General features: G+C 39.8%; 4 protein-coding genes across 9 annotated transcripts; 2 read left to right on the top strand and 2 right to left on the bottom strand.

Annotated features, from left to right (window-relative positions):
* Positions 1–10,121: 10,121 nt before the first annotated feature.
* LOC128509698 (uncharacterized) lies at positions 10,122–12,403 on the top strand. The gene is made up of 3 exons (XM_053481529.1): positions 10,122–10,232; positions 11,914–12,057; positions 12,225–12,403. The coding sequence occupies exons 1-3, from the start codon at positions 10,125–10,127 to the stop codon at positions 12,372–12,374; spliced, it is 402 nt and encodes a 133-aa protein (XP_053337504.1). The 5' UTR covers positions 10,122–10,124; the 3' UTR covers positions 12,375–12,403.
* Positions 12,404–26,069: 13,666 nt separating this feature from the next.
* On the top strand, positions 26,070–30,559 carry rnf181 (ring finger protein 181). The gene is made up of 6 exons (XM_053480975.1): positions 26,070–26,146; positions 26,663–26,780; positions 27,501–27,634; positions 27,747–27,862; positions 28,451–28,525; positions 28,715–30,559. Exons 2-6 carry the CDS (start codon positions 26,695–26,697, stop codon positions 28,772–28,774), a joined length of 471 nt encoding a protein of 156 aa, XP_053336950.1. The 5' UTR covers positions 26,070–26,146; positions 26,663–26,694; the 3' UTR covers positions 28,775–30,559.
* tmem150aa (transmembrane protein 150Aa) lies at positions 30,483–37,869 on the bottom strand. 4 transcript variants are annotated; one of them, XM_053480972.1, is made up of 8 exons: positions 37,803–37,869; positions 36,675–36,932; positions 36,521–36,568; positions 36,348–36,434; positions 35,487–35,554; positions 34,955–35,082; positions 34,691–34,868; positions 30,483–33,646 (listed from the first exon to the last, which is right to left on the bottom strand). In XM_053480972.1, the coding sequence occupies exons 2-8, from the start codon at positions 36,737–36,739 to the stop codon at positions 33,384–33,386; spliced, it is 837 nt and encodes a 278-aa protein (XP_053336947.1). In that variant the 5' UTR covers positions 36,740–36,932; positions 37,803–37,869; the 3' UTR covers positions 30,483–33,383. The 4 variants fall into 4 exon arrangements, with proteins under 4 accessions (XP_053336947.1, XP_053336946.1, XP_053336948.1 ...); XM_053480971.1 differs by having other exon boundaries at positions 37,621–37,859; XM_053480973.1 differs by having other exon boundaries at positions 37,689–37,859.
* A 15,302-nt stretch (positions 37,870–53,171) lies between these two features.
* Positions 53,172–71,219, bottom strand: tango2 (transport and golgi organization 2 homolog (Drosophila)). Of its 3 annotated transcripts, XM_053481313.1 has the most exons (10): positions 71,139–71,205; positions 67,018–67,075; positions 66,789–66,881; positions 62,960–63,048; positions 59,972–60,091; positions 59,139–59,253; positions 56,326–56,393; positions 55,926–56,076; positions 53,918–54,022; positions 53,172–53,792 (listed from the first exon to the last, which is right to left on the bottom strand). In XM_053481313.1, the coding sequence occupies exons 3-10, from the start codon at positions 66,842–66,844 to the stop codon at positions 53,672–53,674; spliced, it is 825 nt and encodes a 274-aa protein (XP_053337288.1). In that variant the 5' UTR covers positions 66,845–66,881; positions 67,018–67,075; positions 71,139–71,205; the 3' UTR covers positions 53,172–53,671. The 3 variants fall into 3 exon arrangements, with proteins under 3 accessions (XP_053337288.1, XP_053337287.1, XP_053337289.1); XM_053481312.1 differs by lacking the exon at positions 67,018–67,075 and having other exon boundaries at positions 71,139–71,219; XM_053481314.1 differs by lacking the exon at positions 67,018–67,075 and having other exon boundaries at positions 55,926–56,073; positions 71,139–71,219.
* Between the last annotated feature and the right edge of the window lie 410 nt (positions 71,220–71,629).

Raw genomic sequence — 71,629 nt, 5'->3', positions numbered from 1 at the left:
CTTACCTGACATCCTCAGCTTCATGGCATGGCTCTATATCCGCCAACCAAAGTCTGAATTGGGTCCAGGACAGTAATTATGTATGGCATTTTACATGCCAAAGCTTTTATAGGAGGTGCAAAGTTCTCAAACAAGTAGGGGGTAACAGGAAAGCTCCACGTTGTGGTAAAATGGGGTCTTGAGCAGTAGAGGGTAAAGGGGCAGAGAATGGACTGGAAGCAGTTTTGGTGTTTGTTTTTAGAGGGGAGAACATGGATGAAGATCACCCCATGTGGACATGTTGAGGAAAACTGGGATTGGGGTCGTTGAGCTGGGACTTGGATTCTGGTAGTCACAATGATGTTGACCTCCACAAGGAAGTAGGCTGTGCAGGTTGCCATTTTGACCTCTATTGGGAGCTGGGCTGTGTGTGGGTCACCATGTTGACCTCTACCAGGAACTTGGTGGAGTGGCTGCATTGGCCTCTCGCCCAGACTGTAAGCAGCTGATACATGGGCAATACAAAAATACACAAACCATGCTTGGAGCTGTAGTCTAGTGCCACCCGGGTGTTTACCTGAGAATAGACAGTAAACAAGCTGATTGGACCTACCTTGTATCCAATGGCTGACATTTTCATGCATTGTTTCACCACTGATGTGAATGTGTGTCATGTTTGTGTTCAAAAGGAGGGAAAAGGCCAGCTGCAGCAGTGTCATGAGAATGTAGAGGAGGTTCAGGTCATCATTCAAGACAGCATGAACAAAATCCAAGAGCGTGAGTACAGTCTAGAGGAACTGGATGAGAGAGGAGAAGCGCTCCGTAAGGCGGTAACTATGACCTTTCTAAACGTTCATACCAAAACACTGTTTTGCTCTATAAGAAGGTATGATTTTGTGTGTTGAGTCAAATATTCTGTATATCTTGTCCATAGACCTTGCTGTTTCAAAAGACAACTAACAAATTAAAACAGAACATGGAAGATAAGGCCATGAACAAAATAAATATTGTGCGGTGTAAGAATCGGAAGGTGATCGCATTCATCGCTGCTCTGGTCATCACTGCTCTGGTCATCATCATCACCGTCATCATATTTAAATGGAGAAACAAAGAAAACAAGGACTCGAGATAAAAACCCAAAAAACCAGAGAAGATGCAGGAAAGTTGGGCTTAACAGCTATTTAAGCTACTCAGAAAAGTTTTTTCAGAAACGTTTGTTTAAATGTTTGTACAAGCACATTGGTACCAGTAAACACTTTCCACCACTTCAGCTATTATATCATTTGTAATGATACAGAGAGGTAAAAATGAATTGTCCACTATTGGTGTCCTGAGCATCTATAGTTTACCTCATCTACCTCACCTAAATCTATTTTTTATTAATATGTTAACACAGAATGTGGATAAATTGATTATATGTGCATCTATATAAAGAAAATAAAGTTTTTTTCTGTACATTGGTGAGAAATCATTCTTATAATGATGACTTTACGTGTCATACTTTGAAGGACCCAAAACCAGTCTCAGAAAATTCTGTCTGTCTGCATCCCACAAAATTGGCTGGATAGAATTAAATAAAACGTTTGGAGTACTTAGATGTCTGCCTGAAGTTTAACCTGCACCATAAGTGAAATCAAAATGTTGAGTAACATAATAACAGCACTTAAGTGGTATAAGTGAATTTTAACGTGAGGGTGATCAAATTTTTTTGTTTCTCATCTGTAAGGTACTCAAACTTACAAAATATTATTTTTTGCATTAGACAGAGAGTTGTGCCATACTGAAAGACAGACAGACAAGTACATGGGCTTCAACCTGAAATAATATCACTGATTACATTAAAGGTGATCATTTTTATGCTACTTACACTAATACTTACACTAATACTTACACTAATACTTACACTAATGCTTACACTAATACTTACACTGATACTAATAATAAAATAGAGGAATGGGGACCCCGTGTTCAAAGGTAACTAAAGTCTAAAGTATACAGTATATCTTGTAGTGCTAAATGATACATGTGGTTTCTTTCTGCGTCATTAGAAAATTTCAGTATGCACTGCCTACTTCTGCATTTGTAACATCCAGACACCTTACTGGCTGTTTTGACTCTAGGTTTTTTCCTCGTGTCATTTAAGGTATTTTTTCTTGGTTTATTTTTTATAGATCAACGTCTGGATTTCTTACTGTAAAAACATGATACATTGAATTTAGTCAAATTTATGTAAAATTCCTTTAAAAAAATATTACAAAACACCAAATAGAAGATTTAAACTTGTTTCTAGTCACATTGTCTTAAGATTGCAAGTAAAAACGTTTTGCTGTATCAGCAAATAACTTTACGTATTAAAAGAAATACAGTGATGGGACAGAATATCCCTGAGCCACCGGGCGTGGGTGGGTGACGTGGCATCCTTTCACCTAACTAAAAGAGACTGCCTGGCCAGGAGGGATGCAAAGGACAGTAATCGACATTTAGCTGGAGTTAGACGCATATAAGAGATGGTTAGGAATGAGAGGACTGGAGAGAGTCCAAATAACCACTGTAATTTACAATTACTGGAAAGTACAGAGACAAAGAGATTTTTTTTACAGAGCTTATCTCCATTTCCACTCAGGCTGGCCGATTAAGTTAGTTATAAAATGTGCCCAAAAGGCATGACATCGAATATTTGCTGCCCAGTAGAAAAACGAAAATTGGGTAGAGCCATGCCACCATCTTTGAAGTCGGGACTTGTTCAATCGAGGATGTTTACCTTTCCAAAGGTAAGATTATATAATTGAATCCAATGCACCAAAGTAAGATTTGAAAATAAATTCAGGTACGGACTGAAAAAGATATAAAAATTTAAGAAGTACACTCAATTTAATTACATTAATTTGGCCCCCTAGGGACATTTTGCAGCCCAATAAAATTTTCTTTAAAAAGATGTTTTTCTTGTAACTGTTATACCAAGATAGGTAAACTGATTTTTCACTATCTTGAAAGTAAGGTTGTGCACTTCTGTTGTAAGTGCTGCACAATTTAGTAGAACTCCTTCAGCCATCTTGGGGTAACCGTGGACAATCATTTGTCATTTTCCCCACACATCGCTAACCTTACTCGCTCTTGTCGATTTCTTCTTTACAATATCAGAAGAATTCGCCCATTTCTTTCTTCACAGGCTACTCAGGTGCTTGTTCAGTCCCTTGTTATTTCAAGACTGGACTACTGCAACTCACTCCTGGCAGGCCTGCCTCTGTCCACGATTCGTCCTCTGCAACTGATCCAAAATGCAGCAGCACGTCTCGTTTTTAACCTTCCCAAGTTCTCCCACACCACCCCACTCCTCCGCTCCCTGCACTAGTAAATTCACTAAGTAATGACAGCAAAGGTGGCATGGAGGAGATTGGATCTGGAAGTTGGAGGAGAATGATTTCAAAAACTCTGCAGGAAAGCCGTCAGAATCCAGGGACTTACCAGTTTGCAATGATGAGACAGTTGAAATTACTTCCTCTTGTGATATGGGCTCTTCCAAACTTGATCTGGAACCAGGGGACAGAATTGGGATATTTAGTTGGGTCAGGAAGTTCTCCAGTCCTCTGGGAAATCAGAGGTACATAATCAAAAGTAAAAATTTCTAAATGCATCACTTATATTCAGTAGAGATGGTACCACCCTACATTTGAATTTTTGTAATGTGTTGCTGTGCTCTAAATTTTTTTCCCAGATTTGTCACCATGAATGTAAAATTGCCTCCTACTCTTTAATCATTACTCCCAGTTACATTAACTTAAATTTAGTTTTCAATTCTACACGTTGTTTATGCAGATCAGGATTTTTAAATAGAGAATACTGTTAAACTATTTCTTTAATTTTGTTGGCCAATTTTTTCACTATTTATATGCCTTCCTTTTCATATTTGCAGTGTAATTTAACTATGCAGTTTTATAGGTCTTCTGGTCTTTTATAAATGCAATAAAAACATCATCTGCCAATAAAGATAAATTAAAGTGCCAATGGGTTTTTTTTTATTTGAAGGATATCAGGGAGGTTTATATAAATAACAACTGGAGCATGTTCCGATATCACTGTTTGCAGTTTGCAACGTTCTGATAAGCACAAGAGTGACCCATTGGGAGCAGCTGATTGTATATAAGGAAATAATCAATTCTAGAAAAAATACAGCATGATTATCATGTGAGAAAAAGTAATGTGATGTATCAAGTTATGAATCTAAACAGCAGTTAAAGTCTCCCCCTAGTATGAGAGAGTATGAGCCTCAGATCTAATAAAACAAAATAAAAAAAGTTCAAAGAAGGAGACATAATTACGAGCACTACATTAGCGCTGAATAATTTCCTTGAAACAATAATATAACGACCATGTATATCCGTAAAAAACATTATGGTGCTCAAAAGAGATGCTTGGGTTATTGAGAATTGAGACGCCCCTAGCTTTGGCCTGAAAGGTAGAGGGGTAGTGCTAAACCCTGGCCACCCTCCATAACTTCTCTATACTCGGCTCGCTGACTTTAAACAATCGGGAGTGTAATCTTCCACAATACAAATCTGCTGACCGCAATATTTCAGCTTCCCTCTCCACCATGCCTCCAGAATCATACATCTTTAATCTGGTACCGGTGTACACAGAGAATAACCAGCCGAGGTCTCTGTCCTGAAGCTGGTTTGGATGCAGGTATACGGTGGACTTTCCCAATCTCAGGTGAGGATGGAAGCGTTTCACTTTCAAACATCTCACACAAAAGTAAGCGAGGGTAAGCGTTGGTCATGGTTCTTCCTTACTTTGGCTTGAATTTCGTCTAATTTAGTTTTCAGTAAACTAAACAAAGATTTAAATTCAGCCACTTACACTTCACAGTGTTTGTCCAACAGCACAGAGATAACCTTAACGGTCGCAATGTCATTTTTTTTTTCTGGTTTTAACACTTCTAGTATAGATTGTAAGTAAAAAAGTAAATGATTGTTGGGTACTGTATAAAAATATAACACCCTAAATAGTAAATTTAACATCCAGGGTTTTTTAAAGAAGTAAAGAAATTAAGAATTGTCAAAGCATCTGTCTACCACATCTACTTCATGTGGCTGATAACCAGAAGTCTCCGTTTTTCAAACTTATTTTACAGATAAAAAATCTTAAAAGTATTCAGCCCCATTTACTCTGACACCCCTAATTAAAATTGTTTTGTGAAGTCCTCAAATGTTTGTTAGAGAACATTAGTAAACGAACAGCAATATGAAGAGCAAAGAACACACCAGACAGATCAGGAATAAAGTGGTAAGTTTTAAAGCTCTGCAGCAACATCTGATTGGAACATCCTTGGACCGACTGTGGGAAGGATCGACTCTGCCGGGTAAAAACCCCAATGTCCAATCAGGTCCGTCGCTTTATCGCCAAGACTCTTCTGGTTCTTTAGAGCTCTTTGAGCTTTGGTTCCTTCGCTGTTGCCCTTTTGCTGCCAGTCTTGCGCCTTCACGCTTACACGCTGCACCACCCAAACGATTGAGTCATCCGCTTTTTAACAACCTCACAGAGTGCTGTTTAATCCATCATCCAAAAATGGAGAGAGTCTGGCACAACTGCAAACCTAACAAGACATGGGCGTCCAGCTTAACTGACAGGCCAGGCAAGGAGAGCATTAATCAGAGAAGCAGTCAAAAGGCCCATGGTACCTCTAGAGGAGCTTCAGAGTTCAACAGCTAAGGTGGGAGAATCTGTGAATTTGACAACTATTAGTCATGCACACAACAAATCTGGGCCCGGTTTCTCGATAACACACACTATTCGCGAGCTAGGAAGACTCTTAAGATATATCTTATGTAAAGTGACAACTTTTCTAAGTGTATTTGTGGAACTGTGCCTTACGAATCTTCTTAAGTCGCTGCCTCTTACATCCGACGTTACGAGACGCTGTCTACAGTGAAGGTTCGATTTTTTACTCCTTTTAGATAAGATAAGATAAACCTTTATTAGTCCCACAAGTGGGAAGTTTGTTTTGCATGACAGAAAGACGCCACTTTCTATGCAAATTAAACCTGGCACTAAATTCTTTTAATAATGTTTATTTTGACATGGGTTAACTTATCAATAGCATGCCATAATAGACAAATTATAAGTGAAATCACCAAACTGTCGCTAATATTTTTAACCTGTAGTGACAGTGAAACAAACCGGGTATACAATCAGAGTTGATTGACAAACAGCTGACAACACTCTTCACCAGCTTCAGAAACAATGTGAAGTATGTCAGGGGTTGGGGTTGTATAGCACACTTATGGAATGAATACGATGAGATGACAGAGTGGAGGTTTAATACCCCTATCTCATCTACGTGGTTTCACGCAGTGGCCGTAAGTACGGTTCATCATGATTCAGCGCAAGTTTTGGTGCCACGGTTACGTTTCTATTTTACCATGCAAAAAATTAAACATGTTTTGCAGACCTTCACCTTGCAGATCTTCACGGAACGTCGGGCAGGCACTCGAGGCGGCTCACGATGTTCCGCTAACGTTCCACGAAGTCCTGCATGGTCGGCAAACTTCCGCAAGGACTGCCAAAAAATGTAACATTTATACCCCTATCTCACTTATGCGGTTTGACTCTCGGTCAGGCACCATGAGCTGCCGCAATTGCTCGCCGACATTCCGCTGACGTTCCGCAAACTTCCACGAGTTCCGCCAAAAAAAAAACAACATGTTAAAGTCCAGACCAACCTTACGAACGTGTGACTTACCTAAGAGATACTTATCGTAAGAACGTTTCGGGAAATGCGCCATAACGTTAAGAGAGAGGTTAAGGTACAACTTAAGAACTACTTAGCGCTAAGAACTTTTCGAGAAGCCGGGCCCATGTTAGTTCTTAATTTGAGAATTTTTTAAATAATAATTATAATATAGGCCTACATACACTGCAGTAGCACAGCTGCAGATCTCATTAGATTATCTCATTTCACTCATTATATTTCTGTAGACGTGATGGGAAAACATAGTGAATGGAATACCAATTCATGCGCTCTCATCCACACCTACAGGGAAGTTTTTTTTTTTTAACCACTATTAATCTACACTCAGTCTGGTTGTGGGAAGTGAAAAGGCACACAAGAAACTGTTGGAAACCCCCATCAAACACAGGAAAAACATGCACAGAAACACTACCCTGAGAGTGAACCCAGGACCCCAAGCCTTGTTATGTTTCCTGTTGGCTGTTGGAATCCATGATTGGTGGGAAGTTTAAGGGTTTTTGGGGAAAGAAGCTAAAAATTATTTTTTTCATTATTAAAAAGCGATGGTAACACATTTCCCTGTGTCGTTTCCTATCTTTTCAACAATAACAAGACATTTTTTTAGCAATATAAGATGAGGAAATCATAGATATAACATCTCAGTCTTTAAATCTCGGTTTATGGATGACCTCAAGTGACCTTGTCTATGTGAAAATCACATACGCAGTCATGAACATAATAAGTTCATAAATTTTTGTGACAATTTTCTGTCAGTCGTTTCCTCTTTATCCGATCAATTTAATTATAAAATGTCATTTAGAATTTAATTATAAAATAACATTAATGCTCAGATGTAGAACAGGCCTCTATTTGTTTATTTGTTTTGGTGCAATAATTTTGATTCAAATAATTACATTTAATTACAAATTAAATTAATGAGAATACAGTCCTCAACAAATTTGCTTCAGGATGCACTGTGAGAAGAAAATAATCACTGTTGGGGTCACAACTGTAACTGCTGCTTCATCACACATCTTCACCACTTGATTAGTTTCTATAACAGCACCACGCTGAGTGTAATATCGCTCTGGTGAGGACAAAAGCGGAACTCCTATAGTGTAATGATGATGAATTTTTTAAATCGTTGTTGAGGGGATTTTGGTGGTTGAAAAAACACACTGTCTGATTGACATATTTTTTTACTTGGTACTAGGTTTTCCTTCTTCCTCTTCTTCTTTTTTAGATATAGGATTGTTTAGAATTTTTCCACTCCATCAGTCCCTTACCCCCCTTGTTTCACCCATCATGTTTTCGCTGTCTTGCTCAATGTTTGTGTTTGCATTCGGGTGTTTGTTATAACTAAACATATTACTGATATCTTTATCAGTGTGAAACATGAATATTAATGAGACTGACATACAGTGGTGGCCAAAAGTATTAAAACAATATATACCATGTATTATGATTCTCCCAGAGCACAAAACAGGCGATTTTACTAATTCCAGTCTAGGCTGTCTGACTGAAGAGGAGTTGTGTAAATTAAACGAAAACAGAAAAACAGTAAAACCAGTAAAAACTAATTAAAGTGCTAATATGATGCAACAAGAAATCTGTGAGACATGAGATGAGGTCATGTTATGCACGGGGCTAATTCTTGTGAAGACAATGACATGACAACTAACAAGCTCTTACCCCTGAGGGGTCCCACAGCAGACCATCTAACTCGCACACACAAAGTAGCACAGGTTTTACACCAGATGCCCGTCCTGCTGCAACTGTCCCCTCTTCTCCAGGCTTGTGACAGGCACTGCACCCAGGGACAGGGGATTGGGCATTGGGTGCGAATCAAACCCGGGCCATCTGCATGGTAGATGAGAAACCTACCACTGAAATAAAAAAATAAATTAACTAAACTTTATTTTAACTAAATTAAAAATAAAAAGATCCTGCCTCAGGGGCATGTGCATTTATAGAGATGGTAACATAAGTAAAAACAGCAACGAACTTGTTTAATGGAATAAAGATATAAAATGCAGAACGTGATATAATTAAGTACAATAATGAACTATAATCAGCTTGATTATTTTCCCACATCAGAGTGATGCAGAGGGTTTTAGTCCATACATAACGAGGCGGATTTAAGTAATAAGATCTGCAATGCTTGAGTAAGGAAAGAAGAAATTTGTGCTACACTTGAAATTACAGTTTGGAAATGCCAGAGTGATTAACACTTCAGTACAGTTTAAATCTTTTAGCGGTGAGGTTTCCTCTGGTTTGGGGTTTCCCTGCTCTGCAGTGATGAAAGTGAAAGTGAAAGTGTAAATGTAACTGAAGAAAGTTGGGGATAAGACACACCCACACACAGAGGAGAGTAAAGACACAGGGTTGCCAGATGCCACAATTTTTGTGGATGGTTGTGTCACATCAACGACCAGCAGTGGTAAAGATAAATAATAAATAATAAATAATACTCTTATTTATTTATATTATGCATTATATTTTTATACTAAAATATAAATAGGTGGTTCATTAATCATAAAACAATTATTAGTTGATTTTGGTACTTTTAACTTCGTTAAACATTTTATAAAACAAACTTAAAAAAAACTTTGTAAAATGTCTTACAATAAATGTATTTATATTACAGTAGGTGATTTATAAAATGTCTGAAATGAATTTAGCTTGATTTAATGCTTAACTAATTTTACAGCATGTTCATAAAAATATGAATCTCTAATTATTTATTATTGTGATTTGTTGGGTTTTTTTCTCAGTAGAACCAAATTTACCTTATTAGATGATCATGGAAAAAATGCATTTGAAAATTATTCAGAAATAATTTTTTTGGGTGATTTTCTTGGATAAAAATAAAACCTTAGTTCTTCTATTAGTTTATTATTATAAGTATTAACAGAGTATCTGGAGAATCACTTTGGATATAGATATATATTTTATAAATATATAGTTTTAATATATTTGTACACTCACTTAAAGTACCAAAATTTATTGATGAACATCATTCAAATCATATAGTAGATTCAATTTAATACATTAAAGATAACGATCGTATGACTCCAGTCCTGAAGGGTCACGGTCTGGTTTTGTAACACACCAAACTGAGATTTCAAAGTGTGTGAAAACCTTGCTGAGGATAGAAATGTGACAGACCTGCACCATGAGGTCGAGATCTGGAGTCTGACAGTTTGACTTTAATGTGACATCAATCTGGCAACCTGGATAAGGCGTGGCACACATACACAAATACACACGGGCAAAAAGCACGAGGTTGAAAAGTTTTAATAATTAATCACGGCTAAAATCTCTCTCTCTCTCTCTCTCTCACACACACACACACACACACACACACTCATATATATATATATATCACACACTCATATACTCGTGTATATATATATATATGAGAAAACAAGGAAATAAATCACAGACATTCAGGATAAGAGCTGCAGCAGAACTTCAGATCTCCTACAGAAGCCAACAGTCACAGAAGCACAAAACAACAGTTATGGTAAGTTTATTTTTCTAACTGTTTTCTTTGTTCTTCCTCTTATTTTACTGTTCAGTAAATTTTTAATCAACAAAACATTAAACATGTTTCACTGTAAAGCAGTTAGTGGTGTGTGTTAACTCTCAGTAATCTAAACATATTAACAGTTTAACTCAGAAAGTGAGATTTTTTGATTTTTGGAGTTTTGAGAAAAAGAAAAAGTTGATGATGATCATGATGATGTCAAAGAAGAAAAAAATATTACAAGCACCGTTAATTTAAGTCACAAGGATGTTGAGAAGCATGATTGGGCATAATAATAATATGGCAAAATTATATTAGTATAAAGTTTGCGTGACTTTGCAAAAATCTATCATTTCATCTTCCGCAGGTTTGGCAGAGCTGATAAATCCGTCTGCAGTTGTGTTTGCTCTGTACACAAAGCAATCATGTGCTTTAGCATTATCTCGGGATTTTCTCCATCGCTGGAGTGTTGCAGCATTATTTCTCTGCTTAATTTTATTTCTTAAATAATATTTTCATTGTTTTCAAAGCTTGTAAAAAAAGCCAACAAAAACATTTTGTGAGACACCATGTGTGCCTGAGAATAATAAAACTAACAAAATCTGAGTATGGCTTTTATCTCATTTTGCTGTCAAACTGTTTAAATATACCCACACAATTGTCGATATTCATGACATGCAAAATAAGAAGTGTATTTTTTCTAATTTTACAATTTATTCATTCTACAATTCTGCATGCGTCGCTCTGCTTTCATGAATCACTTTCTTTTTCCCAACCCAGAAACCATCTACTTACTTAACTGCTCTGTTTTCAAAGCATCAATCTTTGTCCCTATCCACCCCAATCCCCACCCCCCCCTATACACTAATATGCCTCATGCAAAACTGGATGGAAAAATACAGAATTGAAAAAAACTTTGGCAGTACTTAATCATCTGCCTAAAGTTATACCTGAAGATCAGGTCGATCTGGTCCAAGCTCTTTAACTTTTTTTCTTTCTTCATCCAATCGCCTTGCGAAGGGGTATTTTAGCAAAGAAATTACAGAATTTGTTTCTCATATTTAGCTGCTTTCACATCAATCACTATTCAGTACTTCAACTAACCATCTGCTGACCGTCAATAAGACTTGTTGAGAATGGTATAATCACATGATCCCAAATATTTAAAAACAATATTGATTTGCTAAAAACAAAAGTGGTTCGGGGCGCACAGTGCTCCGCCCCAAGGATGATTTGGAAAAAAGAAAATTCAATTAGAGCTCAGCCTCAAATCACATGCTTTTCAAAAATTTATGTGCCTACAGTACATAGACACTCGTTTGTCCGGCGCCCCGCGCAATACAGTTGTAATGTAATACAGATTTGATTTTTTTTTATTGTAAATAAATTATATTAGGAAATACAGCAAAATATTGTAACTAAATGACTTTATTTCATTATTAAAATAAAATAATTCTTATGTTGAATAATTACATGTTAACATAGCATTCTTCTCTGCCTAACTTTAAGGGGGCGGCGCCCCGGCATCCCTTATTGACTGGCCGCCACTGTAATCACAATCGACAATCACGTTCACTCCAAGCATTTAAAAATGTAACAAATCAGTTCACTTCCTATCTCTCTTTTTCCTCTCTTGCTTGTTTCTAGTCTCTGATGTTTGGCTGTTGTTTGTGTTCAGGAGGAGAGAAAACCCCTGCTGCAGAAGCTTCAGCAGAACGTGGATGAAGTTCGAGTCATCATGCATAATAACGTGATCATGACTGAAGCACGTGGGGAAAATCTCGACGAACTGGACCAGAGAGCAGACCGGCTTCTCAGTTGTGTATGTGTACTGCAGGTTTCGTAAAGGCATTCTGTAGACCTGCTCTTGCTGTAAAGAACAAGTCTTTCCTGTTGCTCATGCTCATTCTCATCTTATATCTGACTTGATGTGAAGCTGCTTTAAGACAATGCCAGGGTTAATACTTGATTCTGCTTCTTTTGTTTCAGAGTAGACTTTTTGCCAGGACTGTGAGAAATCCTACAGAAAAACAAGACCAGAACCCTCTTATTGGGAAGATCATTTGCGCTGTAATATTAACAGCCACCATTATCACCCTCACCATCGTCATCATTGGATCGCGAAAGCACTGGTTCTGATGATCGTGAAACTACAAGTGTGAAACTGTGGAATTCAAGATGTTTGGAAAAACTCACATCACTGTTTAGAGAGTCACACAAGTGAAAAACAAGGATCAGGACTCAGTGTTTACACCAGATGTGTCTCTAGACATTGAGTGCTGATGAGGTTCCCTGTGGATCTCGTTTCCCCTTATCCACTCTCAAGCTTGAGCTCTACACATATTAGAGCCTAGTCTACTGGAGGTAGACTAATTTCTGACTCTTGATATGTTTTCTTACGATTCTTTTCTTTCCAAACATAAGGTCATTCTTTTTGTACGATGGCCGGTCATAAAATTTGCATTATCATATAAAAAAATGGAAAATATTTGCCTATGAGGAAATGAGTTTATGAACATTTCTTCTTGTATGATTTTCAAAAATAGTCCCGTATGAGACTCAAAACAAAAATGGCGCACCTGGTTGGAAGTGCGTCTTCTTCATGAGAAATGTGCTAGCCCATTCAGCTCATGAAACCATGAAACTCGCTTCCCCCAAACCCAACCTCATCACTTGAAGAAACCACTTTGTGGCAGGCATTTGACGACAAAAAGGTGATTGCCGAGTTTGAACTTTTGAAAACCTAAAAATATATATATTTCTTTAAAGATGGTCTCCACCAGCTCATCCATTGGAGAAGTGTGTCGCCTTAGGTGGAGGATATGTGGAGAAGGACTAAGCTTACGACCAACATTCATTTTCATGACATTATTTTTTGTTGTTTTAGTTATAATAACAATTTTATGACCACTTCTCATAGAGTGTTTATAAGAATCTAAATGATGATTAACGTTTATCCCATGATGCTATGATGATGTAGACGTGTCTGACAAAGCAATTCGGCCCAAGATCCTTGTACTGTTTTACTCAATGTACTGTCTTACAGAATTAACTAATCTTTCTCTCTAATTTGGGGCATTTTAAACATTTAATATTTATGTTTTAAATATTTAATATGTATGATCGAATTATTTTAAATATTTGATATTTATGTTGTAACTTTTCAATATAAATATCCAATGTTCTATATATATATTTTTTAATAAAACTTTTTTTTTTTTATGAAAGGTAATTCAGAAGAGCATGCTTACATGAAAATAAACATTTTGTTTCTTAAAACATGAAAAAAGAATCCTGGATTTTACATTAGGTGTGGAAATGATAGAACTGTCTCTAATAATAATAATAATAATAATAAAACCAAACAACCATCAGCTCTTGTAAACGTTATTAATGGGCTTTATTTAAATCTTATTATAGTAAGTTAATATAATACTTTGATGATAATGATCATATGACTCGGTTTGGTTTTGTTAAGTTTGCAAAGTGTGTGAATCTGGAGGTGTGGAGAGTGACATTTTGATCTTAAATAAAGAATCTGGCAACAAAAATAAAGACATGTAAAACACACACAATGACGCGCGCGCACACACACACACACATGGGCACAAGTACAAGTTTTATAAAATCAATCACGGATAAGATATCAGACACACACAGACAAACAAGGAAACAAGGGAAAAAAGCACAGAAGTCAGGATCAGAGCTGCAGCAGGATTTCAGATCTCCTTCAGAAGTCTGCAGTAACAAGAGCACAAAAACATCTAAAGTAAAAAAAGAACAGTTATAGTATAGTATGTTGTTTTTTAACTGCTTTCTTTTCCTCTTGTTCTTTGATTCTTCATTACATTTTTAATCAACAGGAAATTAAAAAATTTTTACTGTAAAGCTGTCAGGGACATTGTGTGTTCAACTCCCACAGTAATCAGAACATACAGTATTAACAGTTTCACTGCACAATGAGAAATTCTCCATTTTGGGAGTTTGGTGAAAAAGAAGTAGTAGAATAAAAAAAAAAGATAAAGAAGAGGAAGCAAGAAATAATACAAGCTGTTAGATAATATTTTATACATTGTTTATTCAAGTCACAAGGATGTTAGGAAGCATAAATGGCCATTGTTTGTTTTATATCAGTGTGAATTTGGCATGAGCTATACTGTACCTCCATCTCCCACTGGTGTGGCACAATGGATAAATGAGCCTACAATTATGTTTGTGTCACTGGAATCAAATTAGATCAAGGCAAAACTTGTTGAGTTTTGATGCACCAAAAAAACGTTTTAATTATAAAGTTGGTGGTAAATAGCGCAAAACATTAAATAAATATATAAAAAAATTGTTTCGGTCAGTGGTCCTGTGAAGTTATAATAGAGTTCAGAACTCCTGATTGGAGAACGGGGCAGAACAGACAACACATGTATCTCATGTCTTTTGTGCACAAGTGTCAAGTGCCTGCATGTCTTCTGAGTGTAGTAGTGTTATCTCCTTGCTTAATAGTTTTTCATAAATATCACTTTCATAGTTAGAAGCTTCTAAAAGAAGGATATATTGCAATGTTAAAAAGAAAGTCATACGAAGAGCCGTTTGCAGTTTGCGACAAGCCATATGGTGGACAAAGCAAACATGTGGTGAAGGTGCTCTGGTCAGATGAGACCTAAAATTGAACTTTTAGTGCTAAAAGCAAAATTACATAAACATCACCCTGAACACACCATCCCCAATGTGAAACATTGCAGCATCATGTTGTGGGGATGCTTTTCTTCAGCAGGGTCAGAGAAGGTCAGAGAAGCTGGAAAGATGGATGGAGCCAAAAACACACAGCAATCTTAGAAGAAAACCTGTTAGAGTCTGCAAACGACTTGAGACTAGGTTGGAGGTTCACTTTCCAGCAGGACAATGACCCCAAACATACAGCCAGAGTTACAATGGTTTAGGTCAAATCATATTCATGTGCCCAGTCCAAGGTCTGGTCCAGTCCATCAGGTGTTTACATCAGATGTGTCTCTAGACATTGAGTGCTGATGAGGTTCCCTGTGGATCTCATTGCCCTCATCCACTCTCAAGGTTGAGCTCTACACATTTTCACAGTTTGTGAATTTTAATTTCTCCTCAAAATGTTGGGAAAATCTTAAAATCTGTTAAGAAAGTCATACATACACAAGAATTGTGGTTTTGTGTTTACACCAGATGTGTCTTTCTGAATTCAATTAATCTACATTTATATAAAAGATCTGAGCATCTATCAAAGTTAGGAACAAGAACCCTGATAGCTACTCTATTGCATCATGGCCCCCACATAGAGGACAAAATAAGCTAGAACCGGATAAATGTGTGCTATGAAGACCAACTGGCTGCCACAATCCAGTGGGAAAGCCGCTGTTTAGACAGCGCCTTACCCTTTATTAGACTGGCAAAGACAAACAATTGATCAAATAAGCACATATTTATTGTACGGACCATGTAGACCTGTAGTTTATTAGGATTAGGAGAGAGAGAGGGGAAAAGCTGTGAAGGTTAAAGTCCATACAACTATAACAGTGGAGACAACCTCAGGTACATAAGTCGCATTCGGACGTAGAATAACCTTCAAACCATTAGCAGCAAACTGTGTATAAGATGAATGCACAGACACTGCATAGTAATTACTCGCTCATTTAGCAGATGATAAAGCAAGAAGTGCTGTCTTATATAAAAGGATTTTCATATCTACAAACTTATTTGGCTCAAATAAAGGACCAAAATTTCCTCAAGAACTAACAAAAAAATCCCAAGATGAAACATTGGACCTCACAATGGGTCACAGATGGCTACTCTTAAAAAACCCAGTGGATGAGCACCTGGTGGCCCTCCGTCAGAACCAATATGACGAACTGATATGTCCGCTTTAAGTGTTCTTTAATAGTGGAGAAGGAAAGGCCTTTAGAAAGTCCCTTCTATGAAAAGGCAAAACTTCCACTATGGAACACTGAAATAGAAGAACATTAAGTTCTTGAGTTTAAAAGCTTGCCATTTAAGCATATAAACCTCTAGTAGACACTTTAAATAGTTTCAACCGTCTTCAGAGCAAGCCTCTCAGCTATCAAATTCCTTTCAAAAGGTTTTGTGACCAAATACTTATTTTCCACCATATTTTGCAAATAAATTATTTTAAAATCCTACAATGTCATTTTCTGGAATTTTTTTTCTTATTTCATCTCTCATAGTTGAGGTATACCTATGATGAAAATTACAGGCCTCTATCATCTGACTAAATACTTATTTAGTCAGATGAGTGTTTACCTCATTTTGTACTCATTTAAATTTTCCCTTTTTCAATTCTCATGACAGCTGTATGTTTACTGTCTGTGTCCTGATGTTCAGGAATGTGCTGATGTTAGAGAGATAAAAAATGAGATGTTATCTTTATTTAAGAGCTGTTCAATTGCTTAGTATTTTTATTATTTTAATGTTTTTTTACTGACACCTTTTCCGGTGAAAGTTTTGAGCCAGCAATGTTTTCCATATACTTTTAAGAAAATTGCGTTAAAATAATTTGTTTTGAAAAATGCCTGAATAAACTAAGAAGTGAAACCGCTTCATGTGTTCCTGGTGGTAAATTAAAATCCCCGGTCACATTAATATATACAGGGGAACCTTGGATTACAAACATAATTCGTTCTGGAAGCAGGCTTGTAATTCAAAACACTCAAAAAACCAAAGCAAGAAACTCAAATAATGGAATAATGGAAACTCAAATGATTTGTTCCATAGCCCAAAACAATAAAAACATAAAAATATGAAATACAAAATATGAAGTAAAAATAAAACAAAATAACCTGCACCTTACCTTTTAAAAAAGTGAAAATGTATTCCAACAGATAAGTGTTTCCATTTATGCACGCAGGTGCTGTGTGTGTGTGTGTGTGTGTGTGTGTGTGTGTGTGTGTGTGTGTGTGTGGGTGAAGCTAATGTAAGAGGAGAGGAGGAAACATCGCTAATGACTCTCATGTGAGTGACACACTAACAGAATCAGTGCTGTAACAAACAAATTAATCTGCACTTTATCTTTGAAAAGATTGCGACAGAGCAGTGTTTCTGTGTAGAGCAGAGTGTACGTGTGTGTGTGTCTGTGTGTGAAGAAAAGAGGAGGACGTGTGTGTGTAAGGGGCCACTGTGTCCAATGACACGCGCACACATAACAGCAGGCTGACACACAGAGAGAGAAAATGGATCTTTAACCTCTCTAATGAGACTTCCTTTGCTCATACACACAAGCATACAAACACAAAATAAAATATGTTTTGCGCACACACGTGGTCACCGTGTTATAGTAAACAGTACACACATGCACGGATGTTGATTATACCAAATTCAAATTCAAATTTTATTTGTCACATACACAGTCATACACAGTACGATATGCAGTAAAATGCTTAGACAACTGCTCATGACCTAAAAATAGAAGACTATGAATAGGAGAAGGAAATAAATATGAAAATTAAAATAAAGGGTAAATAATTTTTACCCTTTATTTTAATTTTATAGGAAAGAATAAAACAAAATATGAAAATTTAAGTAAAAAAAATAAATAACTGTACAACAAAAAAACACAATATAAAAAATATTTAAAGAATGTATGAAGAAATATAGAACAATAGAGCAGCTGAACAAGTAAGTATATATTTATGTAATTTTTAGAGTTAGAATAAATGGTAATAAAAGCATGGTAATGTCCAGCGTTTGTGCAATCCACATATTTAAAGTGTCCTGTGCAGTGCAAAATATGCTTAAAAGTGATTTATTTAAAGTGACAGAGTGATATAATGACCACAATGTGTAGTTGTGCAGTGGCCACTAGTGTAAACGAATGTCCAGCATGTCCAGTGTGTGTGTAAAAACCATATGCGTGGGTCAGTACTGTGTGGTGGTGTGATTGAGAGACCGTATCGCCTGTGGAAAGAAGCTCCTTCTCAGTCTCTCTGTGTTGGCCTTCAGGGACAATGGAACAGTCCATTGTTGGGGTGGCTGAGGTCTTTCACAATCTTCCTGGCCTTGATCTAGCACCGCCTGCTGTAGATCAAGTGCAAGTCAGGGAGCTCTGTGCGGATGATGCGCTCAGCTGATCGCACAACCCTCTGTAGAGCTCGTCTGTCCTGCATGGTGCTGTTCCCGAACCAGTTTGAGATTTTTCCTGTCAGGATGCTCTTTATGGTGCAGGAGTAAAAGTTCCTGAGCACCTTGGAGGGCAGTCGGGAGTCTCTCAAGCGCCTGAAATGGTGGAGACGCTGTCGGGCCTTTTTCACCACGGTGTTGATGTGACAGGACCATGACAGGTCCTGCGTGATGTGAACATCGAGGTATTTGAAGCCACTCTTTCCACTGGGCTCTCATTGATGACGGAGGTCTGGTAGTTCCTCTCCTGCTTAGTGCTGAGGTCCACTATCTACTCCTTTGTCTTACTGACGTTTAGAAGGAGGTTGTTCCTCTGGCACCTGTTCTCCAGATTCCTAATCTCCTTCAGGTAGGCCATCTCGTTGTTATCAGAGATCAGGCCCACCACGATGGTGTCGTCAGCAAATTTAATGATGGTGATGGAGCTGGTAGTGGCCACACAGTCATATGTGTACAAAGACTACAGCAGGGGGCTTAGAACACAACCCTGGGGGGGTCCAGTGCTGAGAGTGATGGAGGCTGAGACATGTCCGCCCATCCTTACTGCCTGTGATTTGCCAGTTATGAAGTTGGAGATCCACTGACACATAGATGAGCTGAGTCCCAGGTGCTCCAGCTTGGTGGTGAGTGTGGAGGGAATTATGGTATTAAATGCAGAGCTGTAGTCGATTAAGAGCATTTTAACATAATTTCCCCTTCTAATGTCCAAGTGTGTAAGTGATGTGTGGAGTAGATAAGAGATGGCATCGTCTGTGGAACGATTTGGACGGTAAGCGAACTGTAGAGGGTCCAGTGTGTGACCGGTAGTGAAGAAATGTCTCTGACCAGGCGTTTAAAGCACTTCATCACTACTAAGGTGAGGGCTACAGGGCGATAGTCATTGAAAGAAGCAGAATGAGGTTTCTTCGGGACAGGAACAATGATGGACTCTTTGAAGCATGTGGGGATCACCGACTGAGATAAAGAGATGTTGAATACTTCAGTGAACACAGGTGCTAGCTGGTCTGCGCAGGCTCTGAGAATACAGCCTGAGATGCCGTCTGGTCCTGCTGCTTTCCTGGTGTTCACTCTCTTGAAGGCTTTCATCACGTCATGCTCGGTGATGATGAACACGCTTCCGGTGCTGGCAGTGTCTTCCTGTCTGTAGCCATTAGCGCCGCTAGCATTAGCATCGCTAGCGTCTTTAGCTGCAGCCTCGAAGCAAGCATAGAAAGTGTTCAGCTCGTCTGCCAGAGTCACGTCCGTGTTCGTCATACCGGATGTTGGTGTTTTATAATCCATAATTGTCCTTAGTCCCTGCCACAGGCTCCTAGAGTCACTCTGTTGGAACTGTGACTCTAGTTTTCTCCCATAGCGCTGCTTTGCCTCTTTCACCGTCTTCCGGACGCTGTATGACGCAGCCTTGTACGGTTCCATGTCCCTCGACGCGAGTCCCGTGTTGTAGGCAGCGGTGCGAGATCTCAGAGCGTCGCTGATGGTTTTATCCACCCACGGCTTTTGGTTGGAAAACGTTCTGATAGTCTTTTTCTCCACGGTATCATCCGCTAGTTCCCCAATGAATCCCACAACCGCTTCCATAAACACGCTGACGTCATCATCAGGGCTGTTTCGGAACATGTCCCAGTCTGCGTCATCGAGTGCGTCCTGTAACGCGGCCACCGATTGGTCCGTCCAGCGCGCGACCTCCCTCTAAACCGGAACTTCCTGTTTCAGCCTTTGTTTGTATTTTGGCATGAGGAAGATGGCGGCGTGGTCAGATTTGCCAAACGGAGGGCCTTGTAGCCGTCCTTGACCGTTGTATAACAATGATCTAGTGTCCTTTCGCCCCTGGTGGGGCAGGTGATATGCTGATAAAAGTTCGGCGCTGCACGTTTGAGGTTGGCACTGTTAAAGTCCCCCGCCACAATAAGCGCAGTTTCCCTCGGGATCTCACTCGGCCAGCTCGGATCCGGAGTTAAAAACGTCGAATTGTGAGTACATTGTACACCAATAGAAACAAGAGTGTCTCTATCATACCTAATGTACTCCATGGTGGTAATTTTGCCTATTTTAAAACACTGAAAACTAACTTAAAAAACCAAAACAAAGAAAAGGTGGTCGGAGCAGTCGTGACGGCAGCCGACCTCACCGGCGCCATCTTGAGAATCCAGTAAGAGACGTGCACTAAGACCCAGCAGGGGAGATGATTTAACCACCATTCCGCTGCGCAAGTGAGGGAAAACTTGTATCGAGTGAATTGACTGGAAGAGAACACACAAAAACCCAAATGGGCACAAGTATGAGGTTTAAAAGTTTTTAGAATCACGGATAAGATCTCAGACACCAACAGAGAAGGGAACAAGGGAAAAAAGTACAGAATTAGGATCAGAGCTGCAGCAGGACTTCACATCTCCTTCAGAAGTGTGCAGTAACAAAACACAAAACATAAAAAACAAAGTTTCTTTTCTTTTTCTCTTGTTCTTTTATTCTTCAGTAAATTTTTAATCAACAGAAAATTATCCATGTGTCACTGTAAAGCTGTCAGGGATGTGTGTTCAACTCTCACAGTAATATGAATATGTTAATAAAATGCAATCTCAGGGGGGCAATCCAGTGTTGTCTCGTGCCAGTCCCAAGTCTAGATAAATGCAGGGGGTTGTAGCAGAAAGGACATATGGGCTAATGGCTTAAAATTGTACAAAAGATAAAAAGAGCAACAGATTTGCTTTCAGGATGCTCATGGAAAAGTACAACAAATGTAATAGGGAGTTGCATTATATCCTTGTTGATTTAGAGAAAGCATATGACAGGGTGCTGAGAGAGAAGCTGTGGTATTGTATGAGGAAGTCTGGAGTGGCAGAGAAGAGAGCTGTAGAACAGTGGTGAGATGAGCTGTAGATGTGAGAAGAGTTCAAGATGGAGGTGGGTCTGCAAGTATAGCAGAGGTAGCAGAGCTGAAGATGTTGAGGTTCTCCTTGGGAGTGACAAGGATGGATATCATCAAGAATGAGTTCATCAGAGGGACAACCCACGTTAAATGTTTTGGAGATAAAGTCAGAGAGGCCAGATTGAGGTGGTTTGGGCATGTTCAGAGGAGAGATTGTGAATATATCGGTAGAAGGATGCTGAGGTTAGAACTGCCAGGCAGGAGATCTAGAGGAAGACCAAAGAGGAGGTTTATGGATGCAGTGAGAGAGGACATGAAGTTAGTTGGTGTGAGAGAAGAGGATGCAGAGGATAGGGTTAAATGGAGGGATGTGAAAAGGGAACAGCCGAAAGACATAGAAGAACTGCAAATTAATTTCTCCGTTTTGGATTTTTTTTTAAAAAGAAGTAGTACAAGAAAAATAAGAAGAGGAAGAGGAAGCAAGACATATTACAAGCTGTTAGAGACAATTTTGTGCATTGTTTATTTAAGTCGCAAGGATGCATAAATGGCTAAATTGCTTGTGTTGTGAATTTTCCATGATTTAACAAAAAGCTATAACTCTATCTCCTACTGGAGATACAATGATTAAATGAGCCTGCAGTTATGTTTGTGTTTTTTTTTTAATTATGCAATAAAGAATCAATAAAATGCTAGTTAAGTTTTAATATTAATTTTAAAAAATGATTGTCTTTGTAGTAAGTCACCGCCAGCAAATTAAATAAAGGAAAAACTCGTTCCGAGTTTTGTTGCACACAAACACTTTTCAATTACAAAGTTTGTCGAAAATAACAAGAAACGTTAAAAACAGTATAAAAAAATAGTTTACAGCATTAACCAATTGCAGATATGTCAGTAGCTCCATGAGTTTATGATTGAGTTCAAAAATCCTGATTGGAGAACGGGGTGTAACAGACAACACATGTACCTCATGTTTTTTAAACACAAAGTGTCCACATGTTTTGAGTGTAGTAGTGTTATCTCCTTGCTTCATTTCATATATTTCATGACTTTAACTTTCATTAATATTACTTACATAGTTCAAAGCTTTTAAAGGAAGAATATAGTATATTCTGTAGCAATGTTCAACAAAAATCATCTGGTCTTTTCATTATGGACATCATGCGTGTCTGTGGATAATAAAAATAGTGAAGTCTGAAAAAAAACATCATAATTTTAGTATTATTATGATTTTTTTTCCTTATTTATTAAGTGTTCCATTGACATTTTCTGTCCCAAGGTTCTACATGCCTTGCTCCACTTAAGGTGCCATTTCAAAACACAGAACATATCTTTCTTTGCAACTCTGCTTTCAAGGTATCAATCTTTGTTCAGCTAGATGAACAGTATGAAATAAACCTTTCTGTTGCATGCTGTTATCGGAAACTAATCAACAACAGGGGCATAAGCATGCCTACTCCAGGCATTTGAACAAATCCGTTAATTCCCTTACTCTTAATATCTCTTTTTTTATTCTTTTGCTCTTTCTTGGTCTTAACCTGTTTCCAGTCAAAAAGGTGTGTGCTGTTGTTTGTATTCCGGAGAAAAGACAATATTATAGTCATCATGCAGGATAGCCTGAGCAGGACCAAAATCCTTACGAACTGGGCCAGAGCATAAACAACATGCTCAACTTTGTATGTGTAACTTTCCTAAATGCATTTTAATTCTGTAAACGTTTTCCTTCAGTAAAAAGAATCCCAGAATTTTTATTTTTTTAGAATTCCACTGTCCCAGAGGTCTTAAGTCTTAATCCTTAGAAGCATTGGTGTAAAGCTGCTTAAAGACAATGTGAGGGTTAATACTTAATTCTGCTTCTCTTATTTTAAAATAAGATTTTTGTCAAGATCGCAAACCCACCTAGAAAAATTCGGGACCAGAACACCCTGATTGAGAAGGTGACTTATGCTGTAATATTTAATTAAATTCAATTTAATTCAATTTTATTTGTATAGCGCTTTTAACAATTGTCATTGTCGCAAAGCAGCTTTACATTTGGTCAGATTGTCCCTGATGAGCAAGCCGAGGGCGACGGTGGCAAGGAAAAAACCCCTGAGATGGTAATAGGAAGAAACCTTGAGAGGAACCAGACTGAACAGGGAACCCATCCTCATTTGGGTGAAACAGAAAGCAGTAAATGATCTGCATTCATACAGTGTGTTAGGTGTCAGCCAGTTCAGCTATAGCAGTTGATGTTAATTGATGTTAAAATGGAGTCCAGGTAGCTATTGGAGACTCAGGTAGACTTGTAAAAACTATCGAGCTGTCAACACCAGTCGAGGCCAGAACCGTCTTCATGGTAGAGTGAAACCGTTCCCAGACACCAGACTCATCCCAAAGAGACACACGGGGCATCTATGCGACGAGATCTTCAACCAGAAGCGGGGCACCAGGATGGGTCAGACAGGTCCAGAGGGCAGAGGGAGTCTAGATCACTGGCAGATCAGGAACAATATGTGTAGCTTGAAAGAGAGAGAGAAAGAGAGAGGGGGAAGAGAACAGGAGAGGGGAGAGGAAAGATAACAGTTAGGTATGGTTGCAGTCACATAATGTATAATGTGAATTTTATATTTAGTGTAGAGTGCAAGCAGAGACTCCGGCAGAACTAACTATAACAGCATAACTTAAAGGGAGAGCCAGAAAGAAACACAGACATAAGGGGGAACTGAGATACTGTAAAGTAGTCCTGTAAAACAAACAATCACCTCACCATCAACAAACCTGAGTGATAAGAGTGAGGAAGACAGCATCTAAACATACCAGTTCACCTAATACACTACATCCACGAGTCCCCCAGATCTGCTCCTTTTTCCAAAGCAAATCTATTTATAAAAAAGCTTGATTAAATAAATAGGTTTTTAGCCTGGACTTAAAGACTGTGTCTGAGTCCCAAACACTATTTGGAAGGCTATACCATAACTTTGGGGCTTTGTAAGAAAAAGCTCTGCCGCTAGCTGTAGTTTTCAAAATACGCGGTACTAACAGGCAGCCTCCATCCTTTGAGCAAAGTAGGCGGGCTGGTCTTAAGACACTAGCAGTTCACTCAGATACTGCGGCGCGAGACCATTTAATGCTTTATATGTCAAGAGTAGTATTTTAAAATCAACGCGAAATTTCACCGGGAGCAAATAAAGTGAACGCTGCTGCATTCTGGACTAGCTGAAGCTTGTTTATGCGCCTAGTTGAAAAACCAGACAGTAAGGCATTACAATAGTCCAACCTAGAGGTGATAAAAGCAGGAACTAGTTTTTCTGCATCGTTTAGCAACAATATATTTCTTATCTTGCCAATATTTCTGAGGTGAAAGACTGCTATCCTGGTAATATTATCTACATGAGCTTCAAATAAAAGGCTGGAATCTATAATCACACCGAGGTCTTTTAGTGTTGCACAGTGTGATCTAAAATCTTATTTTCTAGCTGTATGCGGTCCTATGACTTGAACTTCTGTCTTATCAGGATTAAGCAGAAGGAAGTTAATTAGCATCCAATTTCCTATGTCCTGCACACATTGCTCAAATATAGTAAGCTGTTTTTTCTCATCTGGTTTTGCTGGGACATATAACTGTGTGTTGTCAGCATAACAATGAAAACTAATACCATGCTTACGGATTATGTTGCCCAGAGGAAGCATGTAAAGGGAAAAAAGCAGTGGGCCTAAAACTGAACCTTGTGGAACACCAAAATCCACTAGGGAACATGCAGAATAATCACCATTAAAATCTACATACTGATAACGATGGGTCAGATAGGATCTGAGCCAGGAGAGAGCTGCACCCTAAATTCCTACTACATTTTCTAATCTGTGAAGAAGAATACTATGATCCATGGTGTCAAAAGCTGCACTGAGGTCAAGTAATACAAACATAGTTACACACCCTTGATCAGGGGCCAATAGGATGTCATTTGTTACTTTAACAAATGCTGTTTCTGTGCAGTGATGAGGCCTAAATCCTGACTGATACAGTTCATGTGTGCTGTTTCTATGTAGATACAAGCATAGCTGCTTATCTACAATCTTTTCGAGAATTAGAGATGAAGGGGACAGCTGACAGGGGTCCAGGTCAGGTTACTTAATTTTATTTACATTCCACCATTATCATCCTCAGCATCAGCATCATCATTGCTGGATTGCAAAAGCACTGGATCTGACATGAAAAGAGAAGTTTGGGGATTTGATTTGTCCTCAAGATGTTGTGATTTTTTAAGTTAGAAGTGACACAAAAATCAGTGTAAATTTTTTACTATAAATCTCCAATTTTATGAATGTTAATTAATGAACAAAATGTTAATTTCTTGATTAAATAATAATTATTATTATTATAAAAGTTATATTATGATTATCATTATTATTAATATTAGTAGTAGTAGTAGTATGAGAGTATATTTTAATTTTGCTTATTATTTTTACTTTATTTGTTATTGAAATATATGTAATTTTTATTAAATAAAACCTAATTTTCATATATGAATGTAAGTAAAACAAAACTTGGAAGAAGATCAGCAATCCACTGAGCAAGATACATTAAATATTAATTTATTTTTAAAAATTATTTACCAGAAGTGCCTCTGATAATAATAATAATAATAATAATAATAATAATAATAAACCAAGCAGGGGTCCGTTCTTGCCTAACACAAAGTGACTCGAAGCCGGAAGTGACGACATAAAGACAGACGGGCTTCCACCCAAACAGCCCCTGTGTGTGGGGAGTGTGCACTATGTAGTGTGTTTGCCCGTGGTGTCCTACAGTGACAGTTAGTGTCCCGGGTGAGTGAGGGTGGAGTGTTTGTGAGCGGACCGTGTGACAGTGATACTGCAGAGTTAGCATCGACACCGCTATCCTCCAGAAACGGTCAGAGACTTCATAATAAGAACAATAATTATAATTCTAATTATAAAACTATTGTATTAAAGTTTTCACTTGTATTAGTTTTCTTTAAGATCGCTTTTCGCTGTGTAACTGTTAGCCGGGCAGCTAAGCTAGGTAACTAACTAACTAACTAGCTTGTTTGCTAATCTGGTGTTAGCCGGGTCTGTCAGTTAGGAGGTGCACGAGCTCCTTGGTGTTTTAGTCAGTGGTGTAGTTAGATAAACTTAATCCTGACACTCACTAACCCTGACTAACACTAACTAATTCTGAGTTTAACTAACATTAGCCCTAACTAACCCTAATCCTCACAAACCATAACCTTAACTAACCCCATCTAACCCTGACTAATTCTAACTGTTACTAAACCTGATCCCAGTCAGTGAATAAACTGTGTGTAGTAAATTATTTAATTAAAAAAAAGATGATGATGATGATGTTCTTCCACTGTCTCTTCTCACTAGTAACTGTGTGTGTGTGTGTGTTTCCATCTCCCCACAGGACTGATCTGTGAGAGTGTGTGAGTTTGGAGGATGAGCTCGTATTTTGATGAACATGACTGTGAGCCTACAGACCCTGATGAGCAGTACAGACAGAACGCCCTGCTGGAGCTGGCCAGGTCCGCGCGCACACACACACACACACACACACACACACATATTCTTAATTACACACAAACAAACACTTTCAGGTACGTGTAAACAATCTCACATTCTCTCACACAAACGTGGAAACATTGTCAGGAAAATCTCACTCTTTTATACACACTGTCACACACACACACATGGCTTAGTCACCGCTATTACGAGACCATGTATCGCTTTATCTGAAACCTGATACACGTTATGGCAAAAGTATGCGCACCCCTGTCCCCTTACAGCTGTGTGTAGGACCTTCTGAAACCCAGTCAGAAGCATACAGTTGTACTGTGTGTGCTGTAGTTTTACCGTTCCCCCTGTTGCCCCGGGTACAGAGTGAGCCTCATGAAGTCGGGGTGTGTTAAAAAAGGAATGCCAATGGGGTGGGAACAGGATGGTCATCAGGCTCATACACTGTACTGTAGGTGTGATGGGCATGGGGGTGCACATACTTTTTGACACATGGAATATGTGGAGTATAGAGTGTGGTGTAAGTAGTGTAGGGCCAGGGGTACCTCAGTGGTTAAGGCATTGGACTACGGTTTGGAAGATCCCTAGTTGCCACTGTTGGGCCCTTGAGCCCCAACTGCTCAGATGTGTAATGAGATAAAAATGTAAGTTGCTCTGGATAAGAGCGTCTGCCAAATGCCTAAATGTAAATGTCATGCACAGTAATTTAGCGTGTTGTTTGCTTCCTCCAGGTCTCTGATGCAGGGTTTGGACGTGGACTTTGGGGCCCTGGAAATTTCGGAGTGGGACCAGCGTCTCCCTCCTCCTGCAGCTAAAGACGCGGTGCAGAGTCTCTCTCTGTGTGTCATCTCCCCGCAGCAGGCAGGTAACGGCCAGGCACATCTGGAGAGGGAGGGGCTGAGGCCTGGCTGGGGGGGGCAAAATACAACCTGAAGCGTGTCTCACTCCTGTGTGTGTGTGTGTGTGTGTTTGAGCAGATAAAGGGCTGAAGTGTCCTGTGTGTCTGTTGGAGTTTGAGGAGCAGGAAACGGTGCGAGAGATGCCCTGCAAACATCTATTCCACTCCAGCTGCATCCTGCCCTGGCTGGGAAAGGTGAGGGACAGAGTTTGAGACAGGCAAAGAAAGACAAAGAGGGGTAGGAGCACCTGGATAGAGGCGGAGACGGAGAGAGATAGAGAGAGACTGTAATTTAGCATGTTTTTTGTTTGGAGATAGAGAAAGACAGAGAGCGAGCGAGAGACAGAAATAAATGGAGAGAGGCAGATATACTGAGGGAGAGACAAAGGGTGAGGGGCAGAGACACTGAGAATGAGATGAAAAATGGGCAGAGACACATGCGTAGAGGAGGAGAGACAGACAGACAGTGAGGGCAGCGGACAGAAACTTACATCAAGAGATGGAAATAAAGACAAACATTGAGGAAATGTGATGGAGACAGACAGCATGAGAGAGGCCAGTGATACCAGCGAGAGACAGCGAGAAAGACATGTCAAAAGGGTAATGAAAAGACTAAAGTGGGACAGGATTCTAGAGATAAACAGATGGACAGGAAGAGGCAGGCTCAGAGACTATGAAAAATACAGAGAGATGCAGAAAGGGATTCACAGAGAAACACACACACACCTGTGACTATTAGTGTGTGTTGCGCTTTAAAAGACACCCGAGTGCTGTGTGTTTCAGACCAACTCGTGTCCTGTGTGTCGACTCGAGCTGCCGACCGACAATCCCGACTACGAGCAGTTTAAGAAGGACAAGGTAAGAAAACACAGTGCTGCTGTACACACACACACACACACACGGCTAAGACACGGCACCACCCAGAGGGCACTCTGAATACAGGTGTGTGTGTGTGTGTGTACACTCTCATGAATGAACAGAGTGGTTTTAATAATGATTTATTTTTAAAAACTGACTAAATGAGTTTTATTAATAAAATGTGTGTAGGATCGGCGAAGACAGAGAGAACACCGTCTGGAGAATCTTCATGGAGCCATGTACACATAACACACACACGCACACACATTAACACACACGTTTGCACTCTTTTAGACACAGTTAAACTTCAGGGCCTAAATCGTGACACGTGGCTTCGACACGCCGCTGTGTCTCTCTGATGCAAGTAAGTTGGACCAGGTTTATATATAAATGTATAATTATAAATTACATTACAGTGCAGTTTATTTAAACAAGTGTTTTGTTTTCTATAGTCCTTTTTTGTGATCTAAAGTAAAGTACAGTGCTGAGCATAAATTATTACACCCCATCAGATTTGTCCAAAAAAACATTTTCTTTCTTTTTAAAATCAACACTGTACTACAAAATACTTCCACAAATGCAGCCCACTGATTGCAAACAAGACACAGTCTGTTAATTTGCACACAGTACAAAGTATTTCTCCTAACAAATTCAATCGAAACCATGTTGCTAAAATTTAATACACCCCTTAATGAAAGCCAGGGAGGAGAAAAATCCTAATGAACAAGAGGAGTCTATATTGATTATAAAAGGGTGTCACTTAACAAATCCGTCAGCAACTGAAAGAGAAATGTCCCAACACCTGAGAAGGAAAGAAAAGTAATGCAATGTAACAAAGATGGAAACGAAGCCGTCTCACAGAGACGTCCAGGCTGTCCACAGAGCGTCTTCTGATGAGAAGCGTAGTAGAACATCGCCATGCCGGTTCCCTGCAGTTAGCTAAAGAGGTGGAAAGCTAAACTGGGGAGACTGTGTTCTTGTGACACAATACGGCATACACTGCAGAGGAAAGGCATCCATGGGTGTTGTTCACACAGAAAGCCTCTCCTAAAGTCTTTCGGCTACTCCCGGCAAACGGTCGACATTTTACTTTTACAACATAACTATTGAAAAACACATCTACGGCCACTGTTGCATTTCTGAGGAACAACAGGGTGAAAGTAAATCAGAGGCCAGGTGTGTCTCCTGATCTGAACCTAAACAAACACAAAACCGGAGAAGAGACACATTGAGCATCACTCTCAATCCAGCGTCCAGGCTCCAAAGAGGACGTTCTTGAAAGATGGACGTCTAAAAGACGTGGTGCTGTCCTTATCGATCATAGAGGTCACAGAAAACACTGGATGTGGTTTTTGTTGTGAGGTGTATTCATTTTTGCATCGACTAATTTGATTAAAACTGAGAATTTTGTAACCAAGTTATATCATTAACCTAACTTTCATGTAGTGAGATAAACAAACTGTTTTGTCACAAGTTTGGAAATTATGTTGATCTTACTTTTCAAAGGAGGTGTACTAATTTATGCTAAGCACTGTATATACCGCTCATACTGGAATTACTGGGGAAAAATAAGATGGTTAGTGTGTATATCATTTATTTATATATTCTTTTTACCAGCCAAGATCCGAGTGATTTGAGAAAAAACAAAATGTATAAATGTTAAAAAAAAGGAAAACTAAATTAAATCAGCAGTTATTTTATGATAAAAAATCAAGTTAATAAGTACACAACATTTATAGATAATATAATCTACCCACCAGTTAAACTATATTATATACTTAGGGTAGAGATGATAAATAATGAAATGTACACCGTTTGATAAATGTGAAGCCGACAGTTTTTATAGTGAGCTCTCACACGGGAAACAGAAAGGAGACGTGTACGTATTATTTATTCATCATTCAGATTGTTATCATATAGAGATATCTGGTCAGAGAGAAATCAATCATCCAAACCATACAGAAATCTTGTCTTTTTATTTTATTTTTTTTTACACAAAGTGATCAATTTATAAAATAAAAAATACTCTCTGCACCTGTTTGTATTTCAGATTTGAAATTTGATCCTTCTGTTTTTTTTTCTCTGAAGAGATTGTGCTGATTTAAAAAAAAAAAAAAACACATTTACAAGACATTAGAAAAAAAATCAACAGGCTGAAAAAAAAACAGATGCAAATAAAAGAAAGTGACTTTAGTTTTACACATGATAACTGGACCTTTTCTTAGTTAAAAACAAATTAAATAAAATGAAAAAAGAATTGGCAGACTCTAAGCTGTGATTGTCTGGCGGACGCACAAACACAAACTGGGTTGTTGTTTTTTTTTGCATAAAATAAAACAAAAAAAATGAATAAATAAAAGCGTCGGACTGAAAGCTGGAAACTCGCCGTCACTGATGATGATGCGATTTCCAGAGGAATGAAAGTTTGGACGGTTTTGGCGCATCGTTTAAACAAAGAAGAAGAAAAACAACTCTGGAGCGGTTCCACAGATCGGTGCAGTCGGCGGTGCTGCACGTCATACAGTGACGGAGGTCAGACGGCATCTACGGTGAACGGGCCTGACTGACGGACGGACAGTGACGAGAGCAGCCAGGAGGCTTTTATCAAAACCTTAATTGTAGAGTTTGGCGACGTTCGAGTCGGTCCGATCCGGTCTGGTTGTAAGTGCCGTAGCGCTGGACGTCCACCAGACAACTCGTGTTCTGTAGTAACGGAGCCGGGCGACTAGCGTAAAGCGACTAAAGAACACGTTTCCATAGTGTTAAGCTGTTTGAATAAGCGAAGAAGTCCTGGAGTGATCACATTGCATGTGTGTTTCTAGTTCATCGCCTTGAATTAACCAGAACAATTCAGTAAATCAAGAGAATTTGACTAGAAAAAAGAATTGTGAGTGCTCCAGGAATCTGTGGCTACGAGATACAAAACCGAGGTCATAAATTCGTAGTGTGCACACCTGACTTTTTTGTGCTTTTTTTGGCATTCATGAATAAATAAAACTTTAGGTTTGTTTAACTTGCACACGATTTACGATGTAGGTTCATTCTCTGGAGTTCAGAAATCTCCACTGTGTATATAATAACATTTATTCATCACGCCATGAAGATTGGCGTTTACACTGACCGATTATATACCTCGAATCGCAACATCTTGTTTTTGTTAAAAAAAAAAAAGATCCTGATAGGTCAGAAGGTGTTGATTAGTTTCCTTTAACAGCAGCTCTTAAAGTAGCGCAGCTCATTCAAATACATTTCTTCATTTAAATTTTTTTTTTTTTTTTACAGTATCAGCTCATTAAAACCTACGTGTCTGATTGGACATAAGAGAAATAAAAAGCCATTTATGGAAAGAGAACTCGCATCTCACCGGAAAAGTGGGAGACAAAACTGAAACCTGATTGATGGAAATCTAGCTGATGTTTCTCAGAAAACCCGAGAATGTAAACAAGTTCCTCTGAACCTCGTCATCGGGCGAAGATGCTTCAAGAGCTCCGATAGCAGAAATCCTTCAGAGAGTGTGTCTCTCGAGACGGCGTGGTCAAACAAACAAACATTCATCCAGCAAACGTTTGCGCGGAAAACGAAACGCCGCAGCGAGCAGATGAGCGAGCGCACTTTGGTTTTGGAAGCGGCACAAACAGAAGATTAAGGCCACGGACAGCGTTCAAGGACGGAGGCCCAGGATCCTGCCTGGACGCAGCTTTTACACTTCGAGACGGTCGGCGTGTGCTAGCGGTAATCTGGTTCGGCGTTGCTATAGCGACTGCTTTAGTAAAACCAAACACGGAACGAACACAGCAACGTTAAAAATAACGATTTGTTGGCTAAAGTTTGAAAAATACAGCTCGTGACTGGCACGAGCGAGGAAACGATCTCGTGGGTGAGTTATGACGGATGGACAGACGGCTGGCATGAGTGTGTTTGATGATACAGAGAAACCAAAAACAATAATGATATGTAAATATAAAAATAAAAATAAAATACACACACAGGCATAAAGATAATAAAACATGATATATGTACGTATATATATTTATATATAAAAAAAAAACAGGCATAAATACTGTCTCTATAAGGCAGTGATTATTACTAACGATCAGTAAGTGTATCGGGATGTGCAACTACTCGATTATCGATTCAAAGTTTGTATGTTTCTAAGCGCGTGCACGCTCGGACGTTTTAGTATACGACCAACATCTGTGGGGGAAAAAAAAAAAAGAATCTCATGACATTGTTCATGCGTGACGTGCAAACGTTTTCCGGACAGCAGGGTGGACGTACAGCAGCAAGCATCTACGGGCCGCTCAAGAACGGACCCTTGTGCAAAAAAAAAAAAAAAAAACACTAAGTGACAAAAAGGACACACTTCGACTACACTTCAAGCACCGATAGACAAACCTCATAAATAGAGAAAGCCTTTCATGTCATTCCTCCCTGCGGAGTGTGTATGTGTGTGTGAAGGCAAATAAGGAGCGTTGAAGAATGATGATGAGTGTGAACTGAGTTTTTTTTTGTTTTGTTTTTTTTTAACCTGCACCGTACAGTTTAGGTGTTACAGAACATTCTAATTTTAAGGGTGTGGCCTTATTTAAGCCACGCCTCGTTCACTGGGAACATCGATGAACATTTCAATTCCGGATCCCGTCTACTAACTGTGACACGAAGCTAGAGTCGAGACGCGAGATTAACTAATGCGAGCTGGCTGGTGGAAGGGGGCGGGGCTTTCAGGAGGTGTTGGTTAACATGACAGCTGTCAGTCGTTCTGATGATTTAGTTATTAGTAAACTGGACACTGAAGGGCAATTCTTAGACAGTTCAAGGCAGCATATTTGTGTGTGTGTGTGTGGTTAGGGGTTTATAGTTAAAGCATAGCTATGTTTTCCGGCATGCAGTTCAGCTGTGTAGATGTGGTGCTGCTCCTGCCTGGGGCCTTCAGCTCCCTGGAAGCCCCGCCCCCGAGGGGGAGGTTCCTCTGCAGACCGGCCATCAGAGTGTCTCTGGTGACGGAGCCGAACTCGTAGGTGAAGGTGCCGTAGAAGACGAGGATGAGGACGGTGAAGACCCACTCACAGATGGCGGCAGCGTGCTGCAGGACGAAGCTCTCATGGATGAAGAACGCGCCACCTGACGCAAGCGGTTAGGGAAGGAAACGTACACAATGTATACCTACTGGGTCTTCCTGCAACCTTCATTTAATCGCATACTCCTAAGTAAATATTTTTTTAAATATGTTGGCACCATTGGTTGAATTTTTAAATGAACCACCAATTTCTTTTTTTTCATGTCCGATTTTTTATGATATAAAAGCGTTTTCCATTTAAATTTCAACGTATCATACGAAACAAAGCCTATACGTTACCTCAAGCTCGGCCAAATACACGTGAAAACCACATTAAAAATCGTTTAGCAGTTGTTGTTTTTTTTTTTACATTGAACACAGAGACAGGCAAAAATTCCCAAATCATCTTGTGTTCATCTTACTCATCTTGCATCTCAGCAAATTATTTTTTTCTTAAATATCTTCAATGTACAATGTACAGACACGCACACTAACTTTAAAGTTTTATTATATACAGTACACTACCAGTCAAAAGTTTGAGATCACTTTCTAACTTCGATAAAAAGGAATTTTAGGTCGTTCCTGATATCTATTTATTCCTACACTGTTTAACAATACTAAAGTCGTCCAAAATACACAATTATCTCTTTTGAACAGTTGATATTAAGACGTATCTGCTACTTATGATCTATAAATCCTTCATAACGGCTTTAATCTGAGGTGCTGGTTGTTAATTGGTGATCTCTGAGGCTGGTGACTCTAAATGAACGTCTCTTCTGCAGCAGTCTTGCTTTTGTCTTGGTCTTGCTTTCCTGGAAAGGTTTTTATGAGACAGTTTCATCAGGGTGCTTGATGGGTTCTGTTCCAGAAAGGCTGACGTTTATGTCCTGACTTGATGTAACTTAATTACCCGATTTCATGTGTGTTATTTCATGGTTTTAAAATCCCCAGTATTGTTGTAGAATGTAGAAAATAAAACATTAAACAAAACCAAAGAAATTTGCAAGTGATCCCAAACTTGAGAGAATTTTAGAATAGATATGCAGTTTAAGAGTTTAACGTGGTAGAAGTGAGGTTCAATGAGGTTCAATGAGGTGTAGGAAGGATACTGAGGATGAGGGCGATGAGTGAGACGCTGGAGATAGCCACCCTGACGTGGGCCATCAGGTAGTCGAGGGGCGTGACGGCGAGGCGGTACGTCAGTACGCACTGCAGACACACGAACAGCATGCCGGCAGGGAAGGCCACGCCAGCTCCCACGTAGTGCAGAGTCCTGGCGTGGTCGACCTGCGGGAACAATCTGATTTCTCAGTCTGATCTAGAACGGGTTACAGGGTTAGGAACGTGGAGACAACGTGGTTCTCGGTACAGACCTGGAAGTTCCCCACCATGACGAGTCCCACAGCGTTGATGAAGCCGGACACCAGGCCGCTCGTGTTGGTCCAGCTGTGGTGACTGTGCTCTATAATTTGAGCGTAGCGCAGCAGACACACCATCACCACTGGAAACACACACACACCAGGAAAGGTCAAAGGGCGTCAGTAAGGCGTGAAAAGAACGTAAGGATTCCTACATTCCTGTTCTACTGGGTCACGATTCAGCTAGGACACACATCACCACCTTCGAAACCTGGGAGCAGGGTGTGTTGGGTGTGTGCAGTCGAGCATAAATCTGACGTCACCTCCTGCGCCTGAGAGGGACAAGTCTTACCGGAGTTCAGGGCGTGCTTGTTGGAAATTCAAAACTCAAACAAATAAAGCGCTCTAAAAGTTCTGTCCAAAGAGAGCTTCTCTCAGCAATTTACCTTCTCCAAAACTCATCCACTTCATATTTTCGTTTACTCTGTGTGTGTGTGAGAGAGTAAGAGAGAGAGAGAGAGAGAGACAGATGAGGCAGCACTCTCACCCATAAAGGATCCCACATTTCCGATGAGGCTGAACAGACAGCTCTCTGGAGGAAACGAACCGCATTTACTGCAACACAAAAACACAAAGAATAACATCAACACCTCATTAATCAACATCCCCTCCATCATCTGTCCGTCCCCTCCGCCGTCAACAATCACCCATCCCCTCCATCAATATCATGTCCTCAATCATCTGACTATCCCTTTCTCAATCAACATCCGGCCATCCCCTTAATCATCGTGACATCTCCTTCTAAAGTCGTCATCCGCCCATCCCCTCTTCCGTCAATGTCCTTCTGTCCCCTCAATCAAAATCCGTCCATCATTCGATATTATACAACAACATCCACCCCCCCTCCAAATCCACCAACACAACTGTCCATTTGCACACTCATCCAGACCTCCATCCACTTATCGCCTGTCCTCCCACCCATCCAGCCACTCACCTGAATCCATCTGTAAACCTTTCCATTCATCCATGGGTACACTCATCCATTCATCTTTCCACTCACCATTTCATCTTCTTATCCATCCACTCAAGTACCCATCAATTCACCCCAACATCTCCTTATCCTCTTATTCATTCACTTGTCTTTAATTTTAATGTCCAACCGTCCCCCTATATGCCCACTCACTAATCCATACATTTATCCACTCTTCTTTTCATCCACTTATGCATTATTTTTTTTAGAATTATTCATTGATCTACTAATCCACTTGTCTGTCCATCCATCTATCTTCTGTTTCCGTTTAGCGTCAGCGATATTAGAATTCTGGCTTGAGCCTCCCCTTTAATTATTTACAGAAGTTAAACTCAGTGCTCATCAGTTCGTTGTGTGCGAGTGTGTGAATGTGTGTACCTGATGAGTGGGATATCTTGGATGGTGCAGCAGGTTTTGGGGAAACCCAGTTCAGCCTTTTCCTCTGAACATGTCTCATTGTAGGACCTTCAGCAGTGAAGCAACACGACAAACGATAAATAGAGGAACACAGAGGTAACATGATGTCAGTAAGCACACGCATGCAGGCTCACCAGTTCTCCACGGGACAGACATGGTGGTTCATCACGGCCATGGCGTACCTATACACACACACAAACACAAACACAAAAAACACAATATTAGACTCCATCATGCAGATGTGCATATCTGGACTGAGTTGCTGGTTTGATGTGTGCACACACTCACACTATCCATATCCCGGTGATGGAGAAGGCCGCCAGGCTGACGGGCAGGATGATCCACGCAGTCATGAGGCTGACTCTCGGTCCTGCACATCAGGGGGTGGAGACGGATGGCGCGGGGGTGTGAGGGGGGACGGACGGGGACAGGGGAGGAAGAGGGGACGCTAATGGACCGGGAAACGCAGAGGATGGACATGAGAGGAGGACGGAGACGGGGCGCTGCTTTCTGCTCACCGCCAGGTCTGTGGAAGAATTAAAAAACCTGCCAGATGTTTTTGGGGGGATAAAAATAAACAAAAAATTTAAATTTATAAGACAAATCATTTTAAAATAATAATAAACAACCTTTTAGACTGACCAATAAAAAACAAGTAAAGAATGAAACCTCTAAATCAGCCCTCAGATTCTGTTTTTTTCCCCCAACCACATTCCGACAAGCCCCACCTCCTGCTTCATGATTGGCTAGCGAAAACCCGAGTTCTGTATCCTGATTCGCTAATTATGTTTATCTCCCACGAGGACGTCCTATTAGCCAATCACAACGCAGGTCGCAAAACAGATGGGGAAAAAACCTCGAACACCAAACTGAGAATAAAGATTTCAGCTATCAATATCGAGAAAAAAAAAAAAAAAAAAACTTGGGGTTGTGACTTAGAACCTTAAACAGCTTCAGATAAGTTAGTTAAGGTTAAAAGTCACAACCCCAAGTTTTTTTACATGATATTTTATTAAACTTCGAGTTAGTTTTTTTAGCTTTCGATGAGCGATAAAAACACTTTCCCTATTTTCCCCCCAAACAGCTAAAATTATCTATAAACGACTAATTATTAAACTTGTTTACAAGCGACGCTGAAACTATAATGTTGTACCATTACTAATAATAATGATAACGTTAAAATAAATACATGTTAATAATGTACCAGCGATAAACCGGTCTCGAGAGCGCTTACCTCCTGACAGCTAACTCCTGCTAGCCTTATTTGTAATTAGCCGACTAGCCGCTGCGCTATTTCCTCACCTTTTCCCTTCTTTACGAGTAAACAGCGTCAGTTATGAAGTTAGCTTTAAGATGACTAAAAACCCATCACTCTTCTCGCCGTACCTTTAGCTTTGTTAGTCTTTTAGTACGTACCTAAACAACCTTGGTGGTGTTGCTTTAAAGCTAACGCCTACGTCCGTCTCCTTGCGGTTGTTCTGCGCAGCCTCGTGGTAATTGTAGTTCTCCGACGCGCCATGTGCGGTCAAGTCTAAACAAAGATGGCGGCCGAAAGGACTACATTACCCAAAAATCACACATTCACAATAAAAGCATAGCGAACACCTGCGAAACAATAACGCTGGTTTGGTGGGAAAAGGGAAATAAAAGTGTATTATAGTTTTTAATAAACAAACAAATAAGTTATTATAGAAATAAATGTAATATTTAAATAATGTGTAAAACTAAATGAAAAAACTATACTAAATTATTTAATGGTTATATAAAAATTAGACTTAGAAATTTCAAGAAGTCCAATTAGGGACTGTGGAGGCCGGTGGTGATCACTGTATTTATACCATTTTACAACCGCAGTAGGACCTCCAGTCAGCATTCACACACTACAGGCAATTTGGGAACGGCAATTAGGATAATCTGCATGTCTTTGGATTGTGGGAGGAAACCGGAGCACTCGAAGGAAACCCACCAATGAACGAGGAGGACATGCAAACTCCACGCACACAGACATCAAGGCGGGAGTCGAATCCCGACTCTGGAGCTGCAAGGCGAAAGTGCTAACCACTATGCCACTGTGCTGCAAATTCAATATCTTAGTAATTAAAATAACCGGTCTATATAATTCTAGGTGTCTTCTGTACATTTCATGTCAACTCTTTGATTCTCTACTGTGCGTAATGACAGAATATCTTACTGACGCACATTCAAATAACTGTGAATGTTAATGCGGATTCAAACTACTTTCAAGTTACTAAAGACGACTGCAGACAAACGTGGCTGTGAATTTGTGTGCAATGTGACATGATCATCAAATAACATGGTTTATGGTGTCTTTTAAGATTAAAAAATCAATGACTTAAAGTCCAAAAGTTTATGGACACCTAATCATCACATCACACGAGGATGTGGATGTCGAACCCTGTACCTGATTTCTTCCTCTTTGTTGTTATAATGTGAACTCTAGATTTTGGAATGTGTCTCTCTTTGTGTGGGGGGGACGGGCGTGGGTGGCGGTTCTGTTCATTCAGTTGTTGGTATTTACAGAGCTCGCTTTGTTTGAAGAGAAATTGTAGTGCTCAAGCAACGCTTCAAAGACATTCTAGACAATTGTGTGCCTCCCACACAGTTGTTATATAGTTTACAACACAAGTCTACCAGATATTGATATATTGTGTAGTTCTGACCCTTGCCCTGCTTCTGGACTGGTTTTCCTGTTGCTTTGATCAGTTTCCACTAAGTTGCTTTGGTTGTAGTAGCACATTAAAAAAAAAATGGCTAAAATAATAAAATTCAAATAATAAAATAAAATAAAAAATCTTTGTGTGCAGAAGATGAAGGACACCTCTTCATTTAATCCTCTTTCAGTTTAAAGTGACAAAATTGAGTGAAATTGATCCTTTAAAAAAAAAAAAGATTAATAAAAAAAAAAATTAAGAATTAGCGGAAGTCGTCAGTCAAATTCAAGGTCATAAAAAGAAAATCTTAAAACATACAATAATGGTAAACTGGATTCATAAGACACTCTCATCAAATCTGATCTCGTCAGACAAGCAGCACTGCAGCACTTTGGTGTAGTCTAGTGACGCTTGTCTCCTCTTACAGCTGCATTAATTTAAAGCCGAATCTTAATCCCTCACTCAGGCCAGAGCTGTTATTCTATCCTCACTGTCTTTTGTTTGGCTGTGTAGACGTTGTTATGTAGCCAGGGGTAGGTTAGTGGTTAAGGCCATTGGACTATGGTTTGGAAGATCCCAGGTTCAAACCCCACAACCACCAAGTTGCCACTGTTAGGCCCTTGAGCAAGGCCCTTAACCCCCAACTGCTTAGATGTGTAATTAAAAATGTAATTCGCTCTGGATAAAAACATCTGCCAAATGCCTAAATGTAGTAATAGTACCTAGATCATTGTAGGTAATAATGTAACCAAAATTGTGTAATGCAAAAAATAATGTAATGAATGGAGAAAAGACCAAACTAACATTCAATGTTATTTACAGCACATTAAATAATAAAGATTATGGTGGGGCAGAGACCCTGTTAAATCACAGTAAGGATCAGAGTTTGTATTTTTAAACCTTTGTCTTGATGCTCTATTACTGCTTGGATCTTCAGTACTTTCACGTGAAGAGCCTAAAGTCTCATACTTCCCAACATAGTTGGTTCACAAAGTCTTACCATTTCTTCAGTGGTAAGTGGTGGGTGCTGGACTAAATGGTTTGCTTGGCCACTCAGATTGAGAGTGGTCAAACCTTTTGTAAGAGTGATTGAACTTTGTCAAACCTTCTACAGGAGTGATTATGATCAGTCAAATTTGATCCAAATGGTCCAAAACATTGCTGTGGGAGTAACCAGAATTGGTCAAACATTCTGTGGGAGTGAATGTATCTGATTTGCTTTTGATATAATTGAAATTCATCAGACCTGCTGTGGGAAAGATCTGGATTTGGAAATCTTGCTGTAGTAAGGATTGGAACTGATCATTGCTTCTTAATATTGGGTTAAATAAATATGGTAAAACTTGCTTTCAGGAGTGTTCGGAATAGGCCAAACCCCCTCTGTGGAATAAATCAGAATGATGATGCTGTTGGAGTGTCTGGGCTTGGTTAGACTTTCTACGGGAGTAATTGGACTTGGTCAGACTTTCTACAGGAGTGTTTGGACTTGGTCAGACTTTCTACAGGAGTGTTTGGACTTGGTCAGACTTTCTACGGGAGTGATAGGGCTTAGTTAGATGTACTTCGGGAGTGACCGAGCTTGATTAGATTTCCCGGGGGAGTGACTGGGCTTGGTCAGAATTACTACGGGAATAATTGGACTTGGTCAAACTTACTATGGGAGTGACTGGGCTTGGTCAGTTGTCATGGTCATGGTCATGAGTTTCAAGTCCTCTTGAATTACAAAGATACTTGCTGAAAGAATACTGCACTTAAAATCCCTACAGTATTTTAGCTTTAACAGTGAACCCCACTGTCACTCAGGATGATGGTGTTTATCCTAAACCAGAAGGCAGGAAAGAAATGTAAAGTAAAATGATTTGACCCTCACTATGGTTAAGTTGTCTACTCAGAAGATTTTCACTTTTTAGTCAGATAATTTAATTTACCAACTATGGCTCACACACATACTGTAAGTAACCTTTACCTTGATTCTAATGGATGTGGTTAGGTGTGCTTATGAAAGCGAGAGAGTGTGAGAAATAGAGAGGAACATATAACATGTAAAACGATCTAAAATTCGTAGATTTCTATGTGCATGACCCAGTATCATGACTAGTACATAATAAATCAATGACAAATCTGTGGTCCTAGTTGTTATTTCTAGCAGGAATCACTGCACCTGAATATGACTGTAGTGTAAGGCTCATTATCCAGGAGGGAGAGAGATGTAACTGATGCAGCAGGGATGCAGGCCTGTATTTGTCCAGAATAATGAGAACAACAATGACTCGGGTCTCATGAATAACATCAAATCACATTTACGCTGCTTTGTTGGCTCAGAATATCTGTAAACGCATTGTATGTTCTTTTCCAGGACGACAGAAAGAGTGTCTCAAACACTCTACCATGATTGCTAAAGAACAATTATACATAAATCATACAGTTAACGGGAGCTGGTTCGATTCTGTTACTACTGTAGAAGTCCCTAAATATTTTAAAATTTCTCCGCAGTTAAACACCAACGCCAAAACATTTTGGAGAGTGTCTGAAGAGGGACATATTCATTATAAATGAAACGATCTTAATAGATTAGATAAAAAAAATCCTAAATCCTTGCACACTCAAGATAAAACTTTTATAGGAAACGTAGTGAGAATCGAAGTTTTTACACATTAAATTTACTTTTGAAAAACATTATTTTAGAATTTGTTATAACATTATTACACAATGTTCAATTTTATCTCCCATTTCCAACCCAAACCAGCATGTGGACTGTGTTTATAAAAGTCAGAGCATGTCCTCACAATCTTCTTTCAATTAAGCACACAATTTTTATTTATTTATTTTTTCTCAAAATGTGTATTTGCATTCATCAAATCATGATAATTTAAGTTGCAAAACGTGGTGGGGGCATGGATAACATTCATAGTTCTTAAAAATAATAATAATCCTAGTAAAGGTGTCTCAAATCTTTCTGCTAAGATCCCTAATCCTGGCAGAGTTCCCTGAGGTCTGAGTAAACCACCAGACCCTATCGTTCGATAGTAAATACATTGAAGTCTGGTCTGATAAAAAATTATTTGGTTTAATATGAGAAAAGCTTATGTTTCTCCATGTTTCTCTCCGCATCTGCACTTCTGGACTCCCTGATGCCTCCTGTTGCGAGTGTGAGCTCATCACCTACTCTGTTCATGTTCTGTACTAATGAATGTAAATGATCAAGTTCATGACACTTTTTATATACAACCGATAACATTTTAGCGCAAAATAAAGTACAAAGCCTTAAAACCTTGCTGTTATATTATGTTAATATGCTCTTCTGGATTCCACCTTGAGAACTCAAGGACTAAAGTAAATGATCAAAGAACTGAAAATATAAAGAGATAGATAGAGAGTGTGTGAGAAAGAGAGAGAGGAAATGTGGAGTGTGTAGAAGGATTTATATATACACTATATTGCTAAAAGTACCCGCTCTCCTGCCTTCACATGGACCTTGCTTTGTGCACTGGTGCGTAGTCATGTTGGAACTAGTGTAGGGTTGTTTATCAGGATCTGGACTCGGCCCCTTACCTCCAGTAAAATGAACTCTTAAAGCTTCAGCATACCAATATATTTTGGACAATTTGTGGGAACAGTTTAGGGACGATCCCTTCTGGTTCCAACATGACTGTGCACCAGTGTATGGACCAAAGTAAATAAAGACATGGATGAGCGAGTTTGGTGTGGAAGAACTCGACCGGCCTCCACAGAGTCCTGACCTCGACCCAAAAGAACAGGTTTATGATGAATTAAAGCGGAGACTGTGAGCCAGGCCTTCTCGTCCAACATCAGTGTCTGATCTCACTTTTAAAGGAAAGATGAAAAATTCCCATAAACACAGTCCAGAAGAGATGAAGCAGTTCTATTAAATGGTATGGTATATATTAAACCATATGGATTAAGAATTGGATGTTACTCAATCTCATATGCATGTGAAGGCAGACGAGCGAATCCTTCTACGCACATATATAGCTCACACAATGTCCATCCTTATAAACATCCAGTGTCCCTTAATAAAGTCCCATAACAGAGTATAAAAACCCTGATGGGACATAGCACACATAACTGAAAAACTCTCCACAAGCTTCAAGGGCTGATGTCCATACAGATGTATAGAAAACATAGGAAGATACAAGAGTTGTTGTCCTTGAATAAGCTGTGGAATCCAGCCTCATGTTAGCACAGACCATGACCTCCATCCTGCCCGTGTTGTGATATTTTGTTGAGTGTTCTGAAAAGTACGGTATGTAATAAACGAATAAATAGAGCTCGGCTAAAATCTCATCCGTCTGTCCAGACCTTGTTCACGTTCACACACCAGGGTTCCGCAATTACTGTAGGACAGAAAAGGCTCACTGGATACACACTGACCAACTCCGCTGCGACTCAGTGATGTGTGTATGGAGTTCCTTTATTTAGAATATGATTCCTTTACCATACTATTCAGCCATAGTTGACAGATTAGATCAAGAGGTATAGCTGACAGACAGACAGACAGACATTCAGTGGGACAGACAGACAGTTAAGGACTTGCAGCAGTTCCTGCATCAGGTCTTCAGGGGGCAGTGTTTAATTCACCATACTGGTGAAGCGCTGTGTACCATGTTGCACTGTCCATCAGGGAATATCCAACAGAGCATTACTGAGACACACACACACACACACACACACACACACACACACAGTAGATGTATGTGAACTAACACATACTATTTTAAGCTAATACTACAATGTTTAGTATATTTAACAGGTGTGTGTGTGTGTGCGTGTCTCTCTACCCACAAGCGGGAACAAACCCGCTTTGAGGCGCGTGGGTCCCAGACTGCCCCTGTTTCCATAGCAACACAGAGAAAAACAGAGAGATGAAACACAATTAGCGAACACTAAACACACAAATTAGCGCCATTACAAAGTCCATTTATCTTCCTGGACCACTGGCACCGCTCTGATGAGAGCCGCAACACACAGACGAGTCACTCAGAGTGGAGACAATCGCTAACGTGCTAACAAGAAGCACAGAGGTCAAATGTCCCGGGCGAGAGACATCGTATTTCCTAAAGGGAAAAGTATGAAATCTCTGTTTTGATCATCACTCGCTTCTTGCATTGTGACCGGCTGCATGGCAAGAGAAAGAGGTAATTGGAAACGTAACAAGTGACCAGGACAAATGAGTTGAAAAGAAAAGTTTTGAATGGTTCAATCCTTCTATTGATAAACTAATATTATCTTACTGTTGTTGGCTTTGGGAATGTGCAGTCCTAAAATTGGATTTGTGGAGACTCTGAAGCAGCGCTGCAGATTGATCCATAGATGTAATAACCTGGTCATTCAGTGCATTCAGGTCGTCAGGTCGAATATTATTGCCACATAACATCCCTAAGTATAGACGAAAGCAACTGAAGCAACTCCAGATCATAACACTGTCTCCAGAGACTTGTACAGAGGACACTATGCATGATGGGTGCATCATTCGCTTCCCTACTCACCCTGACGCAGCCATCACTCTAGAAAAGGGTCAGTCTGGACTCATCAGGTCACATGACCTTTTCTCATTGCACCAAAGTCCAATCCTTATGGTACGTAGCAAATCAAGATCCTGGAGTAACCTAAGCAGTCTCCAGACCTAAATGAAACTCCGTGTTGCTCAGCGATAGCCCTGAAACCTGACAGGTCTAGAGAAGATCTGTATGGAGGAGTGGGCCAAAATCCCCCCTGCAGTGTGTGCAAACCTGGTGAAGAACTACAGGAAAGGTTTGACTTCTTTAATTGTTAACAAAGGCTTCTGTACCAAATATTACAAATTTTTTGACTCAAGTGATAAAATACCTATTTGACACAATAATTCACAAATAAATTGGTAAAAAATCTTACAATCCGGATTTTTCTTTTTAGATTTTGTCTCTCACAGTGGAAATGCACCTATGCTGAAAATTGTAGACCCTCCATGATTTCTAAGTAAGAGAACTTGCAAAATCACAGGGTGATCGAATACTTATTGACCTCACTGTGTGTATATATTCAAAATATTCAAAATCTTCCCCTTACATAGCAATACAGTGCTCCCAGCGTTCCCGCCACTTCTGGAACATCCTGGAAGTCTTCTTTTTTCGAATAAAGATGTTGTGCATCTACCGATTAACACTGGATCTTCACAGTGCTGAAGACCACAAAACAGCAGTGGTGTCAAAAGTATTCACATTCATTACTTGAGTAGAAGTATAGATAGTAGGGTTTAAAAAGACTTCTTTAGAAGTTGAAGTATCAACTTAAGCTTTTTACTCAAGTGTGTGTATATAAGAATGCATTTTAGTACAATGCAATTACATTAAAGAACCATATATGTGTACTACTGAGCATTAACATGTTTTATGGAGAAGAAGATATGATAACTAGTTGCCTATAAGTATTTTAATTGTGCAAAAAGTCAAACTTCAGAGGCATGTCATCAGTAACCTTTATTGGAATGTAAATGTACATCCAAGCTTAGCTGCAGGAATCTGTGAGGGCAACATACAAGAAAATTAGTGTACAGGGCAGGCTTAGTAACAATTACCCTTGTATGGTTGTCTACAATAAACATTAGTGCTGTCAGAATGAATGATTAATCCAAGTGATTAATCAAAAAAAAAAAAAAAAAAAAAATATATATATATATATATATATATATATATATACACATACTCAGCAAAAAAAGAAACGTCCTCTGACTTTCAACTGTTTTTACTTTCAGTAAACTTAATGTGTAAATATTTGTATGAACACTAAAAGAGTCAACACCATAAGACATAAAGTAAAAATGTTTCACAATGTGTCCCTGAATGAAGGGAGGCTCAAAATCATAAGTACCAGTCAGTATCTGTATCGCCCTAGCCACATCAGCAGTCCTCATGCCTCCCTGCAGCATGCCTAATGCACGTTCACGCAGATGAGCAGGGACCCTGGGCATCTTTCTTTGGGTGTTTTTCACAGTCGGTAGACAAGTCTCTTTAGTGTCCTGCGTTTTTAGAACTGTGACCTTAAATGCCTACTTTCTGTATATATATATATATATGTGTGTGTGTGTATGTATATATATATATATATATATAAATCATTCCTGTTACCTTCCTCGCTGGTGCTTGGTTGTGACATTTCGCTCGAATCTTGAGTCTCTATCACGGACATCTTCTTCTACTTATCACAACCTTATCAACCGGAAATGCTATTTTATTTAAACGTCCTTGCTGGAGTGTGTGACGTGACGTCATGTGCAGGTGCGATGGATCGCATACCAACCAATAGGGTGTCGGAATGGTATGTTTATACTTCTTATCAAACCACAATCAAATTCGCTCCATCCGGATGTTTTGTTTGTTTGTTTTTTAAATGACAAGCTGAAATAAAATAGGAGTAACAAGGCTATATTTTAAATGTAAGGTGTAGAAAGTACAGATAATTGCGTGAAGATGTAAGGAGTAGAAGTGATAGCGGTTAAAAAATAATTACTCCAGTAAAGTATAGATACCCCAAATTTCTGCTTAAGTAAGGTAACGACACCTCTGCAAAACAGTGACCTTTGAACTGGATCATCATCTTCGGGATGAGGGCGAAGTCTGCAGGACCCAAATCTGGCAAGTAGGGCTAGTGCCGAAGTGAGATCATGTTATTTTTGGTGTGAAACTCGCATATTAGGCACAGATCCAGGTCCTGATCTCTCGTCATGAAGTCGTGAAGTGATGTTCATCTCGTCATCTTTTACATGATGAAATGGCAGATGTAGTAACGCACACGGTCAGAATACCATCAGTTGAACCGCTCTCAATTTACAGTACACAGGGCGACGTCTTCTGGCAGACTGACTTACGAAGGTCAGTGCTAGTGGAGGTGTTAATGGATAGTCTGTGTTGGAGATTGGTCTTTGTCTTGTTGTCTTTGGGTTTCTTGAATTTACAGTATTGTTATGCCTAGTCCTAACCCAGTTTTCTGGTTTCATTCCAATTCTTTTGTTTTTGGCTAACATTTTTATCTCATTATACATCTGAGCACTTCAGGGTTGAGGGGCTTGCTTAAGGGCCCAACAGGGCAACTTGGTAGCCGTGGGATTTGAACCTGGGACCTTCTCAACCGTAGTTCAATGCCTTAACCACTGAGCTACTCCTGACTCATTTCTAACTCAACAGCAGGCTGACCCTCGGGTGATACCTTTCATAACAAGAAGCACAGAAGTCAAATGTCACGGGGGAGAAACACCACTTATGTCCATGTTCTCGATCATGTAACTCAATGTTCATAGTCCACTGCAGTATATCATCACTCACACACTCACACACACACACACACACACACACACACACACACCTATACTGTAGCACTGTATAAGCAAATGAGGCAGTAACATTTATCCAGTTGCCGCGATTCAATATCACCTTATCATGACGCCAACATAAACCTCTAATAAAACCAGAGAGAATCTTTATCCGGAAACACATCTCACACCCACTGAGCTGGTCACTCATACACACTCACACACTTTTTCCCATTTGTAGCCAGATCGGTTCCTGAGAACAATGAGAGCCTGAGAAGTGTGTTACATTATTCCAGTAATACATCATACTGTACACAACACACTGATGAGACATAGCATTAATCTCACTGACAAGGTGAAGTGAGTAACATTAATAATCTTGGGTGGATAAATAATGTAACACGTGAACAGTTAGTCCTTAAACTTGTTGTGATGGAAGCAGAAAAAATGGGCAAGTGTAAAGATCGGAGTCGACTTTAACAAGAGCCATTACTTTAATACAGAAGAGAAAGTAGCCTGAAGCACAACGTGTGTGTGTGTGTGTGTGTGTGTGTGTGTGTATGTTTTCTTCACATATCCCACTGCAGATTTCACTCTTTTATGTCCCAACTGTACAAAAACGGGATGATTTCCATCTTATTAAAACCTGGAGTCTGGAGGGTTTACTCCGCGCCCTGAATGTGGGATTATTCAAATCATTCCTTAAATAATTCAGGCGTCTTAAGTCTCAAGTGTACAGCTTCCTGATAACAGAGGAGTGTTTAATGAGTATTATACGGGTTATTATAAAGCATTTGGAAGCCTGGGCGAGAAATAAAACCCTTAAGCAAACTCAAGCAGAGACGCGGTTGGTGATGATTTTCCTGTAACAATGCATCCTGATGTGATAACGTTTTTTTATTTAGCAATTTTTATCACATTACTCGAAGACGAGTCAAAAATTACCCGCACTTTGGTTATATTATGCAACTTTCTATTGCCTGTACTGTCTTATCAGTGTTTCCGTTCAAGGCTCCTGTCTCTCCAGTCTCTCCAAAGGTCCATGAATCAACAGTGCTCGTTACAGCGAGACGCTTATTAAAGAGCTGAAGCCTGAACTTTGGATTGAACACGGAGGACTGATATCCGAGGGCGTCGCGATCTCTCATGACGATGCACGTCCGCACACTTGTGCCCACACGGTCGACACTCTGCAAAAACTCAGCTCTGAGGTGTTAAAGCATTTATTAATGAGGGAACACGAAAGCTTTTTGACGGATGGACAAAGTGGATTAAAAAGCAAGAAGATTATGTCCAAAAAAAATGATGCATTTGTCTCTTTTTAAAAGTTATATAAAAAAAAAAATTCTACAACCAGAGTGTGGATAATTTTTGACTAACCCTCGTAGTTATAGGTAAATTTGAATGAATAGCATGAATAGCTACAGAACACATCAGTTCTTGATCTCACTTGTGTTTTAACAGTTATATCATCTATATATATATATATGTTCTCTCCGTGCTTGATGATGTTTCCTCCTACACTACAAATTTCTAAGTATGTGTGTAGTGTACGATTATGTGTGTGCTTGTGCGCTGTGTCGTTAGGTCCTGGTCCATCATGACACTAAACAGGATAAGTAGTAAAGACAATACATGGATTGATGGACGGATTTGACCCCATGCACCTTTAACAGCAATGTCGTGTCAAAGTATTATATTTACGCGACTGTAGATCCTAATTAAACTCATTAGCTTCAGGAAACAGACGCGACGCGATGCATTAGATCAGTTTCTCGAAGCCGGTCACGTTGCCCGTGAGTCCCATGGGCTCCTGTCTCCTCTTCATCTACATTCACCCCCTCATCCCTCCTGCAGCAGATTTTACACACACACACACACACACACACACACTTCATTTACGTCACCTCGAATAAGAGCACACATCAATTAAGGACTCTTGTCGGTCACTGACCCTGTGATTAGTGGCACAAACAGGAGCTGGTGACCAACATCGCACCCTGGATCTCTCTCACAACCCGAGGCAGAGACAGTCTCCCCACACTGACTCAAACGAGGCGCTGAGATGAAGGTGTTTCCCCCATCATCTATAATCACTCATCTTATTGTCGATTTCTTGTAAAAAGATTTCTTTTTTTTTTTTACTGACTTTTCCAGCTGCATTTTCGTTGTTGATGTTATATTTCCTCAAGTTCAAGTTTTAGGGACATGCTTTTACAGTTGCTTTTTTTCTGCAGGAAGCAACAAGAGTCGAATAGTGCAGTGTGAATGGTTCTAATGAAGCCGGTTCCGATGAGAACACAAGGTATGCAGTGACTATTCATTTCTGTATTCATTATAGTGGACTTGACTAAAGAAAACACAATACAGAAAGGCTCTTTTGTTTTGAAATGAAAAACAAAATGAAACAAGAAACGCACATCGCTGTTATATTAAATTACATGAATTTGATTTATGTGATAAATTAGTTTATTATAGTAAATTATGGGGTACTCTAAGGTTACAGTGTAAAGACTTACTTTGACATTATCCATTATCGTGTCCTACAACTGTTGAAACACACTGCATTATGTTACACACACTACATGGACTGACATACAAAGATCAAACTTACAATGTTTTACAATGATCTAATTTCATTCATTTGTAGGGGTATTTACATTAAAAGCACAACTGACAATCACAGATGAGACTCATTGTAGAGAAACTCTTGTAGCCAATCACAATCCAGGAGGCAGGATTTCCCTACCAGACATACATTTGCTAACAGATTCCTTGTCCTTATTCAGCATCCTTCTTACACTGACCCAGATATTCCCTCACCCACCAATATTAATATTCCTCTACTTTTTAGTCTTTTTCATGTACAGGTGTGAATTTTACTTACCTTATAACTGGTCATACATACTAACAGATTTGTAAATAATTTCTTTCACGCTATAGAGTAGCTGAGCCTCATAACAAACATTTTAAAATGATATTCATTTTAAATATGAAATTAATGATACATTTCTTATATTTCAGTTCTGGCCATCAAACCGCTAATTATTCAGTTGTCCAATTACTTGGTAATCCATAAAGAGTGAGGGTGAAGCAGGGGGCAGAGGGGGGTCTGGATCACTGGGAGCTCAGGAGCAGCATGTGTAGCTCCAAACCATCACCAAGCAGAATCCAGCTGGAGGTTCAACCTTTTGAAGAAGGAACAGGGAGTTAAGATTGAATCGAAGACCTCAGTGTTGTATAAAGTCAGATAGAGCCCGAGACAAGGCATTGCTCTGCTCCAACACCCTCCCAATCATCCTTTGACTTAGTATTCCAGAAGATTTTGCTGTGTATCAGACGATGAACATGAAAGACCTGCTGGCTGATTTATTTTTGCTTCATCTTTCACAAAGTTTTCCCAAAATAAATAAATAAATCCAAAAAGTATAATGAAGTACAGTATTAGATTTTTGTATTAGAAGTTACGACATTATATTATTATTAAAATAATTTAATACAGTATTAGATGTCCTTGACAGAAAACAACAGATCAACAACAAAAACAATAAAAGATACAGTAGAGGTAGACGGAGGGAGGAAGAGAGATGCCTACACTTTCCAATCACAAGATCCAGCTTGTGGCCAAACCACTGCAGGCTGGGTTCTGTAGCTTTTATAACATTCGATTCATTATCAGTGGAAATGCTCGTCCGGCCCTTTTCTTTTGGCAATCTGAACAAACAGACCATCAGTCCATGGGCAATATTCAGTCCTGTGTGGAGACAGAAAGGAACCTGTTTGCAGGCGGTGACTCTGACCGAGTCATTATTTATAAAGTGCACAATGAGACTCGGGTATATATGATCCTGCCCTCTTGCCTGAGCGCACATCGGGTTGTGAGGTGATACATCACATTTTTCAGCTCTGCTTCCGCTGTTTCCTTCCACCTTCCATGTACAGTAAAGTTCTGTGAGAGGTACTGTATTGTTGCCTTGGGTTACTTCTGTTTGCCGAGTATGAGTGTCATCCATGGAGGATGGAACCCGAGAAGCTTACTTTAAACTACTCCTTAACTTTATCCCTGACCTCCTTGGGCTTCATGATGCTGTTTTTTTTTTTTTTTTACTAATGTTCTCCAACAAACCTTTGAGGGCTTCACAAAACAGCTGTATTTATACTGAGATTAAATTACACACAGCTGGACTGTATTTACTAGTAAGGTGACTTCTAAAGCCTGTTAATTCCACTGGACTTTAGTTAGGGCTGTCAGTAAAGGGGGATAAATACAAATGCACACCACACTTTCCAGATTTTAATTTGTAACCAATTTTTTAACCAAATCATTTTCATTCCACACAGGACATCTGGCACCAAGAAGATGATCAATGTATCAGCTTTCTTCCAAGCTCAACACAAGCGCACTATCTATCTTGTGACAGTCTTATAACAGAGATGATTTGCTATATTTTAATCCACACAGAATAACATTAAGGCTAATTGGCGTTCCCAAATTGCCCGTAGTGTGTGAATGTGTGTGTGTGCCCTGCGATGGATTGGCACCCTATCCAGGGTGTACCCCGCCTCCTGCCCTAAGTCTCCTGGGATAGACTCCAGGTCCCCGCGACCCTGAATACGGGATAAAGCGGTATAGAAGATGAGTGAGAATAACATTAAACACTGTGTGAAAACAGTCCCACACTTACCACGACTCTGCCACTGAACTGCTGTTCCCATTGCTCTCCAGTTTCCTCCCGTCTTGTAAACTGCTTTAGAGAAGTGCGACTGTATAACATATTCTGCTCCCATACAGAGAACCAAAAGGCTCACATTTCTCAATTAACAGTTTATTCCCATTTTACACTGCTTAAGTGAATAAATACTGGAGTAAACGCTAACAATCAGGTTTCGAGTCTAAGTGATTGGATTGGTACAACCGAGTATAGGAGAGATCGGGGTTAGTCAACGCCTCTACTAGAGTGACTGTCAACTAATGAGAGTAATTAAAATTGGACAAAGCCTGTCTTTGCTGTTGCTTCAAAACAAAATGTTTATTTCAAAATATTTTATTATGTGCGCGGCTCAACAGATTTTAGGATTTATGATTTACCGCGAATCATACAGATGTTGGTAGTGGCTGCAATTTCTCTGCTGTTGTGTTTTTCTCTTTTTCTTCAGCAGGTACGGAAGCAAATTCTGACTATATTCTCTCCCCCCCCCCTTTTTTTTTCTTTCTCTCCTTTCTTTTTTTTGTTTTTTTTTTCTTCCTTAAATGTTTGTTTGTTTATTTTTAATTTTTTTATTATTATTATCATTATTATTTATTTATTATTATTTTTTTGGTTGATTTTTTTTTTTTTTACTTTCTCTTCTCTTTTTTTGGTCCCCCGGTCTTGTCTGTCATAATATGGGAAACAAACAAAAATAAATAAATAAATGAATTAATAAAAAAAAATAATAATAAAAAAAAAAAAAAAAAAAATGCCTGTGAATGATGATAGCACAGCTACACATACACTCTGCTATGTGTTATCTGTGATACGGACAGGCCGGGAAAAGAAAAAAAAAAAAAAGAAAGCCTCTAGAAAAGTGATTAGGTCTGGTTAAACTTGCTTCGGAATTGATTCGGATTGGACAATTGTGCTTTGGGTTTGTTTGGGATCAATTAAACCTTACGCAGAAGTGATCAGGACTTGATTAAGGTATTGAAGCAGGTCCAGGACCTTTTCAAAAGCATTGTGTGGCACCTGTTGTTCATGCAATCAAAGCAGGTTCATACAATCTCTGTTAAGCATCCAGGGAACAATCCACTGCTCGTATAAAACACAGCCTGTACAGTTATGGGAGGTTAAATAAAGTTTATTGTGGTGATTGAAGCTCCATATAAGATGCGTAGTTCCTGAGTGATGATATAGATGGAGAATACAAAAAAAATAATCAGAAAGTATTTAATGTTTCCTAATTGAAAATAAAAAGTCTGGTTTCTTTGGCAGAATGTATTTAATGGATTTTAACTTATTCAAGGTCACTACTCAAGCTTCACATTACCAGTGATAAATAGTGGTCTTTTTTTTTTTTTTTTTTTAAATACCTCAAACCAGATTTAGTGCAACATTTAACATTTACCACAGACATCATGAACACTGAGGTTCAGCCCTGTGACGATGCCTCAACTTCAAAATCATGAAACTTCACAAAAAGACGCTTGCTGGAAGAGAACTGCGGTTAAAATTCAGATTCTTTAGCTTTAATATGAAAAGTCTGAGAGTAAAATAGGGGGGAAAATGAATGAAGGCACGAGTGGTGAAGGGTAAAGGGGTTTGTTGCTGTCACTCCTGCAGTTTGAACTGGAAGGACTGCGTGCTCCACTGGGTGACGTCACAGTTCAGCATGGTGCGCTCGGTAAAGCTGACGTTGTCCTCGCTGTCGATCAGGATGACGGTGTTCGTCCTGAAACAGAGAAGCAGGAAGGGAACGCAAGAAATAAACAAGCGGATGTGAACGTTTATGGAAGGAGACTCGGCGGTGTGCACCAGAGCCTGGGAATCTTTGAGATGAGTACAATATTAGCCCACCTGGTGCCGTAACCCGGGGTGCGCACACACACAGCAGAGAGAGCCTTAACCCATTCCTTAGGGGCGCCTTCACCTTGACTCTCCTGCATGGGGTCAGGTGTGTTTCTAAGCAACAAAAAACAGACAGGAATTAATCTGTAATTTGATCTGTGATGAATTGATTTGTGTGTGCATGGATTTGTACCGGAGTTCAATAACTCAACGCACTTAGTACTGTACTGTACATCCTATCTGCTCACAACTTCCTAACATGCGACACCTTCAACATCTCGCAGCTGTGGATAATAAATAACAGATAAGGGGATTATAAATAAACGACCCTAGCGATGGTCCTGGTTGTTATTTCTAGCAGGGATCACTGCACATGAATATGTCTGTAGCGCAGGGCTCATTATCCGAGAGGGAGAGAGATGTAACCGAAGCAGCAGGGATGCAGGCCTGGATTTGTTCAGAATAATGAGAACAACAATCATTTGGCTCTCATGAATAACATCAAATCACATTTATGCCGCTTTGTTGCCTCGCGATATCAGTAAACTCACTGATTGTTCTTTTCCGAGACGACAGGATGAGTGTCTCAAACAAACACTCTAAAGATCTAAAGCTCTTTAAAGATCTTTCAAACGAATTAATACAGGGGAAAAAGCTTCACGTTTCTCGCTGTATCTGCATTTCCACAGGCGTTGACTCCCTCCCGACGCTTCCTGGTGTGAACGCAAACTGTTAACTAAAACCCAGGACAGCTTTGATGAGCTCGTCAGCCACCCCGTTCATGCTCAGTATTAATGAAGGTCTCGAGTTCCTGACACTGATAGTCACACACCTGATAGTGTTCTGGTTCGCAAAAAGTGTGACGGGTCGCAGTGAAAATGCTTGTGCCACCTCTAAGACATCGTTTTTTCAAACATGCACAAACACTCTCCACCTCATCATCATTCCATTTGACATTTTTCCCTCCTTCCAGTCCACTCTTCGGCCGCGCTAAACATGTTTCTGCACTCCTGTGGCTCACAACTGTCAGTGTTTATTAAGTGATAATGAGGTGTAGACAGAAAGCGATGAAACTGTATGTGTGTGTGTGTGTGTGTGTGTGTGTGTGTGTGTGTGTGTGTGTGTGTGTGTGTGCGCGCGCATCAGAAACCTAGTGAAATTTGCACATTTGCGATGATCAGACAGATGAGCTGCTGCCTGAACGAGGAGTTCATTAATCAACTCTCTCATATTGTGGAGCATAAAACCCACGAACCGCTGCTTTAAAGATCTGCTGAAATATTTCTTTCTATTACACTCTCCTGGATTTATTTTGCCTCGAGAACCCAAACATTAAAGTGAACCATGAGAGGAATGTGTGTGTGTGTGTGTGTGGGTGTGTGTGAGTGAGAGAGAGAGAGATAGAGAAAGATGATAAGTTTAGAATGATGAACTGGAATGTGAGTGTCAAACAGACAGACAGACAGACAGACAGACAGTCAGTCAGTTAGTCAGACAGTGAAACTGTGCAAAAGTGAGACAGTCAAAGAACAGAGAAACAGTCAGAAGGACAGAGAGATAGTTAGTCAGTCAGTCAGTCAGTGAAACAGTCAGACAGCGAGACATACAGTCATTCAGACAGTGAGACAAACAGGGAGGCAGTCAGACAGTGAGACAGACAGTCGGTCAGACAGTGAGACAAACAGTCAGTCAGACAGTGAGACAAACAGTCAGTCAGACAGTGAGACAGAGGGTCAGACAGTGAGACAGACAGTCGGTCAGACAGTGAGACAGACAGTCGGTCAGACAGTGAGACAGACAGTCGGTCAGACAGTAAGACAAACAGTCAGTCAGACAGTGAGACAGAGGGTCAGACAGTGAGACAGACAGTCGGTCAGACAGTAAGACAAACAGTCAGTCAGACAGTGAGACAGACAGACAGTCAGTGAGACAGAGGGTCAGACAGTGAGACAGATGGTCAGACAGTGAGACAGATGGTCAGACAGTGAGACAGATGGTCAGACAGACAGTTCCTCACAGTTCCTCGTCGTTAAGGACTTGCAGCAGTTCCTGCACCAGGCCTTCAGGGGGCAGTGCTTTATTGACCACGCTGGTGAAGCGCTGTTTACCGTGCTGCAACTTTCTCCAGGGAGTGTCCAACAGAGAGTTACTGAGACCGTAGATTCCTGCTGAAACACACATACATACACACAGACACACAGACACACACACACACACCGCTTTGTCCTTGTTCACCCACTTGAATTTATCACTCTCATGGATTTCTGTCAAGTATACAGTGGACACATGGGAATAAAGTGCTGTGTGTGTGTGTGTGTGTGCATGTGTCTCTACACCAATACACTATATGAAGTGTTTCATTAAGATTCAAGGAGGATGTGTGTGTGTGTGCGTGCCCAAACAGGAACAGAACAAACCCGCTTTGAGGCGCTCAGGTTCCGGACTGCCCCTGTTGCCATAGTAACACATCGTGTCCTCGTTGGCTCTGCATCGGGTGAAACAGAGAGATGAAACACAATTAGCGAACACTAAACACACAAATTAGCGCCATTACAAAGTCCATTTATCTTCCTGGACCACTGGCACCGCTCTGATGAGAGCCGCAACACACAGACGAGTCACTCAGAGTGGAGACGATCGCTAACGTGCTAATAGGCTTCACCACTGATAACAAGAAGCGCCGAGGTCAAATGTCACCGGCGAGAGACACGACTTCCTGTGAGGAGTTAGACTCTAGAGATTCATTAACTCAGTATAAGTGCAGATTAAATGAAACCGTAAACATGCTTTCTTCATTAGCAGCTCTGACATGACATCACGTGACTCCTGAATGCCTCGTGTTGTTTTCCCAGGCAGCAAAGGAATCCTCAGAGTGTTTACTTCTCTCCTCGATCTGGTTTATGACTAAAATTATTTAATAAACTCTTACTCCACTTTCTTAATAACAACACGCTAAAGGCGAATGAAAACCTTAAACGTGCAACATAAACTGTACAAAATCATGGCCTGTAAGTCCGGTAAACCCTGTGTGTGTGTGTGTGTGTGTGTGTGAGAAACATTATCATCACCCGCTCTATCATTTTCAGTCTTATCTCATGGAAAGTCCCTCCTGACAGAGAGGAACACACCGCAGAAGGTCAGAGAGCAGCTGATAAGAGCTTACAAGCCAGAGAGTACAGTCTAAACGCAAGACCAGTGAGAAATCGTTCATATGTTTAAACATTAGATTTCCCTGTCTTATTTTTATTATTATTATTATTAAATCTCTTTATTGTAATAGTCTAATGACAAGAGGCTGCTGTTGATGATTTGAGAATAAAATCACCATGGTTGTGTTTACAGTGAGGTTACAGCTGCACTCATCAGTATCAGGAGTGTGTGGGGATAATAATTCAACAACCACCTTCTACTGTATGTTTAGGTGGTAAAAATGTGTTTAAAACAACAGGGATCAGAGATTGTTTATTGGGATCAATGATGATCAGTGATTGGTTATTGGGAAAAGTGGTGATCAGTGATTATGATCATTTGTTTTGATCAGTAATTAGTTAATGGGAACAATGGTGATCAGTGGTTGCTTTTTGGTTTAGTTGTGATCATTGATTGGCTATTGGGAACAGTGATGATCATTGATTGTTGATCATAGGTTGGTGATAAGCGGTTATTTGGGATCAATGATGATTAGCGATTATGGTAATTGCTTCTGATCAGTGACTAGTTAACGGGAACAAGGGCAATTAGCTTTTTGGCATCAATTAAGATCAGTGATTAGCTATTGGAAACAGTGATCATCGATTGATCAGTGATTGTTACTTGGGGACAATAATTGAGGATGACTAGTTTGTGATCATTGATTGGTTTTTGGGATTAAGTGTGATCAGTGATTGGCTATTGGGAACGGTGGTGATCATTAATTTGTGATCAGTGTTTTTTACTTAGGAACAATGGCGGTCAATAATTGGTGATGACTGGTTGGTGATCGTTGATTGTTACATGGGGATCAATTTTGATCTGTGATTGGCTATTGGGAACTTTATTTTTTTTTTTTTTACATTAAGGCTTTTGGCAGACCCCCTTAACCAGAGCCACTTACATTTTTATCCCATTATACATCTGAGCAGTTCAGAGTTTAGGGCCTTGCTCAAGAGCCCAACAGAGAGGTCATGGGAACTTGGGAACAGTGGAGATCATTGGTTATTAATAAGTGATTGCTCATTAGGATAAATTGTGATTAATGATTGTTTTTTGGAAAAAAAATCCCTTTATTAATTGTTTCATCAGTGATTGGTTAAGGGGAACAATGGTGATTAGAGATTGGTGATGATTGGTCGTTGGGACCTCATATCTCTACTCTTCAATCTCAAGATGCAGCCAAGATGTAATCAGTAGAGCAAGATCAAGTTTGCCGCTAGGCTCTTTTGGTGTCTATAAAGCAGCAGAGTCTAGTGACACGGTAAGGGGACAGCATTGCCCCTATTCCAGGCAATATGTGGTGGCATGTAGCCTGCATATAGCTCGTGGATTATAAGCCTCAGAGCACAAATTCACGCATTTATAGGCTAAGGCCAGCGTTCTGGACCAGCTGTCTATCGACTGATTTTGATATTAAATGAATGAGAATTTCACTCTATGTCACTCGGTGGCAGATAGTTATCAGACCGATTCAGTGATGCTAACGTTTCACCATTCAAACCCCACAATTCCAATGCTATGTCGGATGGAATCAACTTTTTAAAATGAAAAAACCTTGGTGTAACAAAGAGCCCACAAAGCCACAGAGGACACGGTGTGCTGAAGGGAACAGCGGTGGAGCTGAATTATAAACAGGCATCTTAAAGTCCATCCAGTTCCAGGAAGAGCAGAAAGAGCAGGTGGCCTGATCAATGCATCAGACCTCTGAGATCAAACATAATCACTTCTTTTACAGCTCGGTTCCTCATAACAACAGAGAGATGGGGGAAAAAGCTGAGATGATCTTCCTCTTTAATATGAAAATGGCAATGAAGTTAGGATGAGTGACTATTATTCATCGATCAAGAAAGAATTTGACCAGATTTCCTCAAACCTTCGCCAAAGTCACTTAGAATAAAATTGAACTACGAAATGTGGTACCATCATTAATATCTTATCTCGCTCTTTGTTCCTGTTCCGATCATGACACATTATTTCTTATCATGTCTGGCAAGTTATTTCAACAATTAAGGAAATATCACTCCCTCATCGCAGTTACCTGAACTCAGCAGTGAGGAGATTAAAGCCATTGTACAGCTGACCCTCGGATGACATCTTGCGCAGGTATGAGAAGCCATCCACGTTCTCGGTCATGTAATTCGACACCAAAAACCCTGAGAACAAAACGATTAAGGGAAAAAGTCAACACCTGGTAAATGGACGCAAGCGAAACGCTGCTGGAGTGGAAAAAGCGCTATAACCAGACGTTTTATTCTAAAAGCGAGCAGAAGGTTTCCATAAACTTAAAGTGTCATGCTGATGCTCTGAGCCCTCACATCTATAGCGGTGTGTCGATAACAGAAGCAGCATCGCTCAATAAGACGCCGCGAGTCAGTATCACCTCATCAGCAGCTTCGACAACATAAGCCGGGGCCTTGAGCAAAAATCTTTATCTGGAAGCACATCTCACACCCGCTGAGCTGGACACTCAGACCCTTCTCACACACTTTTAGTGCGGTTGAAAACAGGATGTCCTATTTGAAGCCAGATTTACTCTACAATCATGTACAAAGCTTGTAAAGTTTAAACAAACTGTCACAAGTCTGAATAAAGAAGCAGGACGACAAGCTACGAGTGCTGTATAAGGTGGCCAGAAAATGGATTTCAAACCCAAATTTTTGATTTACCATCCATTTCTGATTCAGCTGGTAAATTCTGTTCTGAATTAACCATCTGCTCTTCATAAAGCTTCTTCAAACATGATATCCAACTTCAAAATGAAGCAAAGAATTTTCACTTTCAAATTCCACCATCATCGAGTATGAGATGAAAGGGGAATTTGAATTGGATTTGAATTTACATGGATTATTTTGTAAACCGTTCACGCCCCACCTCTCCCCAGGGCGTCTGGATTGGTCTTATGTTCCAGGTAATTGGTCAGCGCTGCTAATTTGCCTCGTTTGCTGATGCCGAGCCAGGATCCGCCTTCCTTCCCCTCTTCCAAATCCAAACCTGAGAAAACACAACACACACATGATGAAAAATTCCCCCGGAACAACATAAACCCCCAGGTCGCAAAGATGTTGCGTTGTCCAACTTTTGCTAATCCTCATTTACTCAAAATTTTAAACACTTTTTCATTTCTTTAGAATTTCTATTCCAACAATCATTTAACTGAATTTTATTTACTTTATGTTTTTTATCTAAAGAAATGTAATTAAAATTTTACATTCGATATATAAAACTGAACTAAATTAAAATATAAACATTTTTAATTTGTATAAAATTACTTAAACAAATTTCAACATTTTGACATTTACAAAATGTAAAAAATTTAAATATTTGCATTAAGGCAGAAGGAAATTTTACAAATATAATCTACATATAAAACACAGTTTTAATTAAAATATTTAAATTCTAATTGACACACTGTGTTGTCTTTAAATGTTTAATAAGTAATATACAATTGTGAAGATTAAAAATCTAAAATTATACTATTTTCTTAAATGTTTTCTGCATTTTTAACCTATTTATATTTCTTTAAAATTTAATTAAATGACATTTTATTTGTATAGCGCTATTAATCTGTATATCTATCTTAACTATAACAAGCATTTAGCTATTTTCCCCTTTTTTTTACCTAAAGAAATGCGCTTCAAATCTGACATTTCACATACAAAAATTTATTAATTTAAATCATATCTTTGAATTAAAACAGAAAACAAAGTTTACAAATTAGCAAAAATTATTTTATACACACTTTCAGTTGAAAAATTCAGTTTGAAATTTTTAAAAGAAAATATAAACCTGTAAATATATTTTTTGTGTGAAAATTGTTATATTTGTAAATCTAAAGTTTTTTAAAAACAGTTTCTCATGAATAAATTTGTACTTCACATTACAAAAATCTTATAGATTAAATATTCTAAACATTTTACCAATAAATCTATAACAGACAAAATATTCATGTAAAATGTTTAACTGAAGAAACTAAATTGTTTCCCTTTTTTTAATCATACAGTGGTGTGAAATTTAGTTTTTGCATATTTGTCAAAATATGCAATTAAATGATTGAGATCATCATAAGATTGAAGAGTTTATAAATCATTTAAGTGTGACATATATGTAAATAATAATAATACATCAGGGTCCTTTTTCCACTTAACTGTAGAAAAACCTTTTAAACGTTATATTGCCAGTTACAGCACGCATTCCAAATTTAAACGTTGTTTTACATATACGTTTAAACATAAAACAGTCCAAATTGTAAACAGTAAAAACCTTTGTATACACTGCCTACACAAAAAAGTCACACATTCCAAGCCTTCATTCAATCACCTTTAGCTTTGATTACACACACAACGTGGTGACCAGTCCTTGTGTAAAAATGATTCCTCACGCTCCTGAACCACACTTTCACAATCTAGACTACGCCATGTGTCCCAGCGTCCTGAACTAGGCCCCGTGTCATCAGGGAGGGAAATCCTCCATAGACATGATAACCTGGTCATTCAGTACATTCAGGTCGTCAGCTGACTTCATTTTATCACCACATAACGTTGCTGAGTCTAGACCTGAGCACCTGAAGCAACTCCAGATCATTAGACTGTCTCCGGAGGTTTGTACAGTGGACACTATGCATGATGTGCGCATCGCTTCATGTGCTTCCCTTCTAACCCTGACACTCACATCACTCTGGAATAGGACCTGAATCTGGACTCATCAGACCACATGACCTTTTTCCATCACTCCAAAGTCTAATCTTTATGCTCCCTAGCAAACTGAATGCTTTTTTCGATTCGTCTCAATAAAAACTGTGGTTTTCTTATGGACACACAGCTGTTTAGTCCTCATCACACTGTCTTGTGTATTGAAATGCTCTTACTTTCACCAAGAAAGTATAGCTCTGGTTTTTACTGTTGATTTTTTTTTACCATGCAACTTCACCAACCGTTTAAATGATCTCCATTCATGATGTTTTTTCTGACCACATTTCTTCCACAAAGAAACCTAGCACTAATCAGCGACCTAGCCTTAGCTAACATAAGCCTTTAGAACCGTAAAGCAAGGTAATAAACAAAAGTACAAATGCATTAATATACTCATAGAATGTGAATAAACATCACAATAAATAAACACCTTCTAACCAATCAGAATGGAGCATTTCAAGAAGCAATAGTCCATATTGATTCTGTTTTCCGTGTACAGGAAATGGCATAATCATATAATTACCGGCTGCTATCTGGATGTTTAATGGAGGTCTAATTTAGTACGTCAGTTATTATATTTACGCGACTGTAGGTCCTAATTAAACTCATTAGCTTCAGGAAACAGACGTGACGCGATGCATTAGATCAGTTTCTCGAAGCCGGTCACGTTGCCCGAGAGTCCCTTGAGCTCCTGTCTCCACTTCATCTACATTCACACCCTCATCCCTCCTGCAGCAGATTACACCCCCCCCCCCCCCACTTCTGCTCTGCACTTCATTTCCGTCACCTTGAATAAAAGCACACGTCAATTAAGGACTCTTGTCGGTCACTGACCCTGTAATTAGTGGCACAAACAGGAGCTGGTGACCAACATCGCACCCTGGATTTCTCTCACAACTCAAGGCAGAGACAGTCTCCTCACACTGACTCGAATTCAGTGGAGCTCCAGGAAGGAGACGCTTAGATAAAGGTGTTTCATAATCACTTCTCTCACACTGATGTTTGGGATGAGACTGACTCGGCAAACACAAAAGCTGTAGCGCGAGAGAAGACCAGCAATGCCATGCCACCTAGTGCAGTGAAACTGATTCTGAAGTCATAAAGAGATTAGGAATCGATTCACACTATACATGAAATCAAGATGGTGCGAGCCACTTGACTGCACTCTTACCGCTGAGGATATCTTTGCCGACGCCCCACCAGTCGGCAGCTTTGGACGGCCTGCTGTAGAACTCATCTCTGTTCGATGCCAAAATCAGCCTGCAGAGACACATGGGTGGATAAATGAACAGAAACAAACAACATGAATAAGTGATGGAAGGATACAGCTTCGGCTGAAGCGCTCATCAGTCAGCTTCTGTAATAACTCTCAATCACAGCAGTACGATATGAGACGCAGTGCGTACTCTATTCTTTACGTTTACGCTTTGGAATTATGGATTCTTGTTCGCAAAGAGAGTGTAAGAAAAACAACAAACACATCCAGCATTATAGAGAAAGATCAGAGTTGTGTTCATTTCATCAACAAAAATAATGACCAAAAATATTTATTGACGACCTTTTTTGGCGACCTGTGACTGAGATGAGAAGATGGCAAGACATCACAGATATCGATGACAGAAGTCAGGGTTAGCTCAGTGGTTAAGGCATTGGACTATGGTTCAGAAGGTCCCAGGTTTGAATCCCACAACCACCAACCAAGTCGTCCCTGGCTTGAGCGAGGGCCTTAACCCTCAACTGCTCAGATGTGTAATGAGATAAAAATGTAAGTCGCTCTGGATAAGGGCGTCTGCCAAATGACGTATTGTAAATGTAAAATTGACAGTGATATAATCGGCATGCAATACTGTTGACGAAAAAAAGAGACTTAAATGTGGTTTAAACATTATAATAAAACATATAAGTGTCGTCACAATCCGCTTCGATACGGTATTTATTCATTACAGCCTGAGCAGCAGTGTTTCCCGGGTCACGGCGCGCGGTATATCAGGAGTAGTTTGCGCGCAGTGACGGGATGTTACAAGTTCAGTCATCTTTAACCTTTCGTCATCACGGCAGTATCACTCTGACCAAAGAGAGGAGACGCTATTTGGGCCCATTTTCTTTATACTGAACCAGAGAAAAAAAAGCCAATGTATAGTAATATCGGAGGGGAAACAGTGGGGGAAACATAATCGCTGGGAAAAATGTACCACAAATCTGAAGAGACGCATCAAGAAATACCATAATAATCACAGTTTTACAGCCTCTGGGGGGCCAGTGAAAGTCAATTCGAAGGCGACTACTTTTGGACTAGTTCTCTAGTTCTTAGATGGAGGACTTTGACTTTTACTTTTGAGTACTATTTGTGCTCTGCTTTTACTCAGGTACAGGATTTATCCCTGATAAAGGCCACACCCCTTTTACTGGAACGGATTAGTATAAAGGCCACGCCCCTCACCAGCCCTTTTCACATTGAAAAAAATTCTCTCATTTATTCTCTCTGTGCTTCCTGATTGTGCAGATCTCCACTTCTGATTGTCTCAAACGGTGACATTTCCTCCCACCGCTGGTCTTTACACTCATCAGTCCCAGTAAATGGGGCGTGGCCTTTACACTCACTTTACACCTCGAAGCCATCACCACCATGTATAAAGATTAATAAGTGATTAAATTCAAGTGTTCTTTGGCAGGTGATCCAAGGTGCTACCCTGCTGCATCTGGAGATCACGAGCTACGCAAAAGTCTATTAACGCCACCTCCATCTGTTCTGCTCCATTTCATTTCGCTCCTCAAGATGGGTTTGGAATGAGGAGCCACAGCTCTTAATCTGAGAACAACTCGCTCCTGTCTGCCGGGCGAAGAAAATTAGATGGGCTTATGAAACCGCAGAGAAGGAAATCACATTCTCCATCAGAGAGATAGAGACGAGAGAGAGAGAGAGGGGCAGAAGGAGAACAAAAGAATCAAAGAATGTGTGAGGGGGGAAAAAAAAGGGAAAGGGATTCTGGGACTGAGGCTGCGAACGCATTGTGACTACCACACCCGCATTGTTACACTGCGCGCATTACAAGCCTTCACCTGTTTATCATCAAAGAACAAAGTGCAACATAACTGCAAAACCGCGGCATCAAAGCGTGCGATTAAACCTTCAGGACAAAGCGTAATTACAGATGTGTAATAGTTCAATTAAAACACACCACAGTGTACTAGGTCACTGTTATCGTCTGTATTCTTGTATTGTTATTGTAGTAAATATGTTCATTGCAGTTTATCTGTCTTTTTTAATCACAACTGAGTTTTAATCACATTGAGTTTCCACACAATGCACTTTTCATACTGTCGGTGTGCGTACAAACGGCAAATACAGTTTAAATATATATAATATATATAATATAAGGTTTAGGGGGCAATTACTTTCTAACATAGTGCCAGCACAACTTTTTTTCCCCTAAATAGACAAAAACTGTGTTGTGTATTTACTCAGGTTATCTTTGTGTAACATTAAAATGTGTTTGATGATCTCAATCAAGTGGGAGAAATATGGATATACAAATATTATAAGTAATCAGATAAAATGTACTTTTGCTTTTTTAACATTAAACAGCAAAGTAAAATACATAAGAGAAACAAAGATTAATTGGTTTTCTTTTTAGAAAAAGCTCACTGTTATGCGCTAAAATGCCTCCCTGCCACAGATTGCACCCCCCCACACACACACATAATCTCTATCAAATATTATAATAGAAGTTAAATTTATAGATTTATGATTTACAAATTGCACATAAATATGATTTATACATATAAATTATATATTTTTTTCATATACAACATGTATATTTTTATATTGCTTATTTTATAATAAAAATCGTTTGGTGTCATTTTTCATCATAAACAATATTTATTGAGTGCAAACATTTTTGTATTACATGACAAACCCCTGCAAAACAAATGTGCCACAAAATAAACATTATATGAGAATTTGTATTACCTGTCTTAATTTTTGTGTATTCATTTGTCACGTGCCTAGGGTTAATTATAATAGTAATAATATGTTTGATAATAATAATATGAATTTTTGATGTCCTAATATATTGATAGAGATTATGTGGGGGGGGGGGGGGGGCAATCTGTGGCAGGGGGGCATTTTAGGGCATAACACACACATTAAAATAACTAATTATACAAAAACACTACGTTGTGCAACTAAACTTACAGAACTAAAAGTTTCAAAATCTACAGCTCAGACATAACATAAACCTTTTGTTTTCTCTTGCTGGTTTCTTCATCTCATAATATTATCGCTCCCTTCCATTTTGCAGCAACAGAAGCTCCCTCAAATCAATACACAGCTAACTGTTTGCGTCTCCTTCCGCTTTGAGGGTGGCATAAGCGCTTCTTCTTCGTCAGTGTTTACCAGCGGGCCACTCGCATCCGGAAGCGCGCTGTGTCACGTCAAACAAATAATTGCGCAAAAACATAGCGCAAGCTTTTAAAATGAATTAAAAGAAGCTTCGAGGCAGAAACTTTTGCCTCGATCATTTTTTGTAATTAAATTACTCGAGGAATCTTTTCAGCCTTAGACCACATACGAAAGTGACTAGACTGATTTGTTTTACATTAGAAAAAATCAAAAAGAATCAAATTGCTTGACGCTGGTAACGTGGACACGGCCTGTTGGACAGAGGGTAAAGAGACGGACAGAAAGGGGACGGGTTTCATATAGAGCTTTACACACGTCAGTCCTGGTCATAAAAACTCACAGGGAATATCGTTACACTAACATAGGACATGGCTAATGTCCTTTAATTGATTAGTGACCAGAGGGACGCGCAGCGGGAAGCGCTCGGTGATATCGATCCCGCTGCATTCACTAAACCCCCAACAGTGTTTACGCAGTAGAGGGACAGCAAAAAATAAAAAGTGCACAGCAGAACTCGGGTAGGTGTGGTCAAGTTTGTATTAGACTCGTATCCAAGAATAAAACGTATAAAAAGTCAATGAGAAATAGAGACGCTTACCTGTAGGCGTTTTTGGACGCGGGCCTGGGGTCGAACTTGAAGAAGATGATACACATGAGGTCACAGCAGCTGTTTCTGTTTGCTCGCTAGGTGCTAGAAAGAGAAGTCGCACAGAAAGCAGACAGGGACAGTTAATGTTATTACGGGATCTTATCTGAACGTCCAGAAGCAGCTTACGCCAAATCAGTCCCCCGTTCGTTCTCACTCGAGCGTCTGCACACAGTCGCACCTTTTACCAGCGCCGCTTATCGCAGGGGTGAGAAACCACGAGCGCGTCCTGAGCTGTCCTAAGTGAGGATTTGTGTAAGAGAGAGACAAATAAAATTTTCATTTAGATTCTGAATCGAATTTGGACTTGGTTCGTGGTGTAACAGGAAAATAAATCAACTGTTCTAGTGGTAACAGTGACCACCTGACGCCTGGGCAAACTACAAGGACAACAGAAGTGGACTAATGAACCAAAAGCCAGATGTGAAAATGGGAAAGAAGAAGTTAAACACCAAAAAAGAAGAAGTTGTTTTTGAAGAAGACTGGACTGCAAAGTCAGCTTTAAAGGACAGGGAATCTGAGGACAGACAGACAGAGAAAGAGACCTATTGGTGGCGCTGATGCAGCCTACAGAACTCCTATATACACAGAACTAAGGACACTGAGAGGAAACGTGTCGAGCAGAAAGTGTGCGTGGAAACACCAGATAAAGCAGGCGAAAAGTTGAAGACACAGGACAGGATAAGACAGGATCCGAGGAGGAAGCATTAGACGATTTTAAGGAAGGCTGGACTGGAGAGACCCAGAGCTGGCGGGAATGTGACCTACTGGAGTTCAACCGCCGTTAACACGACTTACACACTGCTTGGGACATAACTGCAACCACACACCCTGATCGTTTCCCAATACACTATGTCACAATGACTTTTCTAGTGATTCACATGCACACACACACACACACACAAGCTATCTATGCCAGTTAAAAACCAAACACCTAATAAAACTCAAATTTTATACATTAAACACTATAATCTGAGTGGACTTTTCCAACACTTTGACACTACCTGAGTCACACCCTAACCGGTGTATAGTGCACTACATAGTGTCCATAAATATCCCCTAAAGCCCACTCAGTGTCTGGCCCATGGTGTAGTGCGTGCAGTGTGTGTATAGTGTGTGTATGTTTGTAGTATGTATCAAATTCAAATTCAAATTTTATTTGTCACATACACAGTCATACACAGTACGATATGCAGTGAAATGCTTAGACAACTGCTCGTGACCTATATATATATGCCTCGTATAATGTATGTGTACGTGTAGTGTTTGTAGTGTGTGTGTGTAAAGTGTGTGTATAGTGTGTACAGTGTGTGTATAGTGTGTACAGTGTGCATAGTGTGTGCAGTGTACGGTGTGTGTGTATAGTGTGTACAGTGTGTAGTGTGCATACAGTGTGTGTATAGTGTGTAGTGTGTACAGTGTGTGTATAGCGCGTACAGTTTGTGTATAGTGTGTAGTGTGTGTACAGTGTGTGTATAGTGTGTACAGTGTGCATAGTGTGTGTATAGTGTGTACAGTGTGCATAGTGTGTGTATAGTGTGTAGTGTGCGTACAGTGTGTGTATAGTGTGTAGTGTGCGTACAGTGTGTGTATAGTGTGTAGTGTGCGTACAGTGTGTGTATAGTGTGTAGTGTGCGTACAGTGTGTGTATAGTGTGTAGTGTGTACAGTGTGTGTATAGTGTGTAGTGTGTACAGTGTGTGTATAGTGTGCGTACAGTGTGCATAGTGTGTGCAGTGTATGGTGTGTGTGTGTATAGTGTGTACAGTGTGTGTATAGTGTGTGCAGTGTACGGTGTGTGTGTGTATAGTGTGTACAGTGTGTGTATAGTGTGTGCAGTGTACGGTGTGTGTGTGTATAGTGTGTGCAGTGTATGGTGTGTGTGTGTATAGTGTGTACAGTGTGTGTATAGTGTGTGCAGTGTACGGTGTGTGTGTGTATAGTGTGTACAGTGTGCGTATAGTGTGTAGTGTGCGTACAGTGTGTGTACAGTGTGTAGTGTGTGCAGTGTACGGTGTGTGTGTGTATAGTGTGCGTATAGTGTGTAGTGTGCGTACAGTGTGTGTATAGTGTGTAGTTTGTGCAGTGTACGGTGTGTGTGTGTATAGTGTGTACAGTGTGCGTATAGTGTGTAGTGTGCGTACAGTGTGTGTATAGTGTGTAGTGTGTACAGTGTGTGTATAGTGTGTTGTGTGCGTACAGTGTGTGTATAGTGTGTACAGTGTGTGTATAGTGCGTACAGTGTGTGTATAGTGTGTAGTGTGTACAGTGTGTGTATAGTGTGTAGTGTGTACAGTGTGTGTATAGTGTGTAGTGTGTACAGTGTGTGTATAGTGTGTAGTCTGCATACAGTGTGTGTATAGTGTGTAGTCTGCATACAGTGTGTGTATAGTGCGTAGTGTGCATACAGTGTGTGTATAGTGCGTAGTGTGCGTATAGTGTGTAGTGTGCGTACAGTGTGTGTATAGTGTGTAGTGTGCGTACAGTGTGTGTATAGTGTGTAGTGTGCGTACAGTGTGTGTACAGTGTGTGTATAGTGTGTAGTGTGTACAGTGTGTGTATAGTGCGTAGTGTGTACAGTGTGTGTATAGTGCGTAGTGTGCGTACAGTGTGTGTATAGTGTGTACAGTGTGTGTATAGTGTGTAGTGTGCGTACAGTGTGTGTATAGTGTGTAGTGTGTACAGTGTGTGTATAGTGTGTACAGTGTGTGTGTAGTGTGTGTGTAGTGTGCGTACAGTGTGTGTATAGTGTGTAGTGTGCGTACAGTGTGTGTATAGTGTGCGTACAGTGTGTGTATAGTGTGTAGTGTGCGTACAGTGTGTGTATAGTGTGTAGTGTGCGTACAGTGTGTGTATAGTGTGTAGTGTGCGTACAGTGTGTGTATAGTGTGTAGTGTGCGTACAGTGTGTGTATAGTGTGTAGTGTGTACAGTGTGTGTGTAGTGTGTGTGAAGTGTGTACAGTGTGTGTGTAGTGTGTGTATAGTGTGTACAGTGTGTGTATAGTGTGTAGTGTGCGTACAGTGTGTGTATAGTGTGTAGTGTGCGTACAGTGTGTGTATAGTGTGTACAGTGTGTGTATAGTGTGTAGTGTGCGTACAGTGTGTGTATAGTGTGTAGTGTGTACAGTGTGTGTGTAGTGTGTGTGAAGTTTGTACAGTGTGTGTGTAGTGTGTGTATAGTGTGTACAGTGTGTGTATAGTGTGTACAGTGTGTGTATAGTGTGTACAGTGTGTGTACAGTGTGTGTAGTGTTTACAGTGTGTGTGTACAGTGTGTGTACAGTGTGTGTGTAGTGTGTGTACAGTGTGTGTATAGTGTGTGTACAGTGTGTGTATAGTGTGTACAGTGTGTGTATAGTGTGTACAGTGTGTGTGTAGTGTGTACAGTGTGTGTCCAGTGTGTGTACAGTGTGTGTATAGTGTGTACAGTGTGTGTATAGTGTGTGTATAGTGTGTACAGTGTGTGTATAGTGTGTACAGTGTGTGTATAGTGTGTGTATAGTGTGTGTATAGTGTGTGTATAGTGTGTGTACAGTGTGTACACAGTGTGTGTATAGTGTGTGTATGGTGTGTACATTGTGCATAGTGTGTGCAGTGTACGGTGTGTGTGTGTGTGTGTGTGTGTGTATAGTGTGTAGTGTGCGTACAGTGTGTACAGTGTGTGTACGGTGTGTGTATAGTGGGTGTATAGTGTGTGTATGGTGTGTACAGTGTGTGTACGTTGTGTGTATAGTGTGTGTACGGTGTGTGTATAGTGTGTGTATGGTGTGTATAGTGTGTGTATGGTGTGTATAGTGTGTGTATGGTGTGTATAGTGTGTGTATGGTGTGTATGGTGTGTATATGGTGTGTGTATAGTGTGTGTATGGTGTGTATAGTGTGTATGGTGTGTGTATAGTGTGTGTATGGTGTGTGTATAGTGTGTGTATGGTGTGTGTATGGTGTGTGTATGGTGTGTGTATGGTGTGTGTATGGTGTGTACAGTGTGTGTATAGTGTGTGTATAGTGTGTGTATGGTGTGTGTACAGTATATAACATGAGTTCTCGCGTATGCGATTAGAAATCGAGGCGCACACACTACACTACACTACACTACACACACACACTATACACTACACTATATGACACGATACAGACAGACACACACACACACACTACATGACACGAGACAGACAGACACACACACACACACACACACACACACACACACACTACATGACACGAGACAGACACACACACACGCGCGCGCGCGCGCGCTGAGCTGGACGTGTCAGTAAGTGAGTGTTAGTTATAGAGTTACTTACGGATCCATGAGCTGTTCAGTGTCAGTGCGTCACAATGAAGCTCAGGAAACGCCGAGCCGGAAGTGAGCGCGCGCTAACCAAGCACGGCTGTCGGGTTGCCAGATAGCATTGACACAAATCCTCTTAAATATGCATTACATCATATAAGACCAAACTTCATACAATATTTAAAAAAAAGTTTTTTTTAAATCACGTTTTATTTAGACACACGTATAAGTCCTTGTTTTATGCATTACTTGTTTCTACATCACAGCAATGGGAATTTTAGTTCATTCAGAGTGACACGATGGCTCAAATTCAAATAAAATTTCATCACTGTTGTTCATGACCTATTGATAAAGATAAGAGTGGAGAGACATATTCTAGTTAAACAGGAGGTGCAGAATGTGGTTTAATGGTTAACACCATCAGCTTGCACTGACAGGATCCGGGTTTGAGCTCTGCTTTGGGTTTGTGCATGGAGTTTGCATGTTTTCCTCTGGGTCCTCCAA

This window comes from Clarias gariepinus, chromosome 21 (assembly GCF_024256425.1).
Source record: "Clarias gariepinus isolate MV-2021 ecotype Netherlands chromosome 21, CGAR_prim_01v2, whole genome shotgun sequence".
In the NCBI taxonomy this organism is placed as follows: Eukaryota; Metazoa; Chordata; class Actinopteri; order Siluriformes; family Clariidae; genus Clarias; species Clarias gariepinus.
Note: the sequence above shows the minus strand (reverse complement) of the source record. Positions and strands in the feature narration are given on the sequence as shown.

Excerpts from the sequence above, each read along its gene's own strand:
- LOC128509698 (XM_053481529.1), top strand. The coding sequence starts at position 10,125 with ATGAGAAAACAAGGAAATAAATCACAGACATTCAGGATAAGAGCTGCA. Across the intron at positions 10,233-11,913 it reads AGCACAAAACAACAGTTATG|GAGGAGAGAAAACCCCTGCT; the intron begins GTAAGTTTATTT and ends GTTTGTGTTCAG. Across the intron at positions 12,058-12,224 it reads CAGACCGGCTTCTCAGTTGT|AGTAGACTTTTTGCCAGGAC; the intron begins GTATGTGTACTG and ends CTTTTGTTTCAG.
- rnf181 (XM_053480975.1), top strand. The coding sequence starts at position 26,695 with ATGAGCTCGTATTTTGATGAACATGACTGTGAGCCTACAGACCCTGAT. Across the intron at positions 27,635-27,746 it reads CATCTCCCCGCAGCAGGCAG|ATAAAGGGCTGAAGTGTCCT; the intron begins GTAACGGCCAGG and ends GTGTTTGAGCAG. Across the intron at positions 28,526-28,714 it reads AGCAGTTTAAGAAGGACAAG|GATCGGCGAAGACAGAGAGA; the intron begins GTAAGAAAACAC and ends AAATGTGTGTAG.
- tmem150aa (XM_053480972.1), bottom strand. The coding sequence starts at position 36,739 with ATGACTGCGTGGATCATCCTGCCCGTCAGCCTGGCGGCCTTCTCCATC. Across the intron at positions 36,569-36,674 it reads ATCACCGGGATATGGATAGT|GTACGCCATGGCCGTGATGA; the intron begins GTGAGTGTGTGC and ends GTGTGTGTATAG. Across the intron at positions 33,647-34,690 it reads ACTCATCGCCCTCATCCTCA|GTGGCGCGTTCTTCATCCAT; the intron begins GTATCCTTCCTA and ends CGCTTGCGTCAG.
- tango2 (XM_053481312.1), bottom strand. The coding sequence starts at position 66,844 with ATGTGTATCATCTTCTTCAAGTTCGACCCCAGGCCCGCGTCCAAAAAC. Across the intron at positions 59,254-59,971 it reads TCCAGACGCCCTGGGGAGAG|GGTTTTTGGTGTCGAATTAC; the intron begins GTGGGGCGTGAA and ends TTTTGTTCTCAG. Across the intron at positions 56,077-56,325 it reads ACCTGAGCGCCTCAAAGCGG|CAGGAATCTACGGTCTCAGT; the intron begins GTTTGTTCTGTT and ends TGTGTGTTTCAG.